Genomic DNA, 72089 nt, shown 5'->3' with positions numbered 1-72089 from the left:
TGTGAATTTTCACTACCGAAATTAGCCTGTGGGAACTTTTTTATAAAAAAAATTCCAATTGCTTCCCTAAGCAGCCAGATGAGACAATCCAGATTCCAAATCCACACTATACTAATGACTTCTCCATAATGCGGGAAACCACAAAGTTGCATGTTCTTAACACAATGCCTGGGGCAAATGCACACATTAGCAGAGGCCCCATGCACAGGCAGTTGTCCAAACTATACATGTTTGTTAAGGCTAAACAGACGGATTATTTAATGGCATCATTTCATGACTGAAGTGTCAAATAAGAACAAGATGTTTGTCATGTTGAAGAAAAAGATGTGTGAGTGCACTAAAGATGTTAGAGCATAGAATAGGAGGACGTAAATTACTGACCTTGTAAAAACAAAGCCTGACTGAAGGTTTCAAGCAAACGTTTTTAGCTGCAGTCGAGTGGCTGAATACAGCAGAGGACGAATTGCAAACGTCATGACTCCAAACACAACAGCATATTTCGAAAAATGTGTTTCTAAACTAAAAAGTTGCTGCAAGGGCGAAACCATTTCAAAAAGTACACTTTTTTATATTCGTACCTCAAAGATACACCTTAAGGTAGCGTGCACACCAAAGCTTTTAAACGCGTCTGAGAATGCCTGAAAGATGCCGAATGCCAGCGGTTTCTTCAGCTGAGCGCTTTGTTAGCTGTGATACTTGAGCTGTAGGCGGTTGGTAGTTGTGATACTTGTCCCACCTCTCCTCCACTGTGATTGGATGGCCGTGTGAGAATTGACAATGACGAGCGGAGCTTTTCACCCAAAGTTGAATCTCTTTCAAATCTCGACACTGAGTGTGGAAAAAAACGCAGAACGCCGGCTTTCAGGACGGAAAAAATTAGCCAGCTGCTGAAAAACGCTGCGCTTTCATTGGAAACTTGAAAACATGCACTGGCTGTAGATGTAAAAGCTTTGGTGTGCACGCCCCCTAACTCTTTCCCCACCATCATTTTTTTGTTGTTGTTGTTGGCAGCCAGAGCCAGAGCCAGAGCCAGCATTTTTCATGATTTTCACAAAAGTTGAATTTTTCCAGAAAATGTTCTTCTTAAATATATAAACATTCAATATATCAAATGAAAGAATAGACCATCTGCTTTCAAAAAAAAAGTTTCATTCTACCTAGTTCTCTTTTTATCACCTCTCAAATATGGGTAGATTTCTTCAAAAACACCAAATTTTAAGCAAAAAGCTTAGATGATTTAATTTTTGTGAAGGACTTTTGATCAGAGATCAGATTCAGAGTGATCCTCAAAACTTAAACGGGCCTACAGTTACCAGCCAGTGACAACTTTTGTACCTTTATTTCTGAGAGTGTACAGCAGACAGCGAATGCGTACTTAAACCACATATACTTTCTTGAATCTTTTCTTTACATCTTTAGAGCATGGTCTTCAACCAAGGGTGAAACTTGATGATGTCTGCCAAATGATGTTTAATCACAAGCATTTATTTATTTTTGTTAATAAACGTACATAAGCACAAAACATTACAAGCAATGTTGACTTTCAGTGCATCTGCATATGTCCCGTATCTGAAGACTAAAGTTTGATTTATAGTTGTGCATAGGTTCTACACTTTAGGGTATGCAGCATAGGCCAGGGCCGGAGTGGGACTCATGTTCAGCCCTGGAGTTTCATGTCTTAGACCGGCCCACTGTAGTTCATGACTAACTATATTAAAATAATATAAATAAATCCTCAGTAGTTTATAAGTCTGCAATAGTGCACTATATTCTCTGCAGCCTTGCAATTAATATATTTTCCAAAAATATTATTTACAATTCAGTGCGAATACAGTAGTCTAAAACAATTATGATTTTGCCGTAATCGTGCAGCCCTACCATGAGGTATTTTAATATTATTCAATTAAACTTATTCAAAAACTGCTTAAAAGGAACAAATGTGTTTTTGTTTTCCCCTATATTTCTATTTTTAATAAATGGTGGGTCTTGAGATTACCTGTTGGGTTGAAAAAGTTTGGAAACCCCTGATAAAGCAAGATTTATCAAATATTCAGAGGCAGGGACGGACTGGGGCTAAAAAACAGCCCTGGACTTTTTCCCAAATAGGCCCATCATCCGGCCATTCGCCCCTAGCTGTGCGCAACAGACACAAGGATGTCCTGATACTATGCCACAATACTGTCAGACTATTAGACAAGGATATTTAATATTTTGTCCATGTCATATTAAACTTTGATGTATAATAAGGCTGTGAAATAATGAAAATAGCTAGGCCTATTAATTTTGTCTGTACAGCTTTCACAAACAACCACCAGGTCTCTGCCAATTCCACAATACTAAACACAAATATGAAAGACAAGGAAAAACTGCACTCTGATGGAAGACAGACAGAAAGTGCAAGCTAGGATTTTTTGGTTAAACTAATATTTGGTCAATTATTTAGCCCCCTTTCTTATTAGCACGTTTAGAGTGGTTGCAATGCATGCCTGATATTTACCCGTTTAATTCAATACCTTAGTCTTCATTGTAGCAGAAAATGTGAGCTCACTACAACCTCTCATATACAATAAAGTCAATGAAAGAAATAAAAACCAATGCAATACGATGAATATCCACCCACAGACTGTTTTTAAACGGGGTTGGATAAATATTTTTTGCTTTGATGTGTGTGATTTTGGTTAGATGACAGTTGTAGGTTACAGTTTGACAAGAGTTTACAGTTTGACAAAAGCAAAATGTTTTGTTTTATTGCGACTGTATACAAATATAAGCAAACACTTTGCCGTTTGAATTATGTCCCATATGAACAAAATGACAGAGTATGTATTGTTTTTATGTTTCCACTGTTCAATCGCGCCCGCGCCTCTCTCTCTCACAGACACACGCGCGTGCGCACACACTCACATCACGTCTTTCTCTAACACTAGTTGCGCATTACGTTAATTTTCACGCGAGTTTTTTTTTTTTATATGGTGTATATTATATTATAATGTCACGTGTCCTGCTACTACTGGCACTTAGCTCTTGCTGATGTGAAGTTAACTCGTCTGTCCCTCATCATGACCAGGCTGTGGATGCTCAGGCTCGCAAACATAGACGCTCGCGAATTCCGGGAATCCGTGGACCAATCACGGCTAGTAGGCCGACTCTTCTTCCTTGTTTTTTTTACACGTAGCAGCATATAAGTGATCGTATTAGTGCCTCTGTTCAGAGGAAACAGATGGAAAATAAAAATCCAATCAGTTAGTAGTACTTAGATCCTGTATATTGTCAAATATTGTACTGTATGGTAGGCCTCTCTTGTGTCAAAAAGAACAAATATATACTGGACTTTCAACATTTTACTTGAGAAAACATCATATTGATATGAAACATAGTTTTTCCCCCAATAAAACTGATGAGTTTTGCATGAAATAGATGAAGAATAACTATTCATAGATTATTAATTGTTACATCTATAACTTAGATTTAAAAAAAATATGATTTGTAGATAATTTACCTTTTAGAGGCCGTTCGTATTAAGTCGCGCTCAAGTTTATTTTAAATCTAAAGGCGCGGCAAGCGCACTCAAATGTAGACACGCCTAAACTCGTGTTCACAGGCGAGCGCTTTGAAAAGCAGAAGAAAACGGCGCGTCCTGCGTTTTCCATGCGTTTTAGATGTTTATGAACCCTAATTATGATTATGAACGCAAGAATTACTCCGTGGTTGGGAGTCGGGGCACAATCAACTTGGGCATAAAGAGGTGGGGAGGTATACCACGTGCAAATTACGCGAATGTGGCTGCTGTGAGTGCTGCCAGCAGGGACAGCAAACTTCAACCTGGTGGCATGATAACACCAGCCCTCGTGCCCTCAAAAAAGAGACCGGCCCACCAGGAATTCTCCCGGTTCTCCCTATGGCCAATCCCGTCCTGGCATAGACTCTAAGTAGCACTGCGTAGACTGACGTGCACCTTAGCAAAATTGTAACAACGTGTCCATTTTAAGCGGACTGCAAGCTCTGTAATTGATCTATAGAACCCCTCCCATCAGGTCCTCATGATTTCTGCTAATCATGGTTAAAACTAAGATGGGTCAATTTGAGGAGTAATAAACTCAACAATAGTCGCTGTCCATTTACTGCCATCACAGCTAATCTTTTCAAATTATACACAACACACTGCTGCTGCTTCTTCTTTGGAAGGTTTACTGGCCAAGTGCCTTCTTCTTCAGCTGTTTGACTGCTAATCTGGGTTACACACATGGCTACTGCCTAGTGGTCTGCATGTGCACGTGCATGTTGACGTTTACAATGACGTAGAAGTATGAACGAAAACCGAGGTATAGCCTACGGCATTGAGGCTACGCAATAGAACTTATGCAAAACTATAATGAGCCCTTAACTCATTTGCCACCAGCCTTTTTTTTAAGTGGCCTGCAAGCATTTCTTTTCCCACAAAAGTTTCACAAAATGCATTCCAGAAAAAGTTTCTTCTAAAGTTATATAAACATACAAATATATCAAATGAAAGGACAGACACTCTGCTTTTAAACAAACAATAAACAAACAAACAAACAGAATGGGAAAAAACTTTCATCCTATCTATATTTTTTCTCTGCTTATAAACTCTTAAATATGGGTATATTTCTTTAATAAGAAAAAGAATTGCATTTTTGTGAAGGAATTTTGTTAAGAGATCAGATTCAGAACGATTATTAAAACATACACAGAGTTTAAAATTAGTAAAATGCTAAAATGCTTAAGTTTTTATAAATTGAGTAAGTGCTTAATCTAGTGGATAATTGCGGAATTGCAGATAAACATAAAACCTAATCAGGAACACTTTTTTTATGCAAATGTTTTCTCTTAATTGACGAGATAACTCGTCAATGGCAGGGAAAGAGTTAAGTGCCCACTTAAGCAGCAGTAGCAACATAAGTACTGTTACCTTTGCATTATATAAACAGGTAAATCCAGCCTGATCTCACAAGAATTCGTACATATTTTACGAGTTGGCTAATTTGTATAAATGAATACAAAGTTAATCATGCAAAAACTTACGATTCTCATGAAAAAAACAACAACAAAACCCAACCCCTAACCTCAAGTCATAGGGGTCAAGGCAAATCGTACAAAACTTACAAATGTGGTCGTATGAATTAATATGAATTAGCCAACTCGTAAAATGAGTACGCGTTCTCATGAGATAGCGTTGGGTAAATCATTTAGGCAACTTTGTATTTCTTACAAAATGTTATTAGAATCAGTGCGAACTGTGTTCTCATTTATATTTCTGAACTTGAACGGCTGTTTAAAGCTCTATAGATTTGTTATTGCTAAGCACTAATTCAATAGGAAAATAAAACCACATCGCGTCTGCATTATAAAGTGTTACAAAACTATCGCTCGCATTTCAAATCAATGAAACACGTGCCATAGTACTGATGGTGCAACATTATTTATAGGACTAATGGTGCTTGTCAAATAATTTTGCCCCAAAGATGCTGTGGACTCGTTGCATGTTGGTCTTCTGAGTCTGATATGATGCTCTGCAGATGATCGATGATCCAAAGACAACAGAATTATGAAGTAGAAAGTGTGTGTTCTTCACCCGCAGAAACAGACAGAGAAGCAAAAAGATGCATTTGGAAAGCACTCCACTAATAAAATGACCTGATGACCAGAATCTATTACATCTGCCCTGACCTTCTTCACCACATCCTCTATCTCCAGCAAAATACACAGTCTTTGTGCCATTTACCATGATCAGTCATCTTCATAAACTGAAAGCTCAGGTTCAGTAAATGTAAAATTGTCCATCTCACAGTAAAATGAAAATGTATCACACTGTAAACACCTTAAAATAAAATTATTTTACTTTAACAATAAAAATAATACACAGCAAATTATGCATTTACAACAACAACATGTATAGTAGTGCTAATGTACTGTCTTAACATAATATTGCTGTGTAAGTTAGTTTCAGTCCTTGATTCTGATTGGTCAATAGTTGCTATTTACTCCAGTTTGTGTTGTGTCTAATACAATAAAGCAGCCTCTCGTACCTTTGCTTACATAAATATCTCTGTTTTACACAGTTAGTATCAGTTTGTCCCTGCTCCATGCCTCTCTCATCTAAGGGTCCTTTCCCCAAAAAATGTTGAAGACCCCTGCTTTAGAGGTATAATTTAGTAAAGTATTTTTACTCACTATGTGTACTTTATCAGAGTGGTTTTCTTTGGCGAACTTTTACAATCCAGATTTTCTAAAAAAGCATAAAAGTGATGATAGCCAGTCACTCCTGACAGGCACGGATTAACGCACGGGCCTACTGGGCACTTGCCCAGGGCACTGGGCCAGCAGGGGGCCCTGTCAAATTTACTGGGTCTATTATTTTCAAATAAATATTTTAATTTTAATTGTATGTTCAGTAAAATTGTGTTAAATATTGAAGAATAGTGTAGTTTTTTTTTTGCAGTTGCAAAGTATTAACTAGTAAATAAATCAAATAAATAATTTTAATCTATTGCTGCGCTGTTGAGAGAGACATCTAGAGGCGAGTGAAAAGCATTGCGTAATATAAAAGTCACACGTAGAAGATGGTTACTCAAAAACCAAAACAAAAATGAGTTTTTAAAACCATAACCAAGTGGATCAGTGATAAGAAAGCACAAAAGGACAGCTTTTCCTCACCCTGCCAGTCAGCAACTGTGAAGGAGAACGTTCATTTTCTCTAATGGCAAGAGTAAAAAACGAACTAAGCAAAATGTGTCAAGGACGTATAAATTCACTGTCTTTAGGGGCTGGACACACAAAGCTTTTACGCCCGCGGCCAGCGCATGTTTTCAATTGATTCCAATGGAAACTTGGCGTTTTTCAAATAAGCAAGCAGCTAGCGGGTTTTTTACACGCTGAAAACCGGCGCTCTGGGTTTTTTCCGCAAGTTCAAAAATATTCAACTTTGAGTGAAATCTCCGCTCGTCAATGTCAGTTCTCATACGGTCGTCCAATTACACTGGAGGAGGGGCGGGACATTACCACAGCAACCAACCGGCTTACAGCTCAAGTATCACAGCTACCAAAGCGCCTGGCTGAAAAACAGCTGGCATTTAAAAAAACAGCTGGCATTCGCGTTTAAAAGTTTTGGCGTTTCCAGTAGTGATGGGCAGTCCGGCTCTTTCCATTGATTCGGCTCTTTCGGCTCAAGCTCCGGCTCTACATTTTAGTGATGGCAGTCCGGCTCTTTTCATAGATTCGGCTCTTCTGGCTCGGCTCCCTTAGAAGAGCAGGCTCTTAAGGGGGATTTATAGTCGTGCGTAGGTGCTACGCCGTAGCTACGGCGTAGGCTATCCGTAGCCTGTGCGTAGCTCTGCGTAGCCTGACGCGCACCTCACAAAATTCCTAACAGCGCGTCGGCTCTACGCGGACCGCAAGCTCTGTGATTGGTCCACCAGAACCCCTCCCGTCAGGTAAAAAAACTGCGTCATAGGTATTTCCGGTTGAGACGGTGAAAACAAAGATGAGCCAAGTTGAGGAGTGATTTAACTCAAACTGCAACATAAGTCGCTGTTTATTTACTTCCATCATTGCTGGTCTTCTCAAATTATACACAACAAGTTGCTATTTCTTCTTCGTTTGTGGGTTAACTTGCTTAGCTTCTTCTTCTCTGACGACTTCTGCTGCTACTGTGGTAACACACGCGTGATTACTGCCAACCCGCGGTTTCGCGTGTGTTTGCACGTCGACGCGGACGGCGACGCACAAGTATAAATGAAAACCGACGCGGAACCTACGCCGTAGCTGCTACGCCGTAGGACCTACGCACGACTATAAATCCCCCTTTACCCACCCCTGCCTGCGTCTGAAGATTCGGCTCTGCTCGTTCGCTACAAAGAATCAGCTCTTAGAGCCGGCTCGTTCGCGAACGACCCATCACTCGTTTCCAGCCCCTAAATGCCTGTGGTGAACGACTGTTACACATGAAATGTAATGAAATGTCTGCTAAATGTAGAAATGTAAAGTATTTATGGAATTTTCTCCTGTGATATGATTTGGAGAGGTCAGAATCTTTTTGATTGAGTATGTTGTACAGTATGTTGTATGTTGACAGATACTGGTAAGATATAAAGAAACCAATTTGTGGTGTGAAAGTACAGAATATTGTGTGCATTCTCTCCCCCTGTATTAGTGCCATTGTTAATCCTGTAAGATGGGCATACAGGCAGAGGCGAACCAACACTTGAGCCCTGTGCATACAGGTGCAACGCTGTTGCCCAAAAAATTAGTAAAGGGGGCCTTTGAGACATCCGTGCCCAGGGCACATCATCGCCATAATCCGTCCCTGACTCCTGAGCACTTTCTACATATGTGGCAAAGAAAATCTTTGCACCTACTTTGCACCTACTGTATGAATGGCTCACAATAATATATATAAAAAATATAAATATAAATATAAATATATATATATATATATATATATATATAAATATATATATATATATATATATAAATATATATATATATATATATATATATATATATATATATATATATATATATATATATATTACAGTATAACATTATATGAAGAAATTGCACAGTTGAAAGAGCCACTGCCACTTGAACTGCTGCAGTATGTGTCAATCTTTTGCTATATTGTTAAAAGAACGGCAGGAATATTCTTTGAAAAATATACATCCATCACCTATTTGCACTATCATCAAGCTACTAAAGTCACCAATAGCTGATGTATGTATCCATACTTATCTAGTTTTCTCAAACCTATAGACATTTTTGACATAAGCCACAAGACACTGATGTGTATACGTATTTGGCATTGTGGATACAGTATATTTTTTATAATAAGCTCAATGAGTTTGTCTATCGAGTAATATTGATAATTTTTGTGTAGACTGTCTGTGGTTGCTATAGGCTCAATAGGAACTAGTACTGTATGACATGGGCGTTATGAATGGAGCAAAAAGACAGGCAAGAGCAGATCTAAATGCACCTTAACCATTTATTAAAACAAAAACGAGTAAACTCAGGAAGCAGGAAACACAAATCAGAAACAGCATAATGTTAACAAACAAACTATGAACAGGAAAAGTAGGCTATTCAATTCAATTCAATTTTATTTATATAGCGCTTTTCACAAAAGTCAATTGTTTCAAAGCAGCTTTACATAAATAGAAGCAGTGAAAAGCACAGAAAACGACAGATAGCACAACAGAATACATGATAGCATGAGCTAAAAGTATGTATACATGACAAGAACCAATCACAAAGCAGAGACAATGAGTAACCATGACAACAAACAGGTTGAGAGGGTGGAGATGAGTGAAAAACCATGGTAACAAAGGTTCTGACTAGAGGGGAAACAGTAACAGCCAAATCTCAAGAAATGTTGGATTTAGGGTCAGGTTTGGGGATGGGATGAAGCTGTATCCCTTCTAGCCACAACCAATAACAAATTAGTGAACAGAACATATAGGAATAATGAGGGAACAAAACATAAAGATTAAACTTTAAAAAGCACAGAACAGTGAACTGGATGTTAAAATAAAATATTTGTAACTATACAACCGCTTTAAACTTAACTCATCCAACTGGAATCCTTTAGGATTAAGATTATTAAACAGTATCTATACTATTAAGTTCCTCACAGCTTCTTTTATTCATTCTTATACAATACAATACTGTACAATTTATTCTAAATACAAATCATGACGCAAAAACATGTCAACCAGATGAAAAGAATCTAGTGGGACCCTATTAAAGAGTTGTTATGTGAATGACTTGAATAGATTTAAAATGCCCTAAGAAATATATATTAAACTGTTTCTTTTTAACGGTTTTCAAATAGCACAAGGTTCTGTTTTGTGATTGAAAAGACTGAATGCAACCAAAGCACTTTTTGTGCCGTTAAGAGAGACAATCTTGTATAACAATCCCTGTACTGTACAACTACATCCAGTAATTGTGTAGTTTATTCCATTGGGTTCTGATGGTGGTGTCATATTGCCACAAGCACTTGTAGTAAACGCTGATTAAAAGCGTTTGCTTACAGTGACTGAACATGTAGTTGTAGCCTGAAATAAACACTGAAGGAAGAATCATACTGTACAGACAAATTGATTGAATTTATTGATTGAATCAATTTATGGCAATGAAATTACTCAGATTCTTCACAATGAGATGAGTGGAGATGGAACAGTAAATAAACAAAAATCTTATAATAAAAAGGTTTAAAGTGCATAATGCTACTAACATAAATCAGAGTTATAAAAAAGGTCAGCCCCTTATTGTTCGATCTCAAACCACTTTGTTAAAAAAATAAAACAATTAATGGCTTAATATTTCTTATTTCAACTAAAATGTATAATGAAGAACTGTATATTAGTCTGTATACCATTATTGATTATTTTACATGCTTTATTATACTGTACAGGTATGTGTGTATGTGTGATTTTTTTATACAGTATGCACCACCGGTGTCCTGTCTCATCTTTTTGTCCATCATGGGACCTTTGACTGGCCAAGGTACAATTTTTAAGACTTTGCCACACACCTAAGTCAGTTTGGTGAACCCCTGTTTGAACGTATTTGTCAGCAGGTCTGTTAATGCATTAGGATGAATTACAGAGAAGTTTTGAAAGTGAGTTAAGCTCTTTCATGCTCACCGCTGTGCCCACGTTCTATTTGTTAAAAAAGATCCTGGCAGTATCTGTGCACAGCTGCTTTGAAGAAGGGCTCTGTTCCTGTCTTGCCCCCACAGACTTTATGTCTCTCTGAGACTATAGACGGGAATTACGGGAACCACAATGTTGAGGCAGGGGCCACCTGCTATTAGATATAGCAGAGAGCTGATTCACTGTAACATTGACTGTGACGTGTTAAAATGACCCTCTGGACTCACACAGGTTATCTTTTTTCAAGAACAAAGAAAACATAATTTCCAGGAATTGGAAAAGTATGGATTTGGGGACTGGAACTTTATTTATTTGTTTATTTACTGTATCATTCTGAATATTATCCATTCTCTATTCCACTTATTCCTATACGGGGTCACAGGAGTGTTAAAGCCTATTTAACACTTCTAATGTCTTCTAACGTAATTACGAAACCCTTAATGTACCTATAAAAATTCCAATTAAACTGCAGAGGTTATTAAACTGCACGAGGCTCTTTGTCAGGTTGCATAAAAAAGGTTAAAAGGTTCTTTATCATGGAAACAGATATATATTGTGGGCTACAGGTATAGGACAGATATGGTTTTAAAGAACCCGAATGGTTTTTTTAGAAACCAAACATTTTGGCAAGCACCCTTATTTTTAATAGCACATAGGCAACTGCCTATGTAGGCAAATTCGGATAAATCAGGTTCATAAGATATGATCACCATGGCTCCAGTTAGCCTGATACCATTTCTGTTTATTATCCATTAAAAATGTCCTTGATTTAACTTTATTAAAACATTAAAGCGCTCCCACACAATATCACTGCTAAAATAATCCTATGATAATTTGTGCTTTTGCATAGCCCAGTGGATCTCAAACTATGAAGCGTTTGAAAACCACTGGCAAAGGTTTTTCCATATTGACAGTAATGACAAATTATTCCAGTTGACTCATGGAGCTAAATGGCAATCCTAAAATAATTTTGATTACTCCTTGTGAGGTTTCAAGCTGTGTTCCTGAAAACACATCACAGAGATTTCTTTGAACAGAAAAGAGAGTGGATTTCTTGTTAAACTCATTTCTGGTTAATTCCTTTAGGTGTAATTAAAACGGAGGTTGAGAGCCTCTGTGATCTGGTGGATTTGGGTCATGCAGAAGTTGTCTGTGTTTTGACTGCGTTTTTTTTTCCGTAGCTTTCCGTTTCAGGTTAAAATATTTCAAAGACCTCATTAAGTGCTCTTCTTTGATAATAATATAAATAGACTGGGCAGTAGTTATCTAAAGAGGGTTAGGTACTTCAAAGCATTTAGACTCGTCAATGCTTACACAAGGTTGATAATTTACTACTTTATTTAGCTTTATAAGGACATCTAACCTGCCAAAAGATAATGTACAGTAGTGCTGATTCTATCATAAAAATTTGTTCCAAGAGCTAATAATAAAAAAGCAAGTCATCCTGTAAATAGATTTCTGGTTGAAATACAGCATGTGCGGTGTGACTGAATGAATGCAGCATTAAGGTTCAGTTCTCTTGTTGGATGTCCTATAAACAGGGTCATTTAAATGTTGTGACTTGGTATGGAGAAAGAGGATTTAAAAGCATTTGGTCCCAGTGTAAGCTTAAAAAATGATAATGCAATTTCTACTAATGTCTTACAGGGCCAGAAGCTTGTAATTTGTTATAATTACGTGTCATGGTGGCATTTTGAATCTGATGGATGGTATTATTAGAAACTGGCTTTTGGGAAGAATGTAAAGTATTATCAAAGGAAGTAAGTGCTAAAAGAGTCTCCAGAAGGTCACTATACAGAGAGGGAAGATCAAAGAAAAACTTCTCTAAGAACTTCTTTTCTAAGAAAGGCACTACATCCTCTCTAACCCTTCAGGTCACTCGAACATTACACCCCCTTCACCAAACACAGCAACACTCTCTTCCACATCTCAGATTTGAGCAGCTAGAAAATTCCATTATTTCTTCCACACCTTGGAGAAAGAAATCCATCGATCCTGCTGGGTAAACACACCTCTGTCAATTCACACAAACCAGTAAAAAAAATTAACTTACAATTGTCCTTTTGTCATATATAGCTGCATGGGGAGGGGGGTCATTGCACGCTGCTAATAAACATAATCTTAATCATTATCTTGATTTCCTGTTAAAATGAACAGATTTCAAAAAGTTCAATGTACGTGCACTCTAGGCATCGGCGTCACGTATTTTTTTGATTCTTTTTTCGTGCTATTATCACGAAATTTCGTGTTTTTTCGTGATCGTATAACGAATTCCTGTTTTCGTGTGATTATCACGTATTGGTTACTCAACTGTTTTGTCCTATTTTCTTACCATTGTCGCTTCGGTTTAGGGTTAGATTTACATAAAATGACATCCCTAACCAAACCCAACTCTAACCCCAACGCCAGGCGACATATAAAAAAATAAATCAGAAAAAATAGTATAAACCAATATATAAAGTGACATTCTAATGCAAGCACCAAATCTAAACCTAAACCGAAGCGACAATGGTTTAAAAATAGGAAAAAGCAGTTGAGTAACCAATACGTGATAATCACACGAAAACAGGAATTCGTTATACGATCACGAAAAAACACGAAATTTCGTGATAATAGCACGAAAAAAGAATCAAAAAAATACGTGACTATATCACGAAACTTTGTGAGACTGGGTAGCAGCAAGTATGAGATTTTGGTGAAATTATAATCTTAAGCAAAAAAACAGTTTCATGGGGTTGCGGTATTGCCATTGCAACACTAAAATGTGTTCTTTTTAAATGTCTGTGTACACAAACATCAACCTTTAAACTGGACACAATGCATATATTTTTAAGCCACATACAACATATATGCCAAGTAAAAATAAAGCATTTAAATTATAATATTCTTTTAATACTATATATATATATATATATATATATATATATATATATATATATATATATATATATATATATATATATATATATATATATATATATATAGGCAATGGAGGTTTGAGCCATTGATAGCATTAATGCAGTTATTAATGAAGTTATTAGAAAGAGAGCGAGAGCGACAGAGACACAGAGAGAGAGAGAAAGAAAGAAAGAAAGAAAGAAAGAAAGAAAGAAAGAAAGAAAGAAAGAAAGAAAGAAAGAAAGAAAGAGAGAAAGAGAGATTGTGTGAACGAGGCTTCCTCTATGTAAGGGCTTCGCCTCGGATTCTGATCACACTGTCGGGGCTTATTTCCCGATAACTACCGGCTGCCTCTACATTATCCCGCTTATTACACGGCTACTTGCCACATAAGAAAAAAACTGGACATGAATATGAATTTGAAACATTTTATTGGCATATTTGTTTTAAATTAACATTTTTATCCTTCCGCGAAACTTTGCACAGATGCATAAAATTATCGTAATATCTTATTAAGATCCTCTGCTTCATACTTGTCTGTCTCCATTTTTTCTCTTTTAGCCAGTCTTTAAGAAGTTTAATGCCCATTCTGTATTTTTTTGTGTGTTGGCTTCGTAGCTGTAATGGTCTATTTTGTCAAGTTCAGTCTCAGTAAGCTCTCTGTGCCTTGTCGTTGTTCGTTCTTCTATCCACTGTTTAAATGTTTAGTTTTTTTCGTACATGTTAAAATTAATGTCAAAATGTTGTGGTTGTCCAGTGTTTGTCACAAGATGGCGCCAAACAGTAATCTTTATTGGCGCGGAGCGATTTAAATCGTACAAGTAGTACCGGCTATGCGTTATTACTTTGGAGCGGTTATTATTTGAAAAGAACGAACCTGCAAATGTCTCAACTGACCAATCAGAATCAAGCATTCCAGAGAGCCGTGTAAATGAAGGTCCATGAAGGTACAAATTGCACTGGGGGGGTTACTTTTTAAAAATTACACTTTTGTACCTAAAAAGGTGCATATTGGTACCTCTAAGGTACACAGTAGCTGGGTTTCCATTCAAACGTGAAGCAAATCTTTTCAAAATTCGCAAAAAAAGAAAAACTAAGAAATGCGAATTAGGTGCGTTTCAAGTTGTTTGAGCGAATGTCTGTGGTATTGGGTAACCTTGTAACCAACAGTAAACAAAACAATGTACGTGAGGAGACAGAACTGCATGTAGTCACAATGGGGCAAGTTATTAATGTATTTGCCATGCAGCTTGTAATTGTCAAAATAAATAAAGGAGGAATGCAGACTTTTTATGAAGGTACTATAGCAGCAAGGACATTTCAATGACGTCGAGCCCTATCTATGGTAAAGACAATGTCACCGGAAACAGCTTGACGGTCAATCCCGTGGGTTTAATGTTCGCTACATCAGAATTCATTCGGCAAATGTGTTTCCATCTCCCATTTTCTGCATTTACTCTTTTTCGCATAAATCAAAAAACTTTTTTGCGAATCAAGATATTTTTAATAAAAATTTTGCACTTTCATCATTTTCGATGCAATACTTCTAAGTGTGCATAAAATCATGGTGATGGAAATATGGCTATAGTGGTACATTAGAGGTACACACTGGTTTTAAAAGGTACCATCTCTGTGACAACGTTTGTAACTTTTTTTGAGAGTGTGGAAAAAAGTTTATTTTGTAAATGTATTTCCTTTTTTTTACGTGTTTGAGCCTAACATTTATTGTTTTTCTTATTTTCAAACAGATACTTTTTGGAAGTACTGCCTTGGGAACTTGTGGTTCAGCGATGTGTGGAGATAGCATTATTGTTTTCCTGGAAGGTACATAACCAGCTTTTCCTCTAGCGCTGGTGAAAAGTCTCAGCCTGTGTATGTGCAAGATAGAGAAATGCACAGAAAAAAAATACTGGCTTCATAATACTTATAAATGGGAAAAAAATTGGTAGGTGTAGCGGTGGAAGAGAAAGTAGCGGTTATTTTGTAATTTGTATTTGCACTAGTAAGTTTGATTTTGAACTGGCTTAAAGTCTTATTTCCAAAAAGTGTTTAATCACTAGTTTTTGTTAATTTCCACCAACAGTATTTTTTCTTCAGTTTGTAAAAACAAAACGGAAAAACAGGATAGAAACTCCAAGCAAATACACTCTGTATTGGAAAAAAGAGTTTATCACCTATTAACCTGGACACAGTGAGAGCCAATAGGCAGAATAGCAGGAGAACTCTCAAGATAGGATCGTTTTAATGAGTGGAACCAGCTTTTTATGGCAATTTCCATTAGTCCTATGAGAGAAGACCTTGTTTTTTTTTACCTTGAGGTTTACAGTGCTCAGTTGAACTATTTTAATTCAAACACACACACACACAAAAGTCACTATTGTTATGAATTTGAATGTTGCCAATTCAGTGTAGGTGGATCGTGAGTAAGATTTTGGCTCTGCACCAAGTGCTACAGAGTTCATTTTAATATTAGACATATGGTGATGTTCAGTACAGGTGGCAGTATGTGGTTACAGGCATTGATTTCAGTATCTAAATGCATGAAGATTTAATCAGTCATACATTACGTATTATTGCGGCTATCTATCTACTCAGGGGGCTACTTGTCAAAGTATTCTGTCACCATAGCAACCGTGGGTCCATTTTTTGTCCAGATGGTCAGTGAGAAATAAGACAGACTTGATTTTCAACTCCTTATGGCAAATACTGTATCTTCGTAATAATATTCCCAAGAATACTTTCTCTCTCTCACACAATGTAATTTTTTCCACAAACAGGCCACAGTTAACTCACAGTTATTTTTAATCGCTCTAAATTTCCCAGTTGAAAAAAGCTAAATAAAGATACATTTCCGTTTTTAAGAATCATGCAGTATAGCACAAAACAAAAACAGTAACGGTATATTCAGCTGTTTTTGTAGAAAATCAAGTTTGTCTCTCAATGCGAAAAAAAATCAAAGCTTTAAAGATACAGTATAAATCTGAAGGGTTAAAACTAACGCATTATATCCCACACAGCTGAACACGCATAAATGTGCATTGACATCAACATTTGGTCCATAAAAACTGGCTAAGTATTGTTTTAAGTATAAGGCACATTGGCTATTACACTGAATGGTTTTGTGGATAGCTAAAACTATCAGTTTAACAACAACAGACCAGATGTTTTAGTTTTGATTCACCCAACAGATTATGTCTTCTTTTCAGCACTGGGTCAAAAAGTGATAAATCCAAGCTATTTGGTTAATATAAAATATGCTGAGTTGTTTCAATACAAAATACTGGGTTGTTTTAACCCATTGTTGGGTCAAATATAACTTTTTGACCCAAGCCTGGGTTGAACATAACCCAGTATTTTTTAGAGTGGTCCAACTAAATCAAAATAAATCAAAAATAAAATGATATGTATCGTGATCCTGAATGATTACAATATTTATATACACAATTTATAATAACATAGTGTTTGTCTGCTGAATTGCACTATAAAACATACAGTTACATGGACTGGTTACTAAGTCTTTATGGGGGGATTAGCTTAATCCAGGACTAGGCCTCAATTTTATTAGGAAATGTAACTAGTTTTAACAAACATGCCTTACTAAAAACGTTACTTGGGTGCATTTTGAGGCAAAACAAAAGGCACTGTATTTTATGATATGTCAGTGCAAATTGTTTTTAGTTTGAACGACTCTTACATTTATTTTAGTCTAGGACTAGTCTAATCCCTGTCCGGGAAACCGCCCCTATATCATGTAGTTACTCTGAAATTTGGAGGAGATCTTTTCAAAGCTCACTAGCAATAATCATTAATACCACACTGGGAAAGGGTTAATCCAGTCAAAAATCCATGAAGTGTCACATGGCTGTACAGAGATCAGCGAATGTGGTTTATATTTTATTCACAATGTCCTACAGTGAAGATGAAAATCATTTAAAGCCTTTAACTGCTGTAGCTGTTTAGACCAGGAGGATTTTATTGACGCTCACAGACATCTCTTCATCGCAATAGTCCTGTAGAGTCTTAAAATCAGCTAAATGAATCAAAATGGGGCTCAAGGTCTAGTGCTTTATCAATAAGAACATCTCTTTCTTTCTGATATCAAAATAGAGATAAAAATGTACCATTCTTCTTACATTTGTTCTGAGGTGCATTTCTTTTTGGAAAAAAAATAGAGGACAGTGACATTGAAATGTTTCAACTGAAAGGAACCAAAATTAGAAATAAGAGCCAATAAATACCAATAAATACAAAATGTATTCAAAAACAGATATTTAAAGGGATAATAGTTTGACAAGTTTACAATTTTAGCCAAAACTTATATGTATACAAAAACTTGGGTGGTATTGCCAATTTTTTTAAGTGGTCGTTAAATGTCGTTGAATCCACTGATCTACAATATACCGGCTTATCAGTGGGCAAGTCTTAAGAACCTAGATAAGGTTTGTCTAAGAAGTTACAAGATTTGTCCCTAGATGGCAGAAAAAGGGGTGGGGAAGTCACAAAATTTAGAGACAAAATCCCTAAATGGGCATCACTGGTGGTACCCTCTCAAAAAGTACACATTTATACTTAAAGAGGGCACATTAGTATCTCATAGGTACTGGTAACTCAAAAGTACAGTGCATATCTTATACAATTTTTTGGTGAACTATCACTTATAACATTACAAAGGTCTTTTACCCCAAATCTAAGAAGCAGCAGGCTCCAGTAAGTCATTTTCTTATTGTTGCGTCCATCTGGAATGTGAATATGACTGACAAAACCATCCAATATCTAAATGTGTTATCTTGGTCAGATACAGTATGTTAATGTGTTAGTCAAATTCTGTTATAAGCCTCTTTTGAAAAGCATCCCAAACAGCTTCAGTTTCATCAACATGCATGTAGATAAGCCTACTATCTAATTACACTTGAATACTGCATTAATTTTTATTCCAGTGCCACACACTTACAAGCAACTCTAAGCAGATACCAACCCGACAAATCCAAATCCTGTTTCCATTAGCGTGCTTATACTCAGCAGGTGAAAATATATCTTAAATGCATATTACTGATCAATTTCCACCACCATCAACAAGAACATGGTGCATCCTATGTTAAAAGGTTGGTTTACCTACATCTATAAACATAATACTTTTAGGTGAGTGGTTTATTAAGCCCAACCCTATCATCAATAGGCACCATTTTGGACATGTTTCAATCACTGACCCAATAAGCACTAAGTCGGTGGGATTTTATTCATAAGCTTTTCAATTACATTACGGCTTCTGGCCTTAAAAGACAGACTTTTAAGGTTCATCTCCATGACGACCATTAAATTCATCACTTCACACATTCCAGAGTCTTTTCTTCCATCCGCTGTAATGTCAATAAATCATTCCCATCGACTGGCAGACGGCAACGTGCAAAGTCTCCCCACCTGGGTAAGTTTCTCTTTCGAGTATCTCAGAGAATCCACAATGTCCCTTTCATTTTTTAATAAAGCTAAATGATTTAACTGTGCTCTTGCAAGCCAGCAGCAGAATATTGTCCTCAGAGGTGACATTCCAAAGTTAACTAAGAGAAGCTTGTTGCATAAAAGAGCCTGACATCTTCATCTCCATACATGCAGTGGTGTAGTAGTGCCTGAAGAAGGGAGAAGTACTCTTAATTTATGCCCCTGTTTTTTTTTTTAAAGTGGCCCAACTAATGTTGAGTGCCATGTGTGACATGTAAGACTAGCATATTAAGTTGACTCCCAAATGGGTCAGTATAGATGGAATTCAGCCATGTGACCTTTTACGTCATGCCGCCATCTTGAGTACCTACCGAGTACCAGTAGGCTACTGACAAGCATTGGCTAGCTTGCTACAATTTACGGATTTCTTATCGTTTACTGTCTATGATTTTTACGGATACGGGAAATGGCTACGAAAGACAACACGTCGCACCTCGACTGTCATGAAAAGAAACGCTACTTTAAAAAATATATCTTGGTTAGGGTGTGATGCCTACTCGATCCCTGATGTGTTCTTCCAGCCGCTGTTCGCTGCTACCGAACTATCACTATTTTACAACATAAGAAGGCGCGACACAACATGAAACTTTGCTCGAAGTATCACCTGGATCTCTACACATGAACGCGAGCATTGAGAACATTGTTTGTGTACACAGAGTTGTCAAAAAAGAGAGGTTTGAACAACTGACTTTGGCTGTTATGGTGCCCGCTCGTCATCTCTGCCAGACGTAAATAATCGATTTCCGAATGCGAATGAATGAATCTCATATGGGGCTTCTTTATCAACTAGAAGGTCAATATTGTTTTTCACTTGTGACAAAACAACCAATTATCAATGCATTTATATGGAACTATGCTTTAGGACCTATCCATGTATACTCTCCTCCCTCCTTATGTCGCATTCGCAGATCGATACATCTTGACTGGGAAGATGGCGTTGAGCGGAAACCAAATCAACCAAAGTCAGTTATTCAAAACCTTCTTTTTAGTAAACCATGTGTACACAAACAATGTTCTCAATCCTCGAGTTCTCGTGTAGAGACACAGGTGATACTTCGAGCAAAGTATCATGTTGTGTTAAGCCCTTTTTAGTGTTGTAAAAATAGCGATTTTGATGCTCACAACATATTGAAGGCATATAGTTCTTTTGCGAGCACTTCATGTACCCAAAATGGCGGAAGACAAGTGAGTGACGTCAGCTGAAACGCCTCTATTGTCACTTAACTTCTATTACTTGACTTCTCGGCAGAAGGATCATTATGAAACTAATTTCATTAATTAATTAATTTAAAATTTAGAAGTGGGTATACCCCATGCCATCTACTCTGTATACCTGCGTATGCCCTGCACTACACAACTGCATACATGGTACAGTAATTTACCTTTTTGCTACAAAATAGCTGGCAACACTTAATAAGCATAAGATACACAACAAGATGCTGTTTCTTCTTTATTTGTGGGTTAAACTGACCAAGCTGCTTCTTCACTGATGGTCACACTGCTACTGTGGTTACACGCACTGCCTACCAGCGGTCTTCATGTGTGCTTGCACGTCAACGCGGATGACGCAGAAGTATGAAAACCAATGTGTATCCTACGCCATCGCAACTACACCATGCACAACTATAATGAGCACTTTGCACATTACTATAAATTGGACTTTAGTGATCTATGTTGCTTAAACTTTGACCCCTTAACTGTCACTGGCCCACAGGTGTGCCCAAACCTATTAAAACCTATTAAACCTATAACAGGGTTTTTAAAGGGATAGTTCGGCCAAAAATGATATTAAACCCAGGATTTACTCACCCCCAAGCTGTACCAATGTTGCATATGTCCATCGTTTTTCAGACAAACACATTTTCGGATATTTTAGAAAATGTTTTAGATCTTTCAGTTGATTAAATGTAATGTTACGGGGTCCACGACCTTCAAGTCCAAAAAAAGTGCGTCCATCCTTCACAAATTAAATCCAAGCGGCTCCAGGATGATAAACAAAGGTCTTCTGAGGGTAATCCGCGCGGTGTTGTTGTAGAAATATGCATATTTAAAACTTTATTAACGAAAATAAATACCTTCAGGTAGTGCCGCCATCTTAGACTCCTCTGTATTCAGGAGAGAGTATTAGCGTAGTGTACGCACTTTTCTTAGTGACGTATATAACAAATTCGGAGGTGGGGGCACAGAGCAGCAGCAGAGTAGCCTCCGTAGGCTGCGTAAGCTCTCATCCTGAATGCGGACGCGACTAAGATGGCAGCGCTACCGGAAGGTATTTATTTTCGTTAATAAAGTTACTATCCCTTTAAAATGATTAATCTTGACACACTAAGAATCTAGTTTTTATATTTCATTACCATTTTGCATATGTTTGATATAGCAATGTTGTAATAGAGTAATTTTGTTTATACATATTTATAACACTAGTAAAATATATAAACCTATATATCATTGGAAAGCTCTAATGTTATTTTCATATTTTAAAACCGTTTTGCATTAATAATAATGCAGTGACACTATTTTTTAATAGTATGAAGCAAATCAATTTTGTTATTTTAACTTGAAATTTGGATTTAAACTAATTGAAACCTATGGGATTATTTAGTATAGCATTTGGAGCATTAAACTTTTTCATTTTTATAGGTTTTTTTAAATATAAAATATACTTTATTGCATTATTTTTATTTATTAATATAAACTTACACTGCTATAACTATTTTTATTTTATATTAACAACAACAGGCACTTCATGTCTTCTTCAAGAGACCGAGATAAGGCTTTTAGTACAAAGAATGCCAGAGTTATGTTAATTTGAATTTAAATACTCAATCCATACTTTTTGTTATGCCGGGTTTGGTATAAATGTTATTAATTGCTATCGTTCTCTCTTTGTTATGTGCAGTCTCATATCCAATATAATTTCCATTTCATCTCAAATTTCATTCCATTTAATTGAGACAAAAATGATTTTCTTAATGTTATTAGACAGAGACTGCTGATGAGACACAGTCTGAAACTAAACAGTTTTTTAATAACATGTATGATGAAGCACCAGACCTATTCATGAGAAATCTGCAGTGATTCCAAAAAAAATAAATCAAGTTTTTCATTAAACTTCAAACAGCCGAGCCCTCTTCTGTTCCCTGCGAAATGTCAGAACGTTCCTGCTAATTCACCATCTTACTAATTAAATGGATTTTATTGTCTGTGTAACAATACCACTTCACTTTTCAATCACTTCACAATTTTCAACTTCATTTTGCATTCAATTTAATGTTGGACTAAACTCAACGGACCCATGATCTCATAATGATCTTCTGCATGCTCAGGCTCTTTGTACTGTAGCTGCGTGAGTTTCTCTCTTTTTCAGAAAACAAGATCTTTAGGAGCAAGACATATAAAACCCATTTATCACTGCCAAATATACGAGAAATCAAACAGCCCTGCTCCCCAGATGCTAGTGTCCCAATTCAATAAATATTTAATAGGACCTTGTTGGGTTAAAGGCTTATTAACTACTAGGTCTTCTGTCCTGCCATGTCCACTTACAATGACTGATACCCTTTCTAACTATGACCAATACACATTTTTACAGTGACTGAAAACCCATTCTTGGTGGGTTTGAGGAATAATAAAGGACTCAAGATGGTAATGTAGTGTGTACTTGTGCTTTAAAGACTCATCTGCTGTGTCTGTTCTGGTAAGCGCAGAACACCGAGTACATCTAGACAACTAATGACTCAAAAGAAAGTGATGGAAGAGGTGCATCAAGCATGGAGATACACTAGATTCACAACACGCAGTCCAGGTATCACTGTTGTGCAATGTTCAGACGCTTATTATGCTGGGAATAATGGCTTTTGTTCTCATAAGTTATTCAGCATGTGTGTATGCTGATTGATTTAAGCTCTTGTTATGCAAGCCAAGCAAAAGTCATGAGATATACGGATCCAAGTCCAATGTTCGGTCGCCTCATGTTACTGCCAGAGGTGTCTTGATCATTCTTTGCAATATTCTTTTTTTATATCTCATAAAAATGTCTCACAGTTTCTGGCTGTTTTTTGGTTGTCTCAAGTTTAATAAATGACATTTGATTGGTAGGTGATGTAAGACGAGGCAACCTCACACACAAAGCATTTCAAAAGTGTGTGAACTACTTCATGCTAAATTTACAGAGTTACAGAGCACTGAAAAACTTGAACACAGAAACAGATCTTTCTTATAGTCCTGTTTTATTTTCTTGAAAGAGACAAATATAAGACACTGAAATCTGTTTGGTCGGACGTTTGTACAGCAGTGATTAATTTGTTCTCAAGAAAGTTGAGTCTCAACTTGAGTCTTGGTAAATGCAGGGTGGTGGTGTTGTGCTTGAGACACATTTCTTGGACAACAGCACCACCTTGCATTTATGGAGTTAATGCTGTAGTTAACTCTGCTTTTGCCGGATCTGTTCTAGAATCTGATTCAGATCCAATATTTAATGGTTATAGCAATATTTAATATACTCCATAATTTATCTATTTCACAAAAATGATCACAACGCAACAACACTAAAAAAAGCAATAGTAAATACTTTTCCAAGGCAAAGATAAGCAAGATAATGATTAACTGTGGAGATCCAAGCAGTGTGCAATAAATAAAAACATATAAACATATTTGAGTCAAAACACAATGCTTGCCTTGACCAAAAACACATGCACATTTTTTAGTTGACATATTTATACAAATTTAAATGCAAAATTAAATCTATGCTTTTATTACATTGGGAAAAGAACCAATTAGTATTATCACCCATTTAAAACATTTGTCTTTGTACCATGGTTATTTTGTGTTTTTACTGTGGTAAAACCATGGTTAATTTTCATAATGTTTCAAATATGATAATTTCTCAAAATAAAAGATATAACTGATGTATCATAGTCTGTGACACTGATTAATTGCCCATGAAACCAACGTATTGTGTATTGACCTAACGCACAGAACAGAATGATGCATTAACATTGCTCTACTGTCCAGTGCTGTACTGATGTGGGTTGTTTATCAGTATGCAGGAGAAGCATGAGATTAAACAATACATATTTTCTGCTCTGTTGAGCCCAAAAACAAAACATACAGCACCAAAGGTCCTTAAAAGATTTAATGCATTGATAGTTAATTAAATATCAACATTGTATTAAATATATTCCAGAATAATTTCACACGCAGGTGCTTATTTGTTTGATATGCCATGATGACAGAAAATATAGAAGCAGAAGCAATGCGTAGGCGCACTGAGCATATCTGCCGCCTGCAGCTGTTCAGAGTAAGATAAGGAAAGTCAAATAGTTGGGTAAGGATCAAATATGAGATCAATTTGGTTTCAAAGACCTTTGCTGCCATCTCATGGCCGAAAGAAATATCATGCAAATATTTAATGAAAAACGTGTATCTTGATGTACAGATAAAAACGCTCACAAAAACATAAATCATTTAGAAAAAAAACAATACACATTCACAAAAAGCAATAATCGAGACTAATAATAACCAATATAGTCCGACTATAAGCAACGCACTTCTACTCTAAATAAATAACCTTAGGTTACATGCCGTTTTTGCATAAGTAAATTGCGAGATATACGATATTTCATCATGTAAGCAAAGTCAACAGGTCTTTAATATGTTAATGCTTTCATTTCTTTTATATGTTAGGTTAATTTCTTATATATGTTCTTGTATATTTTTTTTATTAGACGTCTAGACTTTCACTGACAGCCCAACTTTACCCTTGTTTAAGCCAAAATTGCTTGCTGGGTTATAATGATCCTAGATCACAAATTGTACATCACACACATACATTGTACAAAATTAATACACATTATTAATTACACATAGTCTTGAAAACTAACGTGCTTAAAACAGCTATTTGCACTAATAGAGGAAACCTTTTCCATCATTATAAGTCTATGGTTTTTTAGGGAATATATATTATATAACATATATACAGTACTGTGCAAAAGTCTTAGGCCACCACCACCAGACTTGTTGTTTTAGAAGTTTTAATGTCCATCCATAATTATTTTTCAATCAATTTTATTAAGATACAAACAGAAAATACAGGAAGTAAAGTCCTGAAGTCATTCGATTAGAATTAGAAATGAGAGAAAAAGAGATTTTATTTCATTTAGGTTTAAGAGATCCTGCAGTTGCCTGCTATTGCTCAAGTGGAAGGGGAGTTTACCCTAAATACTTGATACTTATACTTTTATACCGTTTTTAATAGGTACATACAAGTTTCCTGTATTTTCTGGTTGTATTCTAATAAAGAACATAAGAAATAATTATATATTATCACTATAACATTGCAAAAACAACAAATCTAATTATGGCATGGCGACCACTTTGCACAGTACCATATATATATATATATATATATATATATATATATATATATATATATATATATATATATATATATATATATATATATATATATATATTATATATACATAACATAACATATATATAAGAAACTTTGAAATGTTCTGCAGACAAATAACTTTTTAGGAGCTTTATTTTTAAGAAAGTTTTTAATATGCAATGCATTATGTGTATCTGTATCTTGCATGAATCAAAGTTCTTTGTGAAATTGTGCAGAAACTTGTTAATTTTGCACAAAGTGACCTGTCAATCTGCTTTATAAACAAACATGTAATGTTTAAAATATTGGCTAAAATATTTTAATAATGTACAATCATGAAAACAGTCAATATACAGTATGTAAATAGAAAATGAACATCAAACTCTTTATACTCAGTAATTACAAAATTATGCACAAAATTATGTGCAAGAGAGGTTATCACATTAATTTATAAACTATTTATATAAATTGTTTTAGTACACAACACAAAGCTGTATAAAACCAGAAATTCCTTAAATGTAAAAACAATAACCAACAAGACTTTCCTTTAATCTTAAATGTGTCAGATGAACACACTGTTTACAGATATCTCATCTATCTACCTTTAATAAATGTTTTACAATCCAGTGAATATCATATCTAACATCAGCTCTCTGATCTCATCATTAGTTAATCATTTTATAGTAATCACAAACAACAAATGGAATAACAAATATAATCTTGAACTTAGCTTTTAGTTTCATTTTAGTTTAGGAGAAAGCATAAGGATTTCATAACTTGTTGAATTTTGACTATTCGCATTGAATGTACTGTATCCATATCCTGATATCTGCTGTTATGGGAGCAGGGGAAAGAAAAATGTATAGTGACCCCACAAAAGAAGCAAAGGTCATTTTGAATAAATGGAAGCTGACAACATCCATACTTCATGGAGACCTTCGTACACCAGCCCCAAGACCAGACAGGTGGATTGACATAGTTTGTTATACATTAATATATACACTTACATATAGGATCAATCTAAAAAAGGAAACTGAGGAGTTTTATATGAATTTTAATATGAAGGATCTAGAGCTGAACAGCTGCATGTTTATAAGAGGTAGACAGCATAGTGTTTAGAAGAAATAAGCAAACAAAAAAGCAGAGATTGTGTGAAGGACACACTCTTACAACGAACGTGTTAAAAACAACACATTAGTGTTGATTCTGGGACAGCACATTAAATGCGTTGTCCCAGAATTCACCCATCTCTGTGTTATTATTGAAACAACACATTTTGTGTTACTTTTAATCAACACAAACTGACACATAACGTGTTAAAAGCTTAACGCACAAAGATGTGTAAAAAATTAACACATCCTGTCTAAAAGTGCATGAAGGACATACTATACTATACCGACCAAACTAAAACTGCTGCTTAAGTCCACAAATTTAACTTTTTAAAATGTTTGAAAACAAAATTTCAACTATTAAAGATTTCTGTAATATTATCTAGACCAAAAGTGAAACATGAAACACAGAGACTACACACTCTTAGAAGGATGTGTTAATTTTTTACACATCTTTGTGGGTTAAGCTTTTAACACATTATGTGTAATTTTAACACATTATGTGTTGATTTTGTGTTAAAATAAAACACAAATTGTGTTGTTTCAAAAATAAAACAGAGATGAGTGGATTCTGGGACAACACATTTAGTGTGTTGTCCCAGAATCAACACAAATGTGTCGTTTTTAGCACATTCGTTCTAATAGTGTATTTTAGAGAATGCATTTAAATACAATAATTATCTTAATTATCTGGTGAAACTGTTAAATACAATGAATATTGTATAATTACAAAGCAAACTTACTGTTTAGATCTTGCATTACTGAGTTCCAGAATAAATAAGAAATGTAAAAGTAAGCATAATGAAAGTGTTTAACATTACTAACATTTTAAGTAAATTAACTCTCTTTTTTATATATTTAACGTTCATTTCAATTACAATACAAGTACATTTCAGGCTTCTTTGATACAATTATTGATGTAGGGAAATACTGACAAAAACTTACATTGAAATTTAAAAAAAAAATTAAAGTAATAATATTTTTTATTCAAATAACATAAAAATAAAAATATAGGCCTATAAATTGTATAACTTTATAATAACACCAAAACATTTAATAATATAACTGTAAGATATGCCTCAATAAAATAAGTTAATAATGTGTTGTTATCATAACTACTGTTAGATGTGTTTCGTATTTGTTTATTTTGCGGCTTATATTTATTTTCTTTTTTGTTTATTTAGTTATATTTATTAAGAAACACTTCACCACTGAACTAAACATCAAGTTCAGCATAGTTGGTTACTATATCAGCATTTTCTACAAAAAGAAAAAATGCCTCAGTGGCTTAAAAATGGCCATTTCTGTTGTTATTTTTGTCCTTAAAAGCATCTTGCAAGATTGTGCTATTTAAGTAACAGTCTACTCAAAACAGAACAGGGGTAGCCAGAAATGTAAGTTACTGTATGTTGAAATATTGCCAGCCTCATTAATTAATGAGAAGCACCTATAATCTGGAAGTTATTTTCGTTGCCTGCCTGGTGTTAAGACTACCTACTTGGCTGTTGTTGTTATTGTTGTTTAGGGAATTAGGTAGCACAAGAAAAAGGTGTTTAAATGAACATAAAAAAAATTGATGTGTGGTATTGAAGTATTGATGGTTTTGGGAAATGCACCCATGGACAGAGTATAGGGCAAAAATATGACACACAAATGGCACCAAGCAAAGATGTGTGACAGTAGATGTAGAGATAAACAGCTGCATGTTTATAAAAGGTAGACGGCAAACAAAAAAGCAGAGATTGTGTGAAGGACATGAGGTGCATACAGAAAGGGCGAGTGAGAGAGAGAGAGAGAGAGAGAGAGAGAGAGAGAGGGAGTGGCCTTTCACTGTCCAAGCTGGGCAGGGCAGGAAACTTGCGTGACAAACCGGGTAAAAACTGTGTCTTTGGGCCGGGCTCCTCTCCTCTGGGCAATGCATTAATACCAACGCCTTTCATCTTTCCTGTCGCTTTCTGTTAACCCAGTCCTGCCTCTACTCCCCACATCCATCTTTAATCACCACTCCCCGAACAGGCTTACCAATTACCACAGCTCGACTGGCCAGGCATGAGCAATCCATCCCCATGAAGCAAAGATAAAGGGATGAATAGGTTACTCTATATTATACTGATTCACCATTAGGTCCCCCAATATGGTGAGGTAATGTTGCTTCCTCTGTCTTTTTTAATAAAGTTGCCCATTAGTTTTAACCTTGGCTGCTGAAAGAGGATCTCTCTCGACAAGTGGTTTTCTTTGTACTTCCAAAGAAAGATGTTAAGTATTAATCAATACTGATCCCTCATCTCTGGTCTTGGAAACCTCAAAGCCAGTGATGTGACTGTCACAGGTAGGGGTGGACCCAGATGTAAATAAGGTCACGCCCCTTTCTCCACCTCGAGGAGATTCCCAAAGCCACCCCAATGACCAGACACACAAGGTAAGCATAAAATTAAAATATACTTTATTTAATTTACTTAAAAATATTAAATAGGGAAGGGGAAAGGGGAACTTAAAATAACGGCCACTCTAGGCCCTCCTCCACAGCTGAAATAGTGGCCTACACGTTGCGTCAACTGGACAGTGGTTTTCCTCTGTGCCGCCGGGGGCCGAAACCCTCTCGGCGAGCTCGTTGGTCTACAGAGGGGCGAGAACGTCACGCCGGCACACCGGGTCGAGCGCTGCCCTTTCCTCGAGACCCGATGGTCAATCGAAAACCGGACCGGGGCGCCCTTTCGTCGAGACCTCGGGCCGACGGATCTCCTTCGCCTCAAGCTCTGTGATGATCAAAAGACACAGGTAAGGTAGCAATATTATAAGTAATACTCACACACCGCCGATAGCACAGTTCTTCACCGCCACTCCTAAACTCAAGTCCGCCAAGCGTTTGGCTGGGAAAATACTTCGAGATGCCGCTCTGTGATTTTAAAACTGAAACACACTCACAGCATATTCATGTCTTACTCTAGGACCGTTCTTCCTCTTCGTCGTCTCAGGAACGAGTGACTGGAGGCGGGGGTACGTCAGACAAGACAACAGCAATCTCACTGCAATACACAGCACCACTTCAAGTGAACATTTCTATATCCAAGACTCACCCTCCACGCTCAGTGCACACAAATAGACGCCCGTCTTCCTTTACTTCGCCCTGGACAAAAATATGGAGATGGTAACTCGGCCTAGTGTTTGTTTTCGTCACCGGAGCTGTTTCAGCACAAAAACTCTTCGGCTCACCCACCGCGCTGGTTCAGGGGTAGGGCCACCCACTCTCTTTCGGAAACACTCAAAGAGATATACAGGTCAAATACATGCACAATATTTCCATAAGGAAACTCCGTTACTCACAACTGCTGCACTTTCTTCGTCCCACGTTCTCCAAGGTTGATATCACACTGCTAGGACCCCAGATGCATAGACAGGGTGGTTTTTCAGCCACCAACACCACTTTTCCACAACCGTATACTCACAATGGTTCGTCCTTCCTTCCTTCGTTTCTTTCATCCAAGGTCAGTATTCGTTTAATCCTTCCACCTATAAGGTCTTCGGTATCTTCATCAATGTAAGTCTATAATCCAAATGAGAGAGAGAGCAAACACAGCAATCCAAAATAGCGTACCCGGTGAGCCCAACTCAACGCTACAATACACTCCAACAACAGGAATAATAAGCACTTTCGGGGTGCTCCTTTCAAAAGATCCACCGCTTTCCTTCCTTTCACCTCCTATGGCTCTGTCCTCTCTCCACTCGCTTTAGCGATCCCCGGATCAACAGAGCTTCGGGCTCTTCAGAAGATGCGTGTCTTTATATTGCCTTTGGCAAAGGAGCTCCCCGTGTCACTCGCCTCTCGTGTCCATCACGCTCGTGTGAATCCCCTCAAACTGTGGTTTAAACTGCCCTGAAATACTCTCCTGAGTGTTGCCATCGTCCAATCACCCGGCGCTCCTCTTAATGACTCTCAGCTGTATGTAATTTGGCTGATTTCAGCGTTCGCGACGCTACCGGATGTCCGGTGTTTTCTCTTACCGGTCCGGGCGGAAACATCCGGGCGGAACCAAAACTTTCCAAATTTTTGGTTCCGCCTAAAAGATCGTCACCTTGTGACATCCTCCCCCGCCAATCCGTTCTCGTCCCGAGAACGCGTTGTTTGGGGACTGATAATGCGTTGGGGGAACTTTACTTTGTTTTTTTTTTTTTTTTTTTTTTTTTAAAAACCGTGGTAGGTCATTGGGGGACCTTGGTCTCAACCCGAGGTGGACTGCCGACTACGCCAAATCTGTCACAGGTAGGGGTGGACCCAGATGTAAATAAGGTCACGCCCCTTTCTCCACCTCGAGGAGATTCCCAAAGCCACCCCAATGACCAGACACACAAGGTAAGCATAAAATTAAAATATACTTTATTTAATTTACTTAAAAATATTAAATAGGGAAGGGGAAAGGGGAACTTAAAATAACGGCCACTCTAGGCCCTCCTCCACAGCTGAAATAGTGGCCTACACGTTGCGTCAACTGGACAGTGGTTTTCCTCTGTGCCGCCGGGGGCCGAAACCCTCTCGGCGAGCTCGTTGGTCTACAGAGGGGCGAGAACGTCACGCCGGCACACCGGGTCGAGCGCTGCCCTTTCCTCGAGACCCGATGGTCAATCGAAAACCGGACCGGGGCGCCCTTTCGTCGAGACCTCGGGCCGACGGATCTCCTTCGCCTCAAGCTCTGTGATGATCAAAAGACACAGGTAAGGTAGCAATATTATAAGTAATACTCACACACCGCCGATAGCACAGTTCTTCACCGCCACTCCTAAACTCAAGTCCGCCAAGCGTTTGGCTGGGAAAATACTTCGAGATGCCGCTCTGTGATTTTAAAACTGAAACACACTCACAGCATATTCATGTCTTACTCTAGGACCGTTCTTCCTCTTCGTCGTCTCAGGAACGAGTGACTGGAGGCGGGGGTACGTCAGACAAGACAACAGCAATCTCACTGCAATACACAGCATTACACAGCACCACTTCAAGTGAACATTTCTATATCCAAGACTCACCCTCCACGCTCAGTGCACACAAATAGACGCCCGTCTTCCTTTACTTCGCCCTGGACAAAAATATGGAGATGGTAACTCGGCCTAGTGTTTGTTTTCGTCACCGGAGCTGTTTCAGCACAAAAACTCTTCGGCTCACCCACCGCGCTGGTTCAGGGGTAGGGCCACCCACTCTCTTTCGGAAACACTCAAAGAGATATACAGGTCAAATACATGCACAATATTTCCATAAGGAAACTCCGTTACTCACAACTGCTGCACTTTCTTCGTCCCACGTTCTCCAAGGTTGATATCACACTGCTAGGACCCCAGATGCATAGACAGGGTGGTTTTTCAGCCACCAACACCACTTTTCCACAACCGTATACTCACAATGGTTCGTCCTTCCTTCCTTCGTTTCTTTCATCCAAGGTCAGTATTCGTTTAATCCTTCCACCTATAAGGTCTTCGGTATCTTCATCAATGTAAGTCTATAATCCAAATGAGAGAGAGAGCAAACACAGCAATCCAAAATAGCGTACCCGGTGAGCCCAACTCAACGCTACAATACACTCCAACAACAGGAATAATAAGCACTTTCGGGGTGCTCCTTTCAAAAGATCCACCGCTTTCCTTCCTTTCACCTCCTATGGCTCTGTCCTCTCTCCGCTCGCTTTAGCGATCCCCGGATCAACAGAGCTTCGGGCTCTTCAGAAGATGCGTGTCTTTATATTGCCTTTGGCAAAGGAGCTCCCCGTGTCACTCGCCTCTCGTGTCCATCACGCTCGTGTGAATCCCCTCAAACTGTGGTTTAAACTGCCCTGAAATACTCTCCTGAGTGTTGCCATCGTCCAATCACCCGGCGCTCCTCTTAATGACTCTCAGCTGTATGTAATTTGGCTGATTTCAGCGTTCGCGACGCTACCGGATGTCCGGTGTTTTCTCTTACCGGTCCGGGCGGAAACATCCGGGCGGAACCAAAACTTTCCAAATTGTTGGTTCCGCCTAAAAGATCGTCACCTTGTGACATGACCAATCAATCCAACTCTTCATACATACATTTCTACACAACAACCTTTTGAAGAGGCATACAGTGTCTCGTTGCAGGAAATTTGGAGTAGGATCATGGTGCATCATGCTGGAAGAACTAAAGTTTAGAAATTTCTGATAGCATATGGTGCCGTGCATTGCTTAAGTGAATAAGATGGTGAGCATTAAATTGCTGTTAGGTAATTAGCCGTAAGAGCAATAGATATGACATTGAGGGCACAGTTTGCAATCACAACCTCAGTATCCTCTCTCTCTCTCTTTCTCTCTCTCTCGGTCTGTGCTTTTTTCACGCAATCCATCCAGTAAAGCGTGCACTACATCGCGCCGTGCAACAACCAGTTGATTGTCAAATTACATACTGTAAACTCAGTCAAGAAAGATGAATTCAGGTTTCAGTGCCTGTGCTTGAGATGATAAATCAGACATGAAAAATGATTACACATGCATGAAATAAGAACTTACAACACTTCACCATCCATGTAAAGTTTTCGAATGAGTATTTACTAACAATGGCAATGAGTGTAAATGCAGTTCAAATCTATCTCTGTTTGGTAGAGCATTGCGTAACGTATGGTTTCAATTTCCAGGGAAAACACATACTAATGATGTGTATACCTTATTACTAAACCTAATGATAATTGCTCTACACATAAACATCCAAACCTGTTGATATTATTCGATTTAAAATATATAAAAAATTCAAATAGTGAGGACAAATTTAAACATAATATTTAATTTTATTTCTCTTGCAAATATAGCTTAAGCTGTATAAACCCCTTATTTTTACTTACATTTTAATGTTCAAAAGTATGTTAAAGCGTTGTGTATACCTACAGTTGCGATCAAAAGTTTAGGACTGAACCTTGCAGAATCTGGAAAATTCTGAGAAGTTTGGAAAAAAAGGAATTTTAAAATTAAGGTTTTTGTTATTACACGTGAGACATGTTTACACACTGTAAAAATTCCTTGTTGAAATTTTTAATTTTGACTTTTGAGGAGCTATTATAAAAATATTGTTTAAATAGCTTTTAAGTGAATTAATTTTTTTTTCACAATTTATAGCAACTCCTCTCTATAGAAAGTTGAAATAAATTGTAAATTCAAGTTGATTAAACTTAAAAAAGTGCAGTAAGGAATTTTTAAAGTGCAGAAAGTTCACAAAACAAAATAATAACAGATTTTTTTTAAATAACACTGTTCAAATGTTTTCATTCTTAATAGTACATGGTGTTACCTGGACAATCAATGATAATCAATGGTGTTATGTTTATGTTTATAGTTGTTTATTTGTTTTAGGCCATCAAACTGAGCTTTTCAGCATCTTCTGCATGTATTTGAACCTCAAAACTGTGACTATATGATGTTGAGATTTATCTTTTCACATTGAGGACAATCAACAGACTCATACGCAACTATTACAATAAACATAAAACATTCAGCGATGCTAAATAAGTCAATCACACAATTTGGGAAAAGGTGGGTGTAAACATCTGAAAATGTTAATCGGCGAAACATAATAATTATTTTGTCTTCTGGGAAACATGTATTTATTTTTATAGCTATTTTTAGAACTTTTATAGTAGTATAGGGCATCACTTAATAGAAAAAAAGATTAATGATAATTTACACTGTTCACCCTGTCCAAAAGTTTACTGACTTTTAAATGTATAGTATTGACTTCTTAACACTCTGAATGTTTGAAATAAAATTAAGACCCCAATGAAAAACTATTTAATAGATAGCTTTAAAGGGCCAAATTTAAAAGTTTGTTTTTCTCTTTTGTTCATTCATTTTTTTGCTTTTATCATGTCAGTGAACTACTCACTTTATCAAGTATTGAGATTCTTAATTATCATCAAACTGCCTTTTTAAGATGCATTTAAAAACTTTCACATTTTCACATTTTTGTGGCACCATGACGTGCATGCAGTTGACAGGGGCCAACGTGGCGTAAAGAGGTTAAACAAAAAGACATTGTTCATAATAAACCTCCAGCTGATAAAGGAAACAACATTCTAGTCAAAGCTGAAAGAGCCATTTATATTGGTCTTCAAGTAAATGTGCATTTTATTATTTTTACTGCATTATTAAAAGAGCATTATTAAAAGATGATTATTATTACTTTGTTTCTGATTTGCAGAGGCCAAAATTAATCTGGACACTTAAGCTACACTTAAAAACGCAACTGCAAATTTTATTGAATTATAAAAACATCAAACCAAATAGCACCTGGAATACAATAACTATAATAACTTTTAACCAGCTGATCCCAATACCCATTCATTCATCCACCCTATACTTTAAAGTAAAAAATATAATATAAAAAAGTGATGAGTTGATGTAATTGATTAAATCAAGTTGAATTTGCTTCAATTATGTCAAATTTTATAAGTTACAGCAACTCATCACTAGTCAATACAGTTTAAATGACTGTAAATCCAAGTTGAATAAACTTACAAATTTAAGTGTAAAAATATTTTTTCAGTGTGTGCTTTTACTAATTTTAATGCTTTACCCTCTTTTTGTAACCTGGCTTCTTTTTAAATATTTTATATATTAGTAATGTAATGACGTTGTTATATTAAACTTTCATGACTGTAATGATAAAGAGGTGAGATGTTACCATGAACACACACACATATACACATACAAATGCTCAAAAAATGGACATAATCTTACTGATAGAAGAAAGCATGTCATAAACAAGAGCAATGACTTACCATGAGTAACATCCCTCGAGCACACAATTCCTAATACATGACCTCTTCTCAATGAATCACAAAAGAAAGTGCATCCAACTAAAAATAAATGCAGATGGACACAGATAAATGCACCTCAAAAGGACTTTCAAAGAGATGAAAGATTAGAGCAGAATATGTTTAAAATCATAATTAATGACTTAAGACAAATACACTTCAATCTTTTTGAAATAAAGCGTGTTTTTTTTCTCAAGCCATACACTTTTCACTTTAACTAACTTAATGCAGACATGATTTCAAACTGATTGATCATTTCATCAAACACCATCATAAATATCCTGATAAGTGATTTATCTTATAATTCAATCCAATACAAAATGCTTTTTGGCTCAGGTTCTTCCTTGACTCTGGTTTAGAAAATTGCAAACTGATGCCGTACACAGCAAAATCACTGGTGTTAAAATAACACCCAGGGTGTCAAATTTAACACTGGAAAAGTGTGTATATGTGTCCACACTACACTGTGTTAATTTAGTCAAAAGTGTAGTGTTAATTTAACAACACTCATTATGTGTTAATTTAACACTCAATATTGTTAAATTTTACACTTTGTTCAACACTATTCATTGTTGTTTCCACACTACACTGGTGTTGGCACAGAAATACAGTGTTAAAAATTAACACTCCTAATTTAAGGTCAACACCAGTGTAATGTGAATTCAACAATGTTAAGTGTTAAAATACTGATTAATAGCCACTTTTGTTGCTAATGGGTTGTTTCTATAAAAGACAAATGACAATAAATATTGCAAAACCTCTTTTTATTAAAGTACATCACATTTAATATTTACATTGATACACACAACACTTTGCATTTAATACTGCTTATTTAAATACCTCAGCTACAATTAAAAAAACATAATACAGTATGGAATAATGAAAGTTATCTTATACCACAGCGCAGTGACATGAAAACCACTTATTATAAGGTCTTTAATATATCAAATGAGAGTTTAAAAAAAATTAGCCACCCTACTCAAAACTTGAACATTAAAATACACTGCAATTACCTTACTGGCAGGCAGAAATGCTTATCCTTCACAATACTAAAGATTTTTCCATAAGAAAACAGACATTTCAATTCAAAAGACGTTTCATTTTTCTTAAATACGTTCCAACCTGGTATTTAGTTCTGTAGTTGTTTTACTCATGATGTAGTGGAAGGCTGCATCAGTGGTCTTCATCATGGAGGGAACGGCTTTTTGGTCCAGAATGATGCAAAGATTCTGGATGCAACTTCTGTTCCCAACGCAGTGCAGGCAGGGCTGTGCTGATCCATCCACCTCAAAGCATGGATTGATGCTCATCACCTAAGTGTTTTAAAAGAGTGTATTTGATGAATGTATTTGATGTGTATTTATGAACTTGTATGCATTTACATGGGGTGAACAATTCAAGCAAACTAACTGCTGAATAAATAACTAGAACAAAATACTAAAAAAACTTACACAGCACAATCAGTAGCTTCAGTTGCACATTGACCCTCTTTCTTCTTTCTTCCTTTCACAAATGAAAGGCAAGAGGTGAATGAGCCAGGGAAGAGCTGCCACATCATTGTCCCGTCCTAGCAAAACAGAATTTAAACACCATGAGTATACAGTTAAACTTTAAAACCGTAAAAGTAGCAAACCCGTGTACACTTACCATATTTAAACTCCTGTTGACCAGACAGAGGGTCATCCATATTGTTGTATGTTGGCTATTTTGCAATACATCACCTCAGCATATTTCTGCAGATTTTCAAAGACAAAAAGAGTCAAGAAAATACCAAAAAGGGTGCAGTTTTAACCGTTATTTGAATCAAAATCATCGCAGTATAATAAATCATGTTAGAGACAGTGTACAGTACAAATGTACTGCGTGTACTCACATAACTAGTTGGTAAGCTCTTATCCTCCAAACTGGGTTAAGGAATAACAGTCCTAGAATTCATGAGTATGCCATATTCAAATACTGTATAGTCTGGTAGGGTCCTATCACAAAAATGACAATAAAGACTCTGAAAACTCAACATTCTTTTTAGATTAAAAACAACACTCAAGACAATATGAATCTTCATTTATACATTTTCAAAATAGTAATCAATTTGATTGCTATTTAATATGACATCAATAGCAAAACGATGTATGAGAAGATAATATATTTTTATTAAAGTTGGCAGCAGGTCATGTGAGTTTCTTTCCAGATTAATAATAATAATAATAATAATAATAATAATAATAATAATAATATGTACAAAACTACATATACTAAAAAGATTGGTTAACTGTTCAGTTATGTCAAATAAAATGATTTATATGTATAAATATATAAACTTACCTTCTGTAATGAATTTATACAAGTATTAGCAGTCGTTTCTCATTGGAAGTCATCCATGTCAGGTCTTTAATAAACTGCCCTAAAAACAGCATCTCTTCTGAATGATTTGAAGCACTCAGTGTGAACTTTCACCAAACTAGCATCTATAATGACAGAAAAAAACAAATGTTCGCCATACACGGTTTACACTTTCGTATGTATTTGCCATTTGCATCTGTCTGACATCTAGCGCCACGAAAAGCTTACAACACACAATGCATCCAATCTGTGCATACAAGTGATGATATATTGTGAGGTTTTGGTCAAATTAATTGTTGGTTTGGCGATATTTCCCCTGTTTGCATACATCTTAGAAAAACACATGACGATGCGGTTGCGGTTTTCTCCGCCTTTTTCAGTAATTTGAATAATTAACCGATATCAGTGCACTCACGTGCATGTAAACGACCTCGTTAACTCACGGTATCTGATTACCTTATAATGAGCATCATATGGTGAATAAACGAGCTTTCATTTAACTTAATTTCATACCTTCAATTTGTAGTGCATGTCGCGTTTTATCATGGTTCAATCGTTCATATCTCCTGTTAATATTATCCTTCTTGGTTTTAAACTTTTAGCTAGCAGTTTAACTTTATACTAAACTAACAAGGGAACAACGTAACACGGTAGCTCTGATTAAACTGAACCAAATAACAAACAAAGGGGAAATAAAATGGGAAAAATATCTTATTTAGGTTTTTTGGCATATGGCTGCATAGAGTCAGACAGAGAAATAACAGTTTAATTTAGCTAAACCATGTGAATATTATGAGACTGATTTACCTGATCTCTTCAGTCCTCCTGTGAAAGAAAATGGCGGTAAAATCCCTGACAGGATATGTTTAGTGGAGGCGTGGCTTGATTTACACCGCTCAGAGTGAAATCTGATAACACCCTTGTTTTACACTGACACTGTCGTGAATATAACACTGGCCTAGCAATGGCAGTGTTATTTTATTACCAGATAGTGTTAAAACAGCATCAACACTGTGTATTTAACACCATCCCTGAAAATTTAACACTGGTGATTTTGCTGTGTATTAGCCACAGAGGCAAGTCAATAACACGGGCTGCAGCAAAACTTCAGCCTTGCCTCCGCCCATACATCAAGTCCAATTTCACGGTGGAGACTCAATCTTGATCCAGACCGCAGAGACCACGAGGGCATTCGAGCTGACCGCACCACTAAAGAGCGAAGGCGGATACCTTGACCTTAAATGTGTCTGATGTCAATGCAGAGTTTAATGGGTCAAACGAAGGGTCTCTGCAAAATAAGCATAGCAGTGTAAGCCTGGATCAAGCTACTGTCTCTATGGAAAACAGCTAAATTGTACTAATGATCGTACAAAAGTTAAGTCCGACTAAACTTCTGGCTGCACACAAACACATTTAGTATAATGCAACATTATTTTACTTACAGTGTACTTCCTTTACTTACTCAACAAAGTATTAGCCTATAGTAACTATATACGAAATTAAGTTTAGTGTTAAGTTCAAGTCTGGTCTCTATACAGTATATACATTACATAAACATGTAGGCATTTTGCAGATGTTTTTTTCCCAAAGTATATAGCGAATCATCTTAGGGAAGCAATAATATGAGAAGTGCTACAAAGTTACTTTTTGCTTACAAAATTCCAATGTTTCAGAGAGACACAACCTGTTTAGGGAGAGAGAAAAGTTTTTTTGTATACATATTAGTTTTTTGTTTTTGTATTCACATATACATATGTTATCAAGGCTGTAAAATACACACATGCTGTACCTATACCTTCTTTAAAAAAAGGAAACAAAACATCATTTCTGAAGTGCAATAATTGGGTTTCAAATATTTGCAGCGTTTTAAATACTCAACAAGCGCTATGGCTTTAAAGTGCAGCTCCTTTGATGGTTGGTGGTAAGGCATCCAGTGCATTGTAATACATGTAAAGGCCATTGTAGGTTTGTGTTGAACCAAGACAGAAACTTAACTGGCTTTATTCCTTTGAGCTGGCGTCTAAAGGTCTGTGCAGGAATGTTAACCACAGTTAATGCTACCAATAGAAGCCGGTTCATGATTTATTACAGAGGTTGCATTATTCGGGGCTGGTGAACACACACACACCTCATGCCACAAGGTTGCACTGAGAAACCCAACAGCCTAGGTTGTGTTACTTACTAGTTTTCTTTTAGCACTCTTCTTTTGGAGGAATGTTTGAAACACATTCTATTCAAAATGATAAATGGGTGTGTTCCCATGATGAAAATATGCAACTTATTGGAAAGGGAATCACTGTAAAAAAAAATGCAGCATGACATAAAAACAACTTTTAAGTTTTGACTTAATAACAGGTTCACATACTGGAAAGATTTATACTTTGACTGCACTAAATGTTGCTTTGGATAAAATCCTCTATGCATAAATGTAATGTACAATGACTATGAGCCAAGAATGCCACTGGGTGACAGGTTGAGAAAGAATCAACTTGGACTGGGTCATTCACTGATCTGTCTTTTAATACTCTTTTCAGAAAGTACTATATGCCCCTGAAGCTGAGCTATCACGGCACCCAACACAAGGATCTTAACAAACAGAGGAGGCTGAGATCAAGGAATATTATATCTCTCTTTCTCTTCTAACTTGATTGTGATCTTTTAGCTTGTTTTTGTGTCATCCAGATGGGAAATTTTTTTATGATAGTTTTGCTGTTAGACACATTGGAGAATACCGACATCATCAACAGAATACAAATGGTGGAGGGATGAATTCATATGAATAAAAAGAAATTTGAGATATAGAGCAAGAGAAAAAGGGCAGAGGGTAGTTAAGTAAATGGAAGAGAAACAATTGTTGAGAGAGAGAAAGAGAGAGAGAGAGAGAGAGAATTAATAGTCTAAATAGTGGTCAGCAGTGTGAAAAGGCCATGCCAGTCTGGATAAGGATCAGTGGGGTTACATGCCCATAAGGCCAGGGGTTTTCTTTCCACATATACAGGGGGTCGAATTGGGTGCCATATCAAAGAGAGTGCTGGAGTAATATGAGCTAAATAATCTCTGCACTCTCTTCACTCTTCGTTTAATGTTTGTATTCTATACATTTGAAAAAGAGAAAGTTAAGCACAGTCAAGCCAAAAGTCAAGACAAACCTTATTCAATGGATTAGTTGTGATTTGAAAAAATGTCAACAGAGAACATGAGACATTTTTTATTTGACAACATACTGTTAACTCATCATTGTAAGATTTTTTTAAACTTAATCATATAATAATAACAGTACATACCCCAGGCTGCCTGGAAGAATGTCACCTGGCACAAATCTCTATCCTTCCTTACAAACATTGAAACAGCACTGCTGCTTAGCATACATTAAATTTTTTTAAATAACAACTTTAATATTAAGACCAAAATGTATGATAAAGAAAGAAAGGAAGAAACGCCTTTACAAAGCAAGAAAATGACGGAGAAGGTCGTTGTCATTTAGCCTACTCTACAACTGTAAAATAAATAACAACTCCGTGGTTGCAAAAAAGGCTTTAATAATCTACTGTTAACTATTGCTACAAACCCATATCTATACATTTATGACAGAAATCGAATTTATACAGACCTTAGGAAAAATTAAATAACAATTTTTAAACATCATCGTGTCTTTGAATGGAACATTTGGGCTTCCGCGATTTAAAGCAAAAATTTTAACCTAAAAGGAAACGAATTCAGGCTCGCATCGCTTCCGTTGATATTTGTAACTATTCGAGAATACACCTCCACATTTTTGTCTTAAACCCTTAAAAAAACTGCATAACAGACTGCGAGCAAGCGTGTATATTTATTTTATATGGTTATTTTTATATATTTATAAACAAAAAATCAACACATTCAAAAACTTTAAAAAAGAATAGAACAACAACAACAACAAGAAAGCAGGTGATATGTTTATATATTTTTTCCAAATAGACCTACAGAAATCAACTTTCGTTGTTGTCTTTTTAATTTAATCTTGATAATTTTGTTAATTTATGTTTAATAGCTTTACAATTTAGTGATGTTTTTTTTTTTTGAGAAATTAAAACAAATCATGGGTAAAAATTATGAGAAAGATCGAAATTTTGAGCTATTTATCATCATAAATGATCACAGATAGAAGTAAGAGTTTTAAGGTCAAAATTATATGCCATTTACAGAGAATAACCATCATATCTTTATAATATGATCCAGCAAATTAGTAAGCTACATTAAAAGTAAATGAGAAAAAAACAGATGATAAATTGTATTATTTAGTATTTTACTAAAATAATGTATACTGTCTAACAGTAGTTTAAATAAACTAAAATGTTATTTTATTCAAAAACATTAAAAAGTAATATGCAAACTTAAAGTGGAAATACACTTGTTAAGGGTCTATTTCTACTTTTCTATCTCCTAAAATTAATTTAATTGGTGTAACATAATGCATATGTACTTTATTTTAACTGCATGTTAACATATGATGAACTTCCAGAAAAAAACTTTTCTTAAATGTAAGCTAGTTTAATTTGGAGAATTTAACGGTCCTTGATATTAATAGTTCGTGGATCTAAAAGTGCAATTTGTAAACTTTAAATAAGTTCTGTTTCGTTCTATTTGCGCGCTTAGGACAAACGCATAGGAATGAATAAAAAACTGAATCATTTTAAAAAATATATACATAATAAAGTTACAACGTTGGATGTGATCGCCCAATTAGGCCAGGACATATTTATTGCGATGTATACGCTCGAAAACATATTTCAAAATGAGTTTCATGGGTCAATTACGGCATGCTATTAAGGCTTACCTAAACAGTTTGTTATTAGACCATGAGTTCCAACTAAATCCAGGATGTTTTTGTGAATATAAATATTAATTATAGTATTCCACTTTTTTAAACGCATTAACCAATACAATAGTTTCTGGGACACTCCAGAAAGGACTATCTCATTGGTTGTGATCAGTGTGCTTTAACGTCGCTGTGATGTAGCGACCCATCCGACCAATAGACGATGCAGCATCCGATTCTAGGAGATCCCCAGCTGACGCGATGCGCGGAACCACTATTTGTATTTTTTCTCCCTAATTAACCCAAATAAAGCCTTCAGTGACAGGGGTTTCACCGACCCCGAGGCACGATCAGAAGCGAAAGCGCATGGAGGCCGGTAATACCCTTTCATGAGTAATCCCATTTGCTATTGTGACCGTCCAATAGCAGAATACTGTCGGCTTGTGAACCATTTCACTTGACTTGGATTTTACTATAGAGCTCCGCTTCTCGCAATGCTGGCGCAGTAGATCCACGACGGATTTTATCAAGCTAAAGAGATGGTTGAGCGGGGAAACCACGAAGGAAAGGATTTGTTACGTTTTGCGTAAAATAATTATCGAATAGTTGTTGTCGTTTTGGCACCAGAAATGCATGACAAAAACATACAACGGCATACTTCAGCCACATCGAGGGGCTCGTCGTTTTTTATTGAGAATTTACTTGGCTGTTGCAGGACAGAGCCATCTGTCAGTGCCATAAAGGATAAAGATGGCGTTAAGAAAGAGCCGTTTCTCGTGGGCAGCACGAAAGCGCATCGGAAAGAAATATGCAGTCAAGAATCTAACACAGGCATGGAGGCAGAGGTGTGTCGGAGGGCACAGTCACCTCTGGAGTGGTATGGACGAGAAACCAACTTAAATGCAGCAGAACGACCAAAAAGTAAGTTGATGGAAAAATCGACATGTTCATATTTAAAATAATGTCACAGTTTAGTGAAAAGTAACAAACTTATGTGATTTGAATAAATAGCTCTTAAGACCTCACCAGCTCACATAAGTCGAGTTTTGTAGGACAAGACTGCCAGAAATTATCATGAATTGTCCAAATTAAACTATAGTATACAGTAATAGTAAATGAGTAATAATCTACAGAAGTAATAATGTCGTTAGTCGGTCCACATAAGCAAAAAGCATAAAAAGAACAAATCAGCTATCTTAGAGCATCCGAGTGGCAATAACAACTCTTCTTATTAACGTTAACTTATTAACTCAATTGGCAATTGGTTTGTCTGATTAGTTAACCGGGTAAAGCTGCTATGAAGAGGGTGTTGGCTGTGTAAAAACACACGTTATAGCTCACAAAAAGGAATAAGGGCCTCGATGGTAGAGAACGGATAGACTGCTTGTTTTGCATGGCCACATGGAAACAATGAGTTATGCATTTTTTTAAACGCTTATAATTTCAATTATTACTCAGGTCAAGGATTGCAAACGTGCAGTTCCAGTAAAAATTGCCAGTTGGTCCCCAGCGACAGGGATACCCCCGTGGCCTCCGAGGTTTCTGATGGGACTTTGGACAGAAAAACGCATGGGTGTGTGGATGAGGAAAGTGAAGAAGCACAACTCTTCGATGCACGTTCAGGTGCCGACAATTCCGAGTTCTGCACAGCCCGAAAGAAAAAGACACGGACGGTGTTCAGCAGAAGTCAAGTCTTCCAACTGGAGTCAACTTTTGACATGAAGAGATACCTGAGCAGCTCTGAGCGCGCAGGTCTTGCGGCATCCCTGCACCTGACCGAGACGCAGGTGAAAATCTGGTTCCAAAACCGACGAAATAAATGGAAACGACAACTGGCCGCAGATTTCGAGGCTGCTAACTTTAACCACAGCTCCCAACGGATTGTACGGGTTCCCATCTTGTACCACGATAAAACTACACCTGTGTCGACGATCAGTTTTAACGTGTCCCAAGTCTCTCCACCAATCATGGGCTTCTCGAATTCCGTCAACTATCCACTGACATCCTTTGCGCATTCAATGAATTTGCTGACATCGCAAATGACAGGACTGGTCTGACTTTAATACTAGTGAATTGCACAGATACTGACAATCGGCCTACAGTGGACCAGTGAAATAACTTTGAGTGGTGCAATAACTGAAAAACAAGACTGCTTGAAATGCAGTCTTGATTTTTTGCCGCATCCAAAGAAAACACGGATACAACAGATAAAAAGAAGAACTTTGTTAATTGTCACTGTCAAAATGATACACTTTTCCTTGCATGGTCACCCTCGCCTATTTGTACACAGAACAACACTTGCTTTGTGAAAATATATTTTTATTCAGAAATACGAATTAAAAGGTTTTTCACTTTTTCACATGATTACTTTGAATAGATAATAAAAGAATCACATAAATCCAAGTTTTAATTTCTACCATGAATGGGGTTTCTATGCTATCCAATATGCAAAATGAACAACAGACTGTTGTCAACAGTCATTCATATACGTTGCATATCTAGATGTTGTCCTGATTACTTTTTTACTGTATTTCCTGAAGAGTAAGTATGAATAACTATTACCAAATACATAGTACAGTTCATCCATATTATTGCTCATTTACCAAGAAACACGTATTAAAACGGCTATTCAAAATTAAAATAGCCCTATGCAGTATTTACTCAATTTAAATTTAAACAGTGTAAATATTTCTGGATTTTCAAAGAATGTTACACAGATTTACATATCTCATATTCAGATCGAAAAGTCAGCCTATACGATTAAAGGAAATAGTAGATAACATTAAACATATGTGACCCGGCCTGTAAATACCCAGCTAAAGTCATCTTTGTGATTTACTTTTTTCTACACAAAAACATCTCACGTCTGTAAAATACAACCTTGATATTTTTAATATTGACTGAAACCATGTCAAAGAAAAATCAATGAAATCAATAAATGAAATCAAACGTTGATGCTTTTAAGATCATAATTAGATTATGAGACTTTAACCTGGATTAAACAGAGTGACATATTTTATAATTTTGAGGAAATAAATCATAGCATTCTCCAAATTATATCGTTATTAACACATAGTTTACGGAACTTTTTCTTGTAGTTTGATTTAAATAATCTAAAATCTTTTATGTTGAAAATTCTAATCTTACAAGAATGCATTAATTTGCATTGATTTGCAATGTTACATAAATCACATTGTAACATATAACGCTGTTTTCAATATGCCGAGAAGTGGGCCTTATTCACATATTATTAAATGCCACTTCCTATAATGTGTTTTATAAAAACGTTATATATAAAACGATTGTAATTATAAAACGAATGAACTTACATAATGCATTGCGCCAAATATCTTAAAATAATATCATTCAGAAGGAATGCATATAGGCCTAACCATAAAAGTGAAAATAATAAAACAATAAAAAAATATTGCAGTAGCTATACTCAAAGACTTAATGTTTAGTACCAGGTGGATTGAATTCGCAACAAAATTCTGATTTTACCTAAACCTTAAACAACAATTGTAATTTTAATGAAATTCGCCATGCCGTCAGTAAGAATTAATTGTAAACCACAGTTAGGTGTAAGCTTTTACTAAATAAATATACGGTTATTAAATTATTCGGGGGGAAAAATGGGCATACAAATAAACTGTATGACACAGCTATACTGTAATTACATTTTTTATTCCATTTTAATGTCATTTCACAGCCTGCATGCGCTGCACATTGACCTTTCTTTCATCCCAAATCAACACCTCATGAGTGTCATCGCGTGAGCTAGAGCAGTCACAGAAACAAAAAAATCTCGCACTGAAACCCGAAATCGTTGTCCTTTTCATAACAACTCCCATTAAAAAAGTGAGCAGTGTAGTTCATAAGTTAAAAGTATGTGTGCCAGATGTCTGGATAGGTCTAAGCTTTAGCACCCACCCACTTCTGTCATTGGCCGCCGTGCTCTCTCATTCTCGTGACCAATAAACGATGGGGAATCGTGTTCTTCCGGTCAGTGGGCTAACAATCTGGGCAAACGCAGCAGCACTGAGCATCGTGGAGCGATGGTGCTTGGAGAATCGAGACGTTAGTTTATGAAACGGCAAAATAGAGATAAGGCAAGATAGGAACCCGCATCCAACGAAGAATATGAGCAAAGAGGACGGGTCATGTCGACCCGCTTCTTTGAAGTTCACCATTGACAATATCCTCAGCTCCAAGCCGAGTAGCAGAAACTTTGACAGCTGTCATTCAAAAACATCGCTTGTAGTCTGTCGGGATGGCTGTCTGCATCACCCGGGAGAAAGTGTGGATCTACGGAAGGAAACATCAGATGCAAGATTACATGTCACTGGTAAGATGTTGCTTTTACTTTTGGTTGCCGAGTACGCAGAGTTGTTGATTGAGCATGCCCAATCGTTTAACAGATATTAACATTGTATCTGTAGTGTAGTAATTGCTGAATGAATATCAATAGCATCTACCTGATTTTCAGATAAAGACAACAGGGATAGCAGCGTGGACGAGCTCAAAACGGTTGACTTGCGCCACGAGAGTACGGACAGCTGCGACGACGCGCAACAGAAGAACAACGCTAAGAAGAGTAAATTGATGTCGAAAAAGAAAACGCGCACTATATTTTCAAAAAGACAGATTTTCCAGCTGGAGTCTACGTTTGACATGAAACGCTATCTAAGTAGCGCGGAGCGCGCGTGCCTGGCGAACTCCTTGCAGCTCACAGAGACTCAAGTCAAAATCTGGTTTCAGAACCGGCGGAATAAATTAAAACGGCAACTGTCAACCGAACTGGAGGGACCGAATAGCGAATTCGCCGATATCGGAAAGACGGTACCTCTCCCAGCTATATATAAAGAGAATAATCTGCTTGGAAGATGCATGCTTCCAATGCCCCTGCCAGTCGTGTATCCTGGAGGTAGCGCGCCTTACTTTTATTTCTCAAATGCCAGCAAGTATTTCAGCCTGTTTGATGGAGATATATGACTAACACGGGGACAGTTTTTATAGCTCCTGGCCAACTCACATTTTAATAGCCATTATCAATCTAATGCCCGGTTTCACAGACAATAAGGCTTTAGGCTAGTGCCAAACTAAAATGCATGTTTGAGCTGCCATAACTGAAAAGAACTTCTCCTGACATATCATAAATATGTCAGTGTCATTGTTTTGTCTCAAAAATTAAATATGCACACCAGTGGTGATTTTTTTAAAATAATGCATAGACATGGCCTAAGCTAAGCCTCTTCTGTAAAACCGGACCTAAATGTTTTTACTGAGAACATTGTTCAGCTATGGACAGGGAATAAGCTGGCCTACATTTCTATGCAAAACTGAATTTATTTATTGTACGCTGTAAACATTTAATTAAAAAATACACCTAGCATAATGCTATCCAGCTCTGTAGTGCATACTGGCAGAAATGCCAATGGCATTTATATAACACAAATTGTTTACTGTTTACATTATTATTGTTATTATTATTATTATTACATACACATCTTCGCCAAAGACTGTTTATAGATGCATGCATTTGAATTTGCCTCTATTTTTTATGAGCGCAATTAAAACATTTAATTGAATGTATTGGTTATTTTACATTTAACGCATGTTTTTTATGTTTATTCCTTTAACATTTTATTTTGTTGTAATACATTGAAAGCATAACGGCCGATCGAAGTACTACGATTATTAACATCTTTTATCGAGTGTCATTAAATATCTCGTTTCACACTTGCTTTAAAAAAAACTTTTGTGTCCTGACTTTTTACCTTGGTAAATTTGTACATTTTTGTTAAAGAAAGTTGTAGTTTCTAGTAAGGTGTTGGTTGTGAATTAATCCAAACTAGGTCAGTCTCAGTGAGGCTGATTAAACACGTGAGTCTTATTAGCAACGTTACGGGCGCTTGCAAGAATTATGTATGGCAGGCTAACAAAATCTCACTGCAAAACAAAAAAAATAATAATAATTACCATGGCCTAATGCCCTATCATCCTCGGACTAAATTTCAGGTTTAGTGCCCTGTATTCTGGTTCAAGGATGAATTAGAAAAGACAATTAAAAACTCAAACTTGTAAAACTGCGAAATATGATTAGAAAAATATGTCAGTAAAATGTCAGTAGGCCTACCTAAATGATAAACTCACGATAAATGATAACAGACCTGTTTTTTGTTTGTTTGTCAATATAGCTTCGTTACAAAATACTGCATCAACTAAAATGTTTCATAATATAATGGTAAACTTTGCATGAGTTATTTAACAAGTTTGGAGTATAATTTTACATATGTTTGCGAGAAATAAAACTGTAAAAAAAAATGTTTTAATGATGATTATTTGGGTCTGAAAGTGACGTGATTTTGTCATTAAGGAATTGCTCAATTTCCTATTTCCACTGAGGTTATGTTAGGCCACGGTACAGTTTCCAGGGACTGAAACCTAATGAGGCGTCTGTTGTCATTTGGGTTCAGCTCCTCAAATCTGCCATTCACAGATTCTTGACCTAAATTAATCCTTTCAGCCGTCGGGTTGAAAACCTAACAAATGGGTCAATGCATTGAGGTAAAATAGCCTATCTTGCGATTATTCGACACGCATCATCTCTGTCAATATGCCAGTATGGTAGAAATAACAAACCATCCAACATTGAGAATAATAAATACAGAAGGTTAAAAAAAAAGCTCGAAATTTGTTTTGGACGACACTAGAAAATCGTGGTTTTGTACTACACTGACCAGATAACGGCAACATTAAAATTAACAATAATTAGTAAACAATACTAAAACTGCTGGAGGATAATCAGTACACGAATAGATCATTAAAAATTTCTTTTTTTTTTATTTAACTAAAAGGATTAGCCAATCAAATCACTTTGTGAAACAAATATGTCACCTGAATACAGGACCAAGTTATTCTGAAAATTGTAAAATATAACGTTAAATAGGTATAAAGAATAGTCTATTAAGCATTCTCTTTCTGTTGAAATAATTGTTTGTAAAAATAATTTTTAAACCCCACAGCAACATCACTGCAATTATAAATGCAATGATAAAAAAAACTTAAAAGCGCATTTTCTTATTACACCATTATGCCTTAGTTTGTGATTTTTTCATCTTCTGCATATTTTATTCTTTTTGTATTGCATAAATTTTACCCAACAACAGTGTAAAGCACCACTGCTTTTGTTTAAACAAATAATTTTAAAATAGTTTATTTGAATTCGTTAATTAGTATAAACTAGTTAAAATTAGTTTTTGTTTCATTTAGGTAAAATAAAACTAATTAGTTAATAATGTGTGGACACAATAACTTGCTTATGTTGGTAAATATTTATTGTTCTCTGTAAAATATTTGGTGCCAAAGTAGTGATGCTGCACACTTTCCTAAAGTTTCATTTTTTAAGCTGATTTAGGTATGCGTCAGGAAGGGACTAAGATTGGCTCTGAGGTGGCAAGCTAATCACTGTGATTTCAATATTGGATACCTAACTCCATCCTATCTATCACAACAATGCTGCCCATTAACGCATGGGATCTGTTAATGGTCTAGTGTCTGCTTATATTAGTAAGCGGGAGGGGGTGAGCAGACTTCCTGTCTCTATGTGAGAGAGAGATGTCTCAAAACAGGGAGAACACCTTCTGTCGTCCTGCACTTTGCTCCAAAACCACAAGGTTCAAATGACCTTCCACCCCTCCACTTTATATCCTTGCCCTCTCTCCACACCCCCTATACATTTCTACCAGTCCCATGGCCAAAAGGAGAAAAATCCATTAAAACCAAGACGTGATCAAAGAAACCACAACACAAACATGCCATATGTACAGATTGAGAGGTATCGATGACTACAGTGGGTTATGGATCTCCGTGCTATAGCATTGACTGATGGCACTGTTAACAGAATAAAATAAAACAGGTTTCAAGTTTTACAGGCCTGGCTTTGTTTTTGTTCACGTTTTTCAGAATTTCAATGAACCTCTTTGTTTTACACATCATTTTACAATATGCAATACAATAAGAGGCAGTTCTATGCAAACTTTTAAAAAGGGATTGACACGGTGTCAATTGTAATTTTTTTCTTCCATGATAAACAAACAGATCCTATTTTCTATGAGGATGAAAATGGCAGGAACTCAAGACTTGATCTGCTTTTCTGCCATACAAGTGATGCCCATACAAGTGTTTTTTATTATCATGCAACTTTCCTGTCAGCCATATACAGTATGCAAGTGTGTCAGTGTCTGTGTAAAGGTGTGTGTGCAATAGCGAGTGCGTCAGGGTGTTTGGGTCCTGGAGATAGCATCACCTAAAGTGGCCTCCTGTTGGCCGCCAGAGACTCTCATATTTCCAAGTGCTCTGATGCTCGTGCTTGACAACAGCAGCCCGCAAGGCACCTGAGCTCTGGAAGCAGACACGGTGTCTGCATGATTGACAGCTGATACAGGAAGAGGTGTGGCTGACTTATTTAAAGGTGATTATGTAGTCGCAATAGGTGATTATGTAGTCACATTACACTGAGCCATTAAGCAGGCAAATTTTATCTATTAAACACTTTCAATTAGATGTTGTTAACAATTTGACTAACCTCAGCAAAACAGTTCCTAATTGTAATTGTGAGTGTAGATGTTGCTCTTTCTAGGTTTTTATGTTTGTGAGAGTGAGTGAGTGAGAGAGATAGAGAGAAAGAGAGAGAGAGAGAGGAGGATGTGTGTCTATTCATATTCTAGGAGTACAACATTCTCTATTTCATGCCTTGTCACAGCCCATCACTGACTGATCAATAAGGGTCAACTCTTCCTGCATACCTCATGTCTCCATACCCATACTGAAACTACATGTACAATATGTAAGGGTAGACATGTGGTCAACAATTATCTGTTATAAAATTAAAATTGTTCAACACAGTTATGTCTCAGTTGGGTGTTGTGGCTGCGTCTGTATACATCTGAACATGTTGGCCCACTGTGTAATATTCTACACTATTATAAAGTGGCCTATCTATAGCCTGGGTACCTTTAAGTACTTTGACCTCAAGACCTTTCTCAGTTTTATACCAGATGCTGTTATCATGGGGAAGAAAATCACTAGAAAATGTGAAGCCGTGAAGAACAGACTGAATCCTCAAAGCACAAACTGTCCTTATGCTGTTTATTTTGCAGGGTTGACGGCTTCACTGCATATTAAATAATTCATTGCTATTTAAAAGGTATAGGTTAACTTTGTTTGATTTAACTTTGAAAAAACCAATTCTGCAATTTACATACAATAACAAATATGAACAACAAGGTCAAAGAGGTTGTTGTCTGTCCTGTGCCCTTCGATATGGAGCCTCCATGCCATAGCCTTCCTAAATGGTAAATGTGGTAACAAGCTGGTACTTTAGGGATTAATCTCATTGAACCTATAATGTTGTCAGGCTGATTTAATTATATAAAAAAATGATATTTTTAAAACCAGTAAATTTATGTTACCACATAAATCCAGCGAACTGAATTTTATAGACAATAAGGTACCCATTAAGGTAATTTATATCAGCAAAAGGGATCACAAATAACACCGCAATAATGCGGCATCAAACTAAAAAAATATATCTCTACAAGCTAAAAGTTCCTGTATTAGTCAAGTAACCAATTTAGAAAAGAATGATTACGTAAAGATGAACTTGTGAATTTTCTGTAAATAAAAACAACTGTCTAAACAAGCTCAAGTCAGTGAGATGTGCAAGTGGAGGTTGTGTCTTTGCCTTAAGGGTAAGTTCACTCATTGTAGAGTCAAAGGGCCCCTAATGTGTGTATATGGAGTGGAGTGGGGGGAGTGCACAAGCATTAGTCAAAACAAAGGGATGTAGGTGAGAAGAACACAGTGTAACCTAAAACATCATATTGAGTCACACTGATTTAAAACATATTTTTGAATTCCAGGAATTATCCATCCCAATGGTACAAGTGCTGAAGATGACAGAAATTTGTCAGAGCGGCATTTCTTGGGTTACTGGACAGCTTGACATTTTTTTGTTTGTTTGTGTGCTACAGAATATTAGGAATTATGCGATAACAATGCTTAACAAATTTATTAGACACCTGTCTATTTGTTTTAAAGTCCATCCATCCTTGTGAAGTGCTTTAATACGGACTATTTCCTTTTCAGAGAGTTCTCGAGTTTCACTATTTTGAATAGGAGTGAGGAATGTCAAAATGAATTTATGTTTATATTCCCAAAATTGAGCCTCTTTCAAAACTTTGAAATTGTCAAGCATAACGTTTAACCATTAAAACTAGTTTTTCTTTTATAGTAAATAGCTGCAATAAGTCATCTGAATGAAAAAAAAAGAGATAAGCGATTTTTCTGCCTTTCTTGTAAAACAGTAAATTTGCAAATTAATATGGATAACAACAATAATTTTAAGGATTTCAAATACTAATGTGATTAAAGAGCTCACTTATGGTGTATTAAAGAGCACCTATCTTCCGATTCACGATTTTACATTTACTTTGGTGTGTAAGTGTGTATTAGTACATGTTAATGACATGCAAAAGCTACATACCCCAATGTAAACGATAACATGCGTCTCCAACATAAATCTCTTTTTTTGAACTACAACAAACTAGAGATGTTAACAATGAATCGATCTTCCCATGCAAAACACATACAGCAGGAGAAAAAAAATGAAGCAGCGAGCAGAAGTAAAACTAGCCATGATCAAGCCAAACACACACCTGGGCTTTTTAACGTCATGCGAGATGAGGCTGGCTGCCAACGCAACAAAATGGCATCCGCTAGGGATGCACCGATACCGATACTGGTATCGGGTATCGGCCTCGATACCACATTTTCTAAAGTACTCGTACTCGTTAAAAGTCCTCCGATACCTGGAATCGATACCACGGTCTGAGAAATGTCTATGTTTGAGCGGCGTGTAAGGGGTTAATGTTGTCCAAAGAGGCAGAGTTTACAACTAACTGGAAAACTAGTCCTTTTTTTTTTTGTTAAATTATATGACTAAAGCTGTAACCTGTAAATTCAAATCATTTTTTTTTATTAAGTACTTGGTATCGGTATCGGCAAGTACTGAAATGCAAGTACTCGTACTCGTACTCGTATTCCAAAAAAGTGGTATCGGTGCATCCCTAGCATCCGCAGTGGATCTGATAGGGTCCGATACAGAAAATGCAAATACGGTTAGGATACTGAAAGCAAAGACCCTCTTCAGGGAAGCCGGCAAGATTAGCATAGCAACGCTGCTTATGCTGCTATACACAGGAAGGGAGACCAGAAGCCGTTTTAATGAACAGTTTAAAGGCTACAGGCTACCCAAGTTGACTGTTGCATGTTTTCTAATGTAAGTTTGCCATTTCCATAATATAAGCATCTTTGCTGAAAGTACGCTGCAGGTCTAAGCTGAGGTGACGACAGGGAAAGTGCCTTTCTTGGATATATAATTACAACAAACGTTGTATCAACGACTCGGAAAGCGAGGTGAACACTATCATCAAGTGTTATTTTTCTAATGAAACTTTTGTTTTGACATGTCATGGACGCATGGACTTTTATGCAACTGTTGCAGAGTGCCCATGTGATGTGGAGTTATACACGGTCACGGTGTCTATTAGTCAATTATATTTTATTACGAGATAAGTCTAAATTGATGATTTTACCAAAACACCAACTACATTGAATCATTTTACAATCCCACTAGCATGTTATTAAGACAAAACAGAATATTTTAATTTGTGTGAGGCAGCCGGCATTTTTTAGACCCACTTTTATATCAGTGGCTATATGCCACTGCAATAAAGGCTTATTACAGTTAATGATTATTCGATAATTTAAACGATCATCGAATATGGGAAACTGTTAGCCTGGTTAGCCAGACCTACATCAAGATGTAAGGTCTGGCAACTCTTCACACAAACGGCTCAATGCAAGGGGCGGGATATAAGGTTGTCCCTCAAAATGCCTCTGCACGCAATAGGATAGCGCTATGACGGATCAGAGCAACGAAGAAGGTGACGTAGTTACCGTAACCAGTCGGCAAAACTCCAAACACATCTTTCTTGCTTAAAAAGGACTTCAGTAGGGTTTATTTGCTCTTCTCTCAAAGAAAAACATAAGTCTAAGTCCTCCAGAGTCGCGGCCAAAGCCGCTTCAAAAGATAGCTGTTCGCCAGCAGCAGCAGCCATTCTCTGTTTTCAAGTAGGAACCGTTGCAGCTCTGTCGTCATCATGTTAAGCCCGCCCCACAGACGCTACACACGATGTGATTGGCCTGACCAAATTTTGGTTTTTGGACTGGTTAAGTGTATTGTGAGTGCCTAGACTAAACCCTGGCAGCAAATATATTTTGCGGCCGCTAGGGTGCGTCTAGATTTCTAGGCTAGGAAACTGCATAAATTGACATCCCTACAACAAACACACGGATTGTAGGCAACAGTTAACTTCCTGGAATTGGTGATGTAGACAAGACCGACATTATCATAATTCCTCCAGCTTGGACTCACAGTAAGTTAACTCTTTCACCGCCAGCGTTTTTAAAAAAAGTTGCCAGCCAGCGCCAGCGTTTTTCATGATTTTCACCAAAGTTTAATGCCTTCCAGAAAATGTTCTTCTTTAAATATATAAACATACTATATACCAAATGAAAGAACAGACCCTCTGCTTTCAAACAAAAAAAAACGTTTCATCCTACCTTTAGTGGTTCTTTTGCAATCAGCTTTTGAATATGGGTAGGTTTTTGCAAAAACACCATATTTTGAGCAAAAAGCAGAGATAATTCCATTTTTATGACGGACTTTTCATATAGATCTCATTCAGAGCGATCTTTAAAACAGACACGGACATGCAGCAGCTTGCCATAGGGCAATACTTCCGGTTTTAAAAAGTTGCGGAAGGGCGCCACCTGGTGGATAATAGCGGTATTGCGGAAAGACGGAAAATCTCGTCATTGGCGGGGAAGCGTTTTCTCTTAATTGACGAGATATCTCGTCAATGGCGGGGAAAGAGTTAACTCCGGTTAGCATTTCATTGTGACCGAATCTTTCAAACATGGTAAGGAGCGTTACATTTCCTGCTGTTGTCAGAGGTATTCAGCCCAATCACAACGTACAGGTAAGCTGGCCAATCAGGGACACAGAGCTTTTCAAATCTATGAGTTTTGCACAAAATCAGTGCCTTTCAGGAAGACAGGAACATCAGGAGCAACAAAAATTTCTGGTATGTGGAAAATAATGTGTTTTTTTAACCATAAATCATTGTATTATACAAAATACACAAAATAACGTTGTTTTTAGCAATGAAATTGGTGCCCTTTAACCATTACAGAAACATAAAAAAATTCTTGGTATTCACCAATACTATTATTGAAGTTGCTGCAAAAACCACACTGGGTGGTGATCAATTAAATTTGTTACAAAAGAAGAAAAAGGTTGGCACACCACAGATGCAAACAAAACTCTTCAAAGAGTTTTGGTTGGAGCTGTGGTGTACCAACCTTTTTCTTCTTCTTTTATGCTGTTGAAGCACCCACTTGAAGCACTCAAATTTGGTTTGATTTGTATGTAATACTTTTGTTAAGCACGGTATACATAATGTTTTATTCATTCAACCCAAAAATCTCTTTGGTGAGAGACCCATTTTCTCCTTAGTGGCCTTATTGGTAATGGATTGAGCACATCCACTTGTCTCATTAGTCGTTATCAAATACATTTGTCTTTTTTTCCTTTTATCTGTGTTCCTTGCTTCCTAACATTGTTATTTATTTATCACAACAATAATTATTAATATACTGTTGTTCAAGTTGAAATCCATTTTTAATATACTCAAAAAATGTCATGCCAAAAATGCAATTTGAATTTGAATTTGAGAAAGAGAGAGTCCCTGAAGTGGCCAGTGGTCCAGGGGGACACTTGTAACAAGAACTCCATGACACAGCACATTACAACATAAACAACATCCTATTCGTTAGGACGAGCAACCGGAGAAGAGAACAGGGCTTTTCAATACCCCCTAAAGAGTTTCAGATAGCTTATTGATCTACTAATTTAGTAGACTTCTGTGGCCTGGGCCATGCTTGGCGCTTAAGGAGATTGAATGGGAGTTAGTGGACAATGGGCCTTTTGGAAAAAGGATTGGTGAAGCAGAGGAGTGAGACAGAGAGAGACAGTGGAGGTGCGTGTGTGCATATGAACACCAGCAGGCCTCTTTTTCAGATCTCAAGTTATCTGGTACATGCACATGTGCGTGTGTGTGTGTGTTAGCTGAAAGTGGAGAGGTTGAAAAGCTAAATGTGTTTAGAGTATCTGGGGAATTCGGTGTCTGATTTATGCATTAGGTTCTAACAAATATGTCAGGAAATGACATCATGTAAATGTTCAAAGCACTCAGAATTTTAATATTTATAATAATTAGTTTAAGAGATCTAACATGGATAAACTGTAAAAATGGCAATTAACAAATTTAGAAAGTGAACATGAATTTCAAGATCACACGTTTGCAAAACCGTTTAACAAAAAGAGTGTCAAAATCAAAAACATACACACTCAGAAGAAAAGGTACAAAAGTCACTGGGTCGGTACCTATTAAAAAAGTTAACATTTGTACCCAAAAATGTGGTAACATATCGCATATCTGTACATAAATGTTACATATTAGGGCCCTTTTAAAGGGACACTCCACTTTTTTAGGAAAATATGCTCATTTTCCAGCTCCCCTAGAGTTAAACATTAGATTTTTACCGTTTTGGAATCCATTCAGCCGATCTCCGGGTCTGGCGCTACCACTTTTAGCATAGCTTAGCACAATCCATTGAATCTGATTAGACCATTAGCATAGTGCTAAATTAACCAAAGAGTTTAGATATTTGACTCTTCTGTAGTTACATTGTGTACTAATTTAAATTTACGATTTTCTAGGCAGATATGGTTAGGACTATACTCTTTTCTGGCGTAATAATCAAGGACTTTGCTGCCGTAACATGCCTGCAGGAGGCGCAATGATATTACTTAGTGCCCGAAAAAAGTTCCCTGCCATTGAAAGTTACTAAGGGGACTATTTTTGGCTGCTGCATAATATCATTGCACTTGCTGCAGCCATGTTACGGCAGCAAAGTCCTTGATTATTACGCCGGAAAAAGAGTATAGTCCTAGCCATATCTGCCTAGAAAATCACAACTTTTAATTTTCCGTCGGTCTTAGTGCACGATGTAACTACAGAAGAGTCAAGATTAAAATAGGAAAAATATCCCAACTCTTTGGTTATTTTTTAGGCGCAATGCTAATGGACTACTCAGATTCTATGGATTGTGCTAAGCTATGCTAAAGTGCTAGCGCCAGACCCGGAGAACAGCTGAATGAATTCCATAACGGTAAGAATAAAATAGGGGAGCTGGAAAATGAGCATATTTGAAAAAAGTGGAGTGTCCCTTTAAAAGATAGCTTTCCAGTAACACCTTTTGGACTTTTTTGTCTGATGTTAACTAGACAATTAATATGCAAACTAATATGCAATTCCCGTAAATATAAGGTGAGTATTATAATCAATTAATTAGTTAAAGCCACCTAAATTTACAGTGCAAAAAAACACTCTGCTGTGAATGCAGTGGCACAACACAAATGCCAGAAGAGAATGCCAACCTAGTGCATAATAAAGGAACAGTTCAGCCAAAAAAGAAAATTTCTAGTTTAGTCACCCTCATGCCATCCCACATAACAATAACATCACTCATTGTTCTTGAGGGTTAGCGAATTATGAGGCAATTTTAATTGCCTAATGGTTAGAGAGACGGGTTTGTAACCCAAAAGTTGCGGTTCGAGTATCTTGGCTGAGAGGTTGCAACTGAGGTGCCTTTGAGCACATTGCTCCCCGGGCGCTGCACTGATAGTTGCTCACTGCTCCTGTGCGTGTGTTTATGACTACAACTCTAACCATGAACTTTTATAAGCTCAGTCTTCAATACATTTCAATTATGTGGCCATGCACACACACACACACAGACACACACAGAGAGAACCTGTACACAGACTCATCACAGCAATGCTGTCTGTTGCTCACTTGAAGTAGTGTGACAGAAAAGACAAAATCAATGTTCTCCACACAGAAGTGCTGAAACTTGAGACTAATGGGGGAATGAATGTGAGTGACCGGCATGTTTGTAAGTAGGACTGCATGAAGAGAGGGGTGAAATTTATATGGGCGCAGAAGGGGCTCCTTGGCCTTGCAAGAGAGCGAAGGAGCATGAGATAAAAGGCGAGTGGATGGAAAGAGAGGAGTGAAGGGGTGTCTGTATACTAATGGAGGCGTATTGACTTCGCTGAGCTCTCCGAGAGAATATTAACATTAGTGCGCCCCAAGTGGCATTGGACACTGTCTGGACTTATAGATCTCATAGCTATTCTCACTCACATGATAATTAGAGTATGTCCTTCATTCCTCCACTCTAAGTACTGTCATCCATTCCTGGTCAATGATTTGGTGGTGGTCTCTTTATTTTTCTAGAGATTAACCGTCTAATCCCTCTACTCTCACTCTTCCTGTCCTCTTATGCTTTCACTCATTGATCAATAATGTGCCTTTAGCAGCTCATTTAAAGTCACAATATCATAGCGTGTGTGTGCTTGGTTTGTGGGAAGTGTGTTTAATTTATGTGCCAGATAGAGTGGTGAGTGATTTATATGGCTATAAAACAATGTTATCAATGTTTATTAGCACTTCATTCACTCACTTTACAAAGACCAGAGGGCATGAAACACGGTGGTATATTCAATTAATAGCTACTGGTAAAGCACAGACACACAGAAAACAAGTTATGAGCTACCAGAGGATTCTATACAGATTTACATATATGAAAGTGTTAAATAATCTTTTTGCAAATTATGTTTAAATTGGAGTGATGAAACTTGAAATGATTCTCTGTAAAACAATGTTTACAATGTTAACATAAAAAATGTAAGCAAGCACCATACAAATGAACATACAAGAGATATGCACCCTCAATTGTTGTTACAAGCCAGTTTAAATTGCTTTGTTCTGCTGAACACAATATATATTTTGAGCAGTGTCTGTAATTAAAGTAAAGTTTTTGAGCACCAATGACTTTCATTTTATTAATTTGTCTACTAAGTCAGTGGTGCCCGTGCTTTCTGGTCGATTACAAATATCTTCCTTTGTGTTCAGCATAAAAAAATGTATACAGGTTTGTAACAGTAAATAAATACTGAGTTAGCAAATAACAAAATAATATTTTTTGGGGGTGTGATATGAAAATATCCTAATACAAACAGTGAGGAAAGTGTATACCCTCCTGACTACTGGGTTCAAGTTCAACCAAGCTGGACTCTCAGAAATAAAGGTACTAAAGCAGTAACTGGGGCAGTAACCTTTCAAAAAGTACACATTTATACCTAAAGTGTGCATATTAGTACCTCAAAGGAAAATATTGGTACTTTAAAGATGCATGTTTGTATACCTCAAAACTTCATATCTGTACCTAAATAATTTTTTTATATTCAGGACTTTTTTAAGGGTACTATCGCCGCTTTTGTACCATTATTTCCGACAAAAATGCTATAATTGAACATCTGATTGAACATGTTTTCTCGTGTAAATTAGCATTTTTTTTAAATTAGGCTCTTATATGTCTAGGTTCAGTAATTTCACTTTAAAGGTGCTGTAGAATGTAAAACTTTATTTACCTAGGCGTTAGGGCTGAACGATACATCGATTTTTCATCGTCATCGCGATATGAACTCACGCGATGAACACATCGCATCAGACAGCCTTGACGCGATGAATGAAGGGAAAACGGTAAGCGCGTGTAATAAACGTTTGACCTATCATGTTTAGTCCTGAAGACATGGTTTGCGCGTTCATGCTATCAGGCCAATCAGAGGAACCCCCAAGTCAGTTACGCTCAGATTGATTTGTGAGGTCACCTTGATTTGATTTGCGCGCTCAAGTTCATTGTTTCTTTCAAATGTATCTGCGCTCTGGAAGCGCCGCGGTCGCGACTCGCACATGGTGCGACGCGCTCGTTTTTTCCAGGTATTTCAAAAAATTTTTAACTTTTCAGAATGACATAAGCGCGGCGTGCAGGTCATGTGACAATAACCCATGTGTCTAGCGTTTTGAGGCGCGACATGTGAATGGCCCCTAAAACATGAAAAAATATAAAATATTTATTGCAACTCACATCGTCATCGCAACATTAAACAATGTCACCGCACATCGCAACTTTTCCTCACATCGTGCAGCCCTACTAGGCGTAGATTAATTATAAAATTTCTGTACTGGGCAATGACATATCGTGATCCTCCGACACGGTTGTTTCCTCCTAATAATGTAAACCTTGTGCATGCAAAAGACTGCTGGAAAACAGACCAAACACAGAATGTGATGGTACAGTTATGATGTATGCTCCCCCAACATTAAATTAATAACAAAGTTGTTAAAATACTAAAAACTTTTGACTGCAGAGTTAGCGTTATATGCTAATTAACGCTTTATGCTAGTGTTTAGGCTGAAGTTCTACTTTCGAGGTTACAGTTACGTTTGCAGGTCTATACAAATAAACTTGCCACTCAGAAACGTCAATTTTCAATCTCTAAACAACTGGTTGTTTCTCAAAATCTGCATCTTTATCTGATACAAGCGCAAACATATAACGTCTGTTTACTAATGTGAGCTACTGACATGAACCTCATAAGCCTAGCTGTAAAACAGCCAATCAGACCAAAGCTCAACATTATTATTCATGACCCTTCCAAATAGGACAATAATAGAGCATTTCATTCTAAAGGGCGGAACTTAGGGTTTTAAATGGACATGTAAAACGTTTCTGAATAATTTTTGCACCTAATAAAGTTACGTACATATGTTGGAGAACAATTTAACATGTTATTTCAATTAGGGTTGTTCCTAATTGGCATCGGTATCGGCAAGTACTTTAACTATACGATAATTTTTTTTAACAAGACCTAGTTATTATGCCCGCTGAAGCTAAAACTAAAGCTAAAGCTAAAGCTGCAAATCGAAAAAAAAAAAAATGAAAATACCTGAAAAGGTTTGAAGAAAAGCAATATATTTACTGGAGCCGTGTGTGTAATGGTTCTTCTTCTGCGGCTCAAATTGAGTGTCTCCAGAAGAGCGCCCTCTGGCTTTTGGATGTAGCGGCATTTCAACATAATTCATTCAGAAGCAAAGCAAGCATCAACGGCCGATTTATCAGTGCACCCCTACGCGCTAGCCGTTTGTCCGCTGTTTGGCAGTATTTCAGACTAATAAAATGTCGACATGTTTCAAATGCCATGGAATGCTGTAATTTTGATGGGTGGCACAAGTATTAAAATGAGTAAATTTACATAGCAATTGAAAACGGGTCACCCCAAAGTACACGATGGTTACACAAAGGCAAGGACAGAGAAGGATGAGCTCTGCTCTATTACTCTCTTAAGTCTCTTGTTTCACTACATGGCTGCACTGAGTTTTTTTTTAGGACCTTTTATTTATTTTAGGACCTTTTGTTATAAGTCAGTAATTTTCCAAAAATGTCACCTTAGTCCTTTGTGGTATTTAACAAATTTGAATGTCTTTCTCTGCAAAACCCTCTAAGTGCATGCAAGCATGGCAAAACTTCCACTTCTAAAAAATCTACTTCTTTGGACAATATAAAGTAAACAGTAGCAAAATCACTAAAGATGCAACTAGAAACTTTGCAAATGGTAAAAGTCAGAGTGTAAAGTTAAGAAACTGATCCATACATTAGGGGGTGCTGTGATCCATGTGACTGCCACATTCAGGTTGTATTCAGATCCAAGTACTCACAGGGGTACTCACAGTTCACACAAGTTTGAATGTAATCCATGATCGTTTCGCGCATCATCATTTATCCAATTTATCTTTCATGGACTAAGAGGACTTTGCTGAAAAAGCAAAGCAACGACTTTGCCTACAAAGGCGTATTACTAAATTGCCTGAGGCCGGGATTAAGCGGATTTACAGCGTAAGTATTTGATAAACATATAATACGTGCCAAGAGCATCTGGTTAATATCATTATTTAATTTTTGACGGAGGTGGCATTCAGCAGCTTTTACATCTGAGCTCCTCATTTAAGCAATAAATCATCAACAGGCCAGGCACTGCAAACTCATTTTCACAATACAGCATGGCCTCAAATGCATTATTAAATTAGTAATCAGTAAGTGGCTTTCACTAAAGATATATATCCTGACATAACATTGTTATGTAACATAAACACACACAAATACCGTAACACACAAAAACTAAAAACAGTCACACATGTGCATCCACACACACACGAGAACACATGCGCATATGCAAACACACACTGAGCAATGAACCAGTGGGAGTTGCAAACTAACCTCATCTTGCTTTGGCTTGTACTGTGGTGGGCAGTGGAGCAGAAGTGATGGCCAAAGCAAATGTGCATGTAGTAAAGGTGACCTAAATGCGAGAGCTGTGACAGGCTCCAGAAAGAGGCCCCAGAGACAGCTTACACTGCACTATGCCACTGTCTGCTGCACTGATCAGGGATTAACTCAACTGTAAGAGACTCTACAGCCTGATCTGAGACACACTACCATGTAAAAATTACACGAAAATTAGTGGTTCATTTTTAGCATATACAAGAAAGAATCCTAATAATGCTGTAATAATGTGAAGACACATTACGTTTTGCATTCAGGATGTAACTGTAGTAATCGGTTTAATCAGCAAATAAATGATATATACACAATATATACTATGTTTAAACATATATTTTAATGACAATATTCAGGTTGCGCAGGTTCGTGTATCATTTATGTCTGCAACATGAGATAATTGAAGGTTTAGGAGTACAAATCCCTAACTGTAAGTATAAGCACCATTAATAGTGTAGCGGTATTTGACTATAATATAAAGAGTTTTTTATTTAATACCGGCACAGACAAAAAATAGCACTGTTTTACAACAAACCCACCATAAACCTACAGTATAACCTCTAGGAAGAGATAATTCTCTTTACCGCTCTAAAAGTCAGATCTACACACGCACATCTGTGTACATGCAGATACATTTAGAAAGCTGAATTTTATAGTCCACCAGCTACACACTTCTGCCTGTCATTTCACATCAGACCCACCTGCTCGTATCCCGGCTATACTTTAATTCACATGGCTGGCTGCGCTCGTTGCATTGGTTGGGATGTTTTAAGTGCCCTTTAATAGTCAGCAATAATTGCAGCATGTCGACATGCTGCAGGGAACGAAATAAATAAATAAGACGAGGAAATAAAAGCTTGTGTGAGAGGCGGTCAGAGACTGTGTGTTCTATAATGAATATAGATTGAATGCTGAAATATTAATTTGGTGAGAGGTGAAGTGGTTTCTACTAAATGCTTGTGTTTGGAGTTTAGGCTAAACCTCCCTCCACTGTGTCTTTGTTCTCAAAGCACTGCAGCTTCACTTTCAGGTCATCAAAGCTTTGAGACCTGGGAACGAGGACATGCCATGATAAATACATAGTGAGCACTAAGTGATACTCAGTGGCAGTGTTTTGAATAGCATACAGCCATCGTGCTTTTCCTATTTGTGCAGCATGAACTATGCATACTGTGGCTAGTATGTGACTTTTTTCTGTATAAACCAACACATTCATGGGTGGAAAGGACCACAAATCCAAAGCAGTTCACTTTATATAAATTCTCAAGTAGGCTAATTCCAATATAACATGTGAACTAAAAGTATTATTTGAAGATGTTTATTTTAAACCAAAATCAAATTTGCCTCTATTGATGCAGGAGTTTAGAGGTTAAAATGATGCTGTACAGCATAGACATAAGCAATAAATAAACAATAAACATGAGCTATCTAGACTTAAGAAACTACAGAAATCCAAATGTCTAAACTTAGGAGTTATGAAAGACAGTGCTGGAGGACATTTTTATGAGACATAAGGACATATAATAAAACAAGGCTTACTACACTGGTTTATGGAAATATTAAGGGTTATAGTACTCATTATCCTGGACTTCCTGTTTTTCATATTTACGAGGCACGTTACCCAAACTTAAGCGGTAACTTTAAACTCGTGAATTCATACTTGTTTTGCATTCATAGCATCACAATGTTATTTAATGGGTTCTGCGTAAGGTAACGATAAGAATGTTTACCTGTCGTTGTCGTAACTTAGCAGACGTGAATTTAATGTGATGCTGTCCGCTGTATCCTGTCCAACTTCGGAAAGTCACAATTTTCAGCTAAACGGCCTCATGAAAACTCGTGCAGAAATACGCGTTCTGGCTAGTGGAGATACAGCTACTGACAAATCTCGCGAGATGTTGGGTTTAGGGTTACGTTAAGGGGTATGATTAGAGTGAAAACCAGCGGTTCTGGCTAGACAGAATACAATTACGGCCTAAATACACTGAAATGTTGGGTTTAGGTTTAGTATTGGGGACAGGATTAGGACGAAACAGCGCCCATCCGGCGAGATTTCACGATATCCTAGCCGTAGCTATATCTCTTCTAGCCTCTGGACAACCTGTTCGACTTCATGTTGTGCCGAAAGAACTGAGAGGCGGACGACGTCAAAGTACCGCGAGAGCGATTCGAGAAATCATACGGAGGGGTTTGGTTTTAAATCAATCTCGCGGAACTTTGATGTCATGCGCCTGCAATTCTTGCGGCGATCAAGCAAGCTTTTTATTGAATCAAACATATTCAATTTTTTTAACATTAGCCAGGGAATGAAAAAAAAAATTATTAATGCTTACATACATTAATACATTTAACAGCTTTCTTGTTTATCAGATTATAAATAGATTTTAGGTATTGCTTAACTTTCTAATAGAAAATTTTGGATTAATAGTTTAGAATCACCATATTAGCATTTATGTATACTAAACTTTGCCAACAAAAGTGTTATTCAAGCCAACTGATTTAATTAAGATGATATTTGACGTCACACTGACAGTTTTTTTAACGACCATACAAAGTTCATAAAAGTTCATGAACATACAAAGTGATAATGATAAAAATGAGTCCAAGTATCTACTTAAAAAACAAACTGTTTTAATAAACAGCAGTGTAAAGCACTTTAAAGATGCAGTGTGTAACTTTTAGAAGGATCTCTTGACAGAAATGCAATATAATATACAAAACTACATTATTAGTGGTGTATAAAGACCTTACATAATGAACCGTAATGTTTTTATTACGTTAGAATTAGCCATTTTTATCTACATACATCGAGGGTCCCCTTACATGCAAGTCTCCATTTTGTGTCGCCATGTTTCTACAGAAGCCTAACGGACAAACTTTTTTATTAAGTTGTCTCCGACAATGACATGTTTGTCCTGAGGCAGCTACTTTAGCTTCTCTATGCGTTTTGGTGAACGGTGGACTGAGCAATTCACAATCTCACTGCTAGATGTTGCAGAAATGTACACACTGCACCTTTAACATAGCTGTTATTAGTTTATTAGATAATTTGCTTACATCAGCAAATTGTGTTCCAGTGCTAACTATAAAGCCATAACCACCCACTCTATCTCCCTCTCTATGGGTCTAAATCATTAATGTTCTCCATTACAGGTCGCACACAGTGGACACGTCCTCAAACACCTTCAGACACACAAATAGACACCACCGGATACTGATGTGTGGAAACCACAACTTCCAGCCAAATGAAAGCAGTTGTGAATAAATATGGCCCTTGGTGTATGAGTATGTATGTGTGTTAGCATAAGAGAGACTGGAATACAGAACATTATATGTTGGTTTATGGAAACTCCACTACAATATATATAAATTGGGTTTAAAAAAGTAAAGACATGTTCACAACTTCCTGTAAAAAGGCATCTGCAGTGTTCATGAATCAATGCTCATTTCTCCACCCTCAATAATCATATCTGCAACTGCCCAAATGGCAAAGTGAATACTGCCTGCTTTGAGTTGCCTAATAATTAAGTCTGGGGCAGTTTTCTACAAAAGGTATTCAAACACATTTATTGCTACTATAAATGTTTAAAATGAATTTACAAAACCAAAGAAAGCACATGATTCAAAACCTTATTAGTGAGATATAACATTTGTGACAAATGACCTCAATCTCCCCTACACAAGCATTTTACAATAAGGAAAAAGCTGAAGAAAGTGGATGGAAAGGAATGCATGTTATATGTTGTATGAATGTTATCCATGAGCATCCGTGTGTAAGAGATGAAGAATATTTATTTGTGTCCGTGCGTGTGTGTTTAAGACTCCATGATTGCTTGAGCGTATTAGTATCTGTGCCGTCTCTAAGCTTTCATAGAGGAGCATTTGTGTTGCATTTTGCATGACTTGAGGGCTTCCTGCTTTGGCCTGTCTGTTTGGCTCTCGTCAGTGGCGCGTTCACTGGAACAGCGCTGGATTGCCGCACTCCCACGCGCTCGCAGATCACACGCGTGTGCAAGCGCAACGAACTCCTTCTTGCCGCAGACTGTTTAAATACCGTTCAAATTCAAGATGCCCTGACACAAATGTGTGCGTGTACAGTTCTTTCCAATGACTACAATTCGCTGGAACTGATATAGCAATGCGCGCGCACCACTTTTGAAAATACTTCTATTAGTGTCCACGAAAGAACGCATTAAATACTAAATAGCTCCATATTCACAAGAGTCAAGTGTGTCTGTGTGCGCGCGCGCATGAGCGCTTTAATGCACTTTTAATGAGGCTGCCTTCGGTCCCCGAGGCGAAACGGTGGCTTGCCCCATCTCTGCATCTGACAGGGTGCAGAGTGAGCTATGAATTATTGCTTATGAAAAGAACTAATTACTCCCCTCTTCTCTCTGCAACATTTATTGGACAGAGGTGCAATTTGGCCTTCACCGATGAAGATGTGACAGTGTAGAAGGGATAAAAGTGGCTGAGGGACTCCAGGGAGCCCGAAGACTATTTCGTCTGCTCCACAGGCAAAATAAACCGTTCACCATATGTGAGCAGTGTTCCCAATATTTCAAATGGAAAGTAGCAGGATGCACCGAAAGGATTTTTTTGGGGGGCCGATACCGATTTAAACAGACAACTTCTGGCCGATACACCGATGCCGATACCGATATTAAACACTTGTATACAATACTATACAGTTGGTCTATTAGCTAGTTTATTTCTGCATCAAATAATTTTTACTGAACATGGATTGGATCTAATTAACATTCAACTGACCAACATAATAAGAGAGGCACAAATTAAGCTAAACCAAATATAATAAAACAGCATGACAACCTTCAAAGGTGGTTTTTGCTATTCACCATTTATTTTATTAACAACATTAACTCATTTTTTACATATAATGGATTTCTTTATGCAGTTAATTAATAAACAATCTGTATCGGCCTTTCTCGTGCTATTGCCGATATGTCGATGGTTTCAAATTCATAAAAAAAACGGCTGATAAATATCGGCGGCCGATACATCGGTGCATCACTACTATAAAGCCTTCTTTAAAAGTTACTTAATGTTATTAGATATGTCATATTCATGCCGCAATACTGTACACGCTAAAACTTAATCGTTAATTTTTTTTTCACATTGTTTGTGTCATGTTATTTAACACATTATGTGTCATATTTGGCTAAAAAAAAATAAAAGGGACAATGCAAGTTGTGTTAAAAATAACCCAAAAAAGGTTGTTCCAATAATAACACAGATAAGACTCTTATTTTGCTCCACAGGCAAAATAAATCATTCACTATATGTGACCAGTGATGCCAAATATTTTAAATGGAAAGTAGCTAGAAGGCCTTCTTTAAAAGTTGTTAATGTTATTAGATATGTCATAAACGTGCTGTTCCCATATGTTTTGTCTCCAAACTAAAACAGAATGTTTTGTTTTTAACATAACCGTTTGTGCATCATTATTTGCATTCTGTGTCTGCACTTCACATGTTGTTTGAGTACAGCCGAATTGACATTTTTCTGCTTCTGTTGTCAGACAATGAAAAGATTAAGAAATAGTGACACAAAGCGACCATTAAACCTATTTAGCTTCCAAAAGGAGCCAAGATTTGTCCAAAACGTCACTAGATTTGCTGCTACAGGTTTTTTTGCAGCGCTGGCTGTGATTAAAAACCAAGTGCCGACAAAAAACAAAACAAACATCCTGATCTCACAGGAATTCATAACGACTATAGTGGCGAATTCATATTAGTTTGTACAATCTGCATACAAAACATAATTATTAACAAAAGCAATAATGAAGCCCTGCCCCTAAACCCAGAATTGGCAAGAGCAACTTGTACATTACAAATGAAATTGTACAGATTCGTATACGTTTGCTTTGTAAAACTGTGTGATTGTGTTGAAAATACAATTGAGAACAAAGAGCACAGAGTGTTGTCAAGTGCTGAGAAGAATCAAGTCAAGTTAAAACCAACAATCAAATAAAACGAACAAAAAAGAAATGGTTTCAGACATTTACAGGCTTGCCTGAACCAGGACATACCTTGTAAATTGTCGTGTCTAGTAAATTGAGCTGCGAGTTTGGCAGTGTACTGGATAAATATTGGATGTGCCGCTCTAATTGAGCGGTTCGTGTAGAGTTGCTGGTATGGCTCTGGGGGCCTCTGGGATGGGAAAGACTCGTTTTTGAAGTGTTGCGCAGCATTTTACCTTAAGGAGCCCACAAGGCGTTTTTAGCTCCCTACACTGTAAAAAGCTTTCAAACCTCCGACCCGCCTCTACTACATGATCAATATTGCAGATGCCGAAACACATGAATGTCTGTGAATGCGTTTATTGGGGGCAATCCTGAGGAGTGTTTGAGTGTCTGCAGTGTCTCCGGTGGATTGGCCCCTAAATGTCTTTCGCCTCACAACTAAAGTAGTGCGCAAATAGTTGTGTTCTCACAAACCTAGCTTTGGTAGCTTTATTTGCTTTTTGCAAACAGTTGGTCCTTGCTGCCCAATTTGGTGTTTGCATTGGCTGGAATGACAGACTTCTAACTGGTCGTCAAACACATTATATTTCTGGATGTTGGGATAGTAGCTTTACCAAAACAGTTGCTAAAAGTGTGCCTGTTTGAAAATTGTACTCAATCTGAACTGGCCTTATCCTCAAAAAAAAATTTTCCAGTATGTAGGAGACTAGTCAGACTCTTGAACTAAATAATAAATGATGGGAATGTCTTCTTATATTAGTGGTTCTCAGACTTGCAGCGTTTGTATAGTGCGCCCCCAAAAAGTAAATTCATAAAAAAATATCTAATTTAAATTTTGAATTAAACAAAGCATATTAAATGATACAAGGTAGGGCTGTTAGCAGCTAGCCGTTATTAAGGATTATTTGCACAGAATTTATGATTAAATAATGTATTAAAAAATGTCTGGGACCGTCTCATACCCCACAAGCGGGACCCGTCCCCCAGTTTGATAACCACTTCTTTATATAGTAGATGTGGCTCTACATCATTTCTATATGTTTAGACAAAAAAGCTGTGTATTTTGGTACAATAAAGTTGTAATAGATTAACCGAAGTCATCAAAAATCATAATTGATTTGCAAGACACTTTGTAATTGATTTTCCCCAGTGATATTAAAAAAAGTTATCAAGGGGACTATTTTGGGGTCCTGCGTAATATCACTACGCCTTCTGCAGCCATGGTACAGCAGAAAAGTCCTTGATTATTAAGCCAGAATGAAAGTAGTTCCTAGCCATATCTGCCTAGAGAATCGCATCTTTTCATTTTCCTTCGGTCTTAGTACACGATGTAACTACAAAAGAGTCAAGTTTTAAATAGGAAAAATATCGAAACTTTTTTGTCATTTTTTAGCGCGATGCTAATGGTCTAATCAGATTCAATGGATTATGCTAAGCTATGCTAAAAGTGGTATCACCAGACACGGAGATCGGCTGAAGGGATTCCAGAATGGTAAAAATAAAATGTTTCAGTCTAGGGGAGCTGGAAAATGAGCCTATTTTCAAAAAATGTGGAGTGTACTTTTAATATAGAGGTTTCTAACGGTTCTTCATCAGGTTGTATGGTTCAAAACAGAACCTTTAACATTTCAGCTACATAAAGGTTCTTTGTATTGAATAAAAGTTCTGCGGACTATATAAAAGTAAAAAGTAAATGGTTCTTTTTGGAAATCTTTGACTAAAAGGTTCTCCTTGGAACCAAAAATCATTTCTCCGTTGCATCACTGTGAAAAAAAAATGTTTTAGCATATTTTTTTAAGAGTACAGCTCATTTCTGATGGATGTTCATTTGTCATACAGTGCATCCATGATCCTAAATTCTTTGAATAGTTTAAATATTATTAGCTATAAAAACACAGAACTTCATGTAACGGACCGCACAGAGGTGTGTGTACGTGTGCGTACTGGCATGGTTTTGAGACTCTGGGGATCATGATATGACAGGGGTTAGAGATGGTGATAAGGTCAGTACAAAACCCCTTCTTTAGTTCTCTTTCACCACCCGAAGTCCCGGCTCAATGTCAAAGACCCTGATCACAGAAATGCCTGACATACAGATTCCAGGTAAGAGGTTTGTGAGTGATTTCTCATTAAGTTCTGTTAACAACATGGTCAACCCGACTTGAACTGTCGCCTTGAACTGTATCCGCTCTCATTTGTGATCTTGAACTTTTTTGTCTTACCTATTTTCCATTTTGTTTACCTGTAAGTTCAAAATTGTATATACATACGTGTTTAAATAAATGTGTTAATAAAGAATATATGGTTTCTGTTTCTGAATTTCTGTGGTTAATGAAGAATACTAAACAAAGTAATTACTCCAGAGCGAAACAACAAAGCAACATAGTATATAAAAAGTGCATATATCTAAATAAAAATGAGTTCAAATGACTTCTAACTTACATGTCAGCACTTAGAAATAATGAAAACCTTTAAAGTACATCAAAATGGGGATAAATAGGAAGGACTAATCACTGTGGTCCTCTTCAACGATTACCCAGGAATTTTCTCCATCGGATGTGTTGAGGGACGCCGCCAACATTCATGTTATCGTCCTTTTGTGGTGCCGGACACAGAGAGAACTGAAAAGACGCTCAAACTAGGCTGTGTTTTCTCAGACTGGAAATTACACCAATCTCCAAGGACACAGTTGACAGATAAAACCAGCATGAGAGAATGTCCTCATTGATAAATTATGCATTTCATCATAAAGTATTACAAAGAAAAAATGACTGACTGACGGAATGATTGATTTAGAAATACCTTCATCATCAGTTTAACTCGAAAACACACGCATGTTTTAACATCCCGACAAACTGAAACGCAAAAATATTTCAAAGGCAAGAAAAATTGATATGTAACCCTACAAACGTGTGTTGGATGCCCTTTTGCAGGGCACAGAGTGAAACGAAATACCAACATATTCCCAAAGCAAAGGGATCACAGATTACAGATCACATGGTGATGGACATTCTCAGACTCCTCCACTTTATAACAGCAATAGATTTCAGATGAGGATCAACACTTTGAAACCTAATCGACGGCCTGGGGGCTGAGCGCTGGTATAGAGGGAGACGAGAGCGACCGAGCAGGAGAAGCTGGGAAAGTAAAAGGGATTGAGGTCA

The 72089-nt window shown here is 36.9% G+C and overlaps 2 protein-coding genes and 1 long non-coding RNA gene across 3 annotated transcripts; 2 read left to right on the top strand and 1 right to left on the bottom strand.

Annotated features, from left to right (window-relative positions):
* Positions 1-36134: 36134 nt before the first annotated feature.
* LOC135746812 (uncharacterized) lies at positions 36135-38132 on the bottom strand. The gene is made up of 5 exons (XR_010531630.2): positions 37694-38132; positions 37245-37347; positions 37019-37104; positions 36823-36938; positions 36135-36684 (listed from the first exon to the last, which is right to left on the bottom strand). It is a non-coding gene; the product is annotated as an uncharacterized lncRNA (long non-coding RNA).
* A 4781-nt stretch (positions 38133-42913) lies between these two features.
* hmx1 (H6 family homeobox 1) lies at positions 42914-44566 on the top strand. The gene is made up of 2 exons (XM_065265536.1): positions 42914-43430; positions 43968-44566. Exons 1-2 carry the CDS (start codon positions 43139-43141, stop codon positions 44564-44566), a joined length of 891 nt encoding a protein of 296 aa, XP_065121608.1. The 5' UTR covers positions 42914-43138.
* Positions 44567-44986: 420 nt separating this feature from the next.
* On the top strand, positions 44987-47722 carry hmx4 (H6 family homeobox 4). Its single transcript, XM_065295869.2, has 2 exons — positions 44987-46854; positions 46996-47722. Exons 1-2 carry the CDS (start codon positions 46650-46652, stop codon positions 47499-47501), a joined length of 711 nt encoding a protein of 236 aa, XP_065151941.1. The 5' UTR covers positions 44987-46649; the 3' UTR covers positions 47502-47722.
* The last annotated feature ends 24367 nt before the right edge of the window (positions 47723-72089 follow it).

This window comes from Paramisgurnus dabryanus, chromosome 4 (assembly GCF_030506205.2).
Source record: "Paramisgurnus dabryanus chromosome 4, PD_genome_1.1, whole genome shotgun sequence".
Taxonomy (NCBI): domain Eukaryota; kingdom Metazoa; phylum Chordata; class Actinopteri; order Cypriniformes; family Cobitidae; genus Paramisgurnus; species Paramisgurnus dabryanus.
This window is presented reverse-complemented; position numbering and strand designations above follow the sequence as displayed.

Excerpts from the sequence above, each read along its gene's own strand:
- hmx4 (XM_065295869.2), top strand. The coding sequence starts at position 46,650 with ATGAGCAAAGAGGACGGGTCATGTCGACCCGCTTCTTTGAAGTTCACC. Across the intron at positions 46,855-46,995 it reads TGCAAGATTACATGTCACTG|ATAAAGACAACAGGGATAGC; the intron begins GTAAGATGTTGC and ends CCTGATTTTCAG.
- hmx1 (XM_065265536.1), top strand. The coding sequence starts at position 43,139 with ATGCATGACAAAAACATACAACGGCATACTTCAGCCACATCGAGGGGC. Across the intron at positions 43,431-43,967 it reads TGCAGCAGAACGACCAAAAA|GTCAAGGATTGCAAACGTGC; the intron begins GTAAGTTGATGG and ends ATTATTACTCAG.